Source organism: Phyllostomus hastatus, unplaced genomic scaffold (genome assembly GCF_019186645.2).
Source record: "Phyllostomus hastatus isolate PE091 unplaced genomic scaffold, TTU_PhHast_1.1 phas_scaffold_261, whole genome shotgun sequence".
Lineage (NCBI taxonomy): Eukaryota > Metazoa > Chordata > Mammalia > Chiroptera > Phyllostomidae > Phyllostomus > Phyllostomus hastatus.
Genome location: NW_025334021.1, coordinates 167,582 through 237,599, shown reverse-complemented (window position 1 = coordinate 237,599; position 70,018 = coordinate 167,582). Strand labels below are relative to the sequence as shown.

Sequence of the window (70,018 nt, the reverse complement as noted above, 5' to 3'; positions counted from 1 at the left end):
CCTGGCTTCTGCTTCCACAGGCTGACAGTCCCCAGCAACACACTTATGCAAACACTTCGGTTTCCCAAGTGCAGAAGGAGAACCATACAGCTCCCTTGAGACCTTCATGTGATGACTTGGGGGGGTGGGCACAGAGAGGAACCTGGCACAGTGAAAGGGTACTTAGTCTACCCTCCCCATGCTCTCCAGGGCAGGTGGCAGCCTGCTCAGTCACCATGCCTTTGTCTCTGTGTCCCTGTATGCCTGTGACCCTGGGCTGTTCTCAGCACCCACCTGCCTCCCAGTTGGCTCAGTTCTCTTAGAAGTAAAAGCCCCTAAGTCTACAGAGACAAATGGACTACACAGACTGTTATTTTGTCCAAAGTTTGGTAAGAGGAGCTTCATGGAAGGTTGTGTTTGCAAAGAAACAGATGGGTGGGGGGGCTGGAGTTCTAACAGGAAGCTGTGGGCATCTCTAGGTCATTTATGGCACAGATCACAGGCAGTGTGTGGAGAGAAGGTGGACTCCTAGCCTCTGTCCCTAACTACAGGGAGTGCATGATTATGACCTCACAGGGGAGGGCTCAGTCCCAAGAGGAGGAGAATCAGGACCTGAAGGGAAAAATCTGAGATGTCTCAGGGTCACAGCCCAGGGAGGGGCTTCTGGGCCACAGCACCAAGCAGGCAGTCTCCCAGGAAGAGCTGGGGTCAGCAGGAAGGGACTTGCTCATTGTCCTAGGTCAGCCAGATGAGGTCTGATAGAGAAGAGGAGGTGTCTGCAAGGCCAGCTGTCATGTCCTCCTGGACGGGCTGGGGCTCAGCCTCTCCAAGGGCACAGACCTACAGCTCTCTCTAGACATGAGCTCAGCCCAGGGGGCACACGGTCCTGTGGTCACTGATGCTCAAGGAGAAGAGCATCGGGCTCTGGGAGTGTGCCCTCCCTCCTGGCACCAAGGCCCATGTGCATTATGATACTGGGCCTCAACCCCACCTGCCCAGTGCCCCATGTTCCTGAGCCCCAATCACCCAGCACCTCCAAGAAACAGAAGGTTCAGACCATGGACTCTGCCCTTGGGAAGAACCCATGAAGTGAACCTGAAAATTCAGGGTGTTGTGGCCACAGCAGTTGGTGTCCCGGTGTGCTACAGGGAACCCGGCATCTGTGGTCAGAATTATAGCACTGGCTCTCCTGGGTCTCCACCATGTGCAGACAGCAGCTGGTGGGACTTGCAGGTGCTGTGACCTGTGAGCCAGTTCCTGTACTGAATCCATCCTTCCTCTCCTGTGTCTCTAGGTAACATACATACCATAACCTACTGGTTCTGTGTCCCTGGAGAACCCACACTAAGGCACTGATAGATCAAAAGTAACAAAGAGATGACATACGGAAAGACAGAAATTCAATCCATGATGGAACCCCAATAAAGATAAAAATAGAGAATTGGAAAGCAAATTCCTGGAGGAAAATCACCCCTGAGTAGAAATGGCTCATGAAAGATCAGTATAATTTAAAATTGAGGAGGAAGGCTGGACACCCACCCTCTCTGAGCCAGGACAGAAACCTCCTGGATAGTGAGATGTTTTTCTCTCCTGAGGTCAGAGGTAGCCAACCTTGGCCAAGTTAGTGAGTGTTTCAGAGCCTAGTTTTAAAAAATCAAGACAGAGGAGAGATTGCAGGTACCATGGGGGCTTTGAACCAGAATTTGATATGCTAATATTTTGCAGAACTTAAGTAGCAATTGAGTGTTTAAAAGACCTGGCTGAGTTTTGTCTGAACTTTTAAAATGTTCTTTTAATATAGAATAACATTTTTAATACCAGGCCTGTAACAAGCATGCAAGTTTCTTCTTTCTATTTAAAAAGCTAAATTATCTGAAGGAGACACTTGCACCCCCTAGAGGTTCTCAGGGTAAAGACTCCTTGTAACCTGATGGGGCAGCCAGTTTGACCAGCAAGCGGGGTCTGCTGAAAACAGCTGGGCAACATTAGCTGCATCTCTGGAAACTGCTGGACGTTAGATGGGTATCTGAAAACTGCTGGACATTAGATGGGTATCTGGAAACTGCCTGACAACATTAGTTGGGTCTCTGGAAACAGCCAGATGCCAGTAGCTGGGTCTCTGGAAACAAGTATTACAACTGTGCTTCTCCAATCTGGTGGGTTGTAGGAGGAGCCACCTGGTTAGTGAACCTCCTGCATGTTCAGTAGGGGTCCCCGAAGTCCAGGTCTTGCCTCCAGCAAAAATGTGTTGATGACTTTCAGGAAGGAGATGGTTTAACAGGGAAGTCCTCCAAGTGGCTGCTACAAGCCTCTGCAAGAGTGGTGTCCTGTGTCTCGAGGTGCAGAGGCTAGGTGGTCCTGAAGTCAGTGTCTGGGGAAGGCTGCATACATGCTGGACTCAGCTGTGGGTTCCATGGGCTGTGGGGACTCGGTGCGAGCTGCTCTCCATGTGAGGGCCTGCTGGTCCAGCTGGGCATATGTCACCTCCTCGGGGTCTCCTGCAGCAGGGCTCTGAGGGACAGACCCAGACTAAGTTAGTGTGGCCGAGGCTGGGGGGTGGGGGCTGTGGGAAGGAAAGACTGGAAAGACAGCCTCCATGTGGGCTCTGTGATGCCACCTCCCAAATCTCCATTGTGTGGCCTCCTTCCACACAAAGTCAGAGTTGGTCTCTGTGACCAACAGAACATGGCAGAAGTGAGGGCCTGTCACCTCCAAGGAGTGGCCAGAAAACACACTGTGGCTTCAGCCCATCCACTCTGGCATCTCTCCCTCTGGGAGGGCAAGCTGCCATGAAGGAGCCCACCCACCCCCAGAGGAACTGAGGCCTCCCACCCCCACCCCTGCAGGGGTGCCACCCTACATGTGGACCATGCAGCCCAGGTCTAGCCTTCAGCTGGACACAGTCCTCGTCGTCTGCACAGCAACCTCACAAGAGTCCATGAGCCAGCACCACCCAGCACATTCCATCTGCTTCCAAATCCTCACCCAGGACGCTGGGATGATTTTGTGAACCTGTTAAGGTGGGGGTGCTCTGCTACCCAGAAACCAGTGGCAAATACAAGGACTCACTGGGCTGTGCATGTCTCCATTTTCCTCAGGAAGTGCATCCACTATGGTGGCCACATCTGGAGGGGAGAGAACAGTGGTCAGCTCTTGGGGGTGGACCTTTGAAGCCAAATGCGCCTGAGAATTCACAGGGTCCGATTTCATACCCTCCTCCTCCAGAAGAGCCTACAATGTTCCCAGATACCCACCCACCCCCACTGCTTCTGGAATGGCACTGAATGTCATTGCCCTCCTCCCAAGAGGTCCCCTCTCCTTGTCCCTTTACCTGCTGAGCTCTCTTTGAGGTCATCTGTTGGGCTGAGCCTGAGGAGAAAGAACAGGTAAGCATGGTGGGCGGTGGGGGGGCACCTGGAGGCAGAGAACTGGAAGAGGGGATGCATGGTCACTCCCAGGGGGCTCTTACCTCTCCTGGGGCCTTGGTTCCTCATCCTTGCTGCTGGGGAGCCCTGAGGACAGTCAGGGATGTGAATTAGGAGGGATGTTGCCTTCCCAGCACCCCAAATGCCTTCCCACATGACCTCACCCTGACCCTGAAACTCACCACGTTTTTTCTGACGATGATGGTGGACTAAGAGGAGGGCCAGGAGGAGGAGACAAAGCAGAGAGGCCACACAGATCCCAACAAGAATATAAAGATGCTCTGGTGACAGAACTGGGGGACCAGGGGAGATGGAATCAAGGATATTAGCAGTGTGCATTTACTGAGCACCTCCTGCATACCATGCCTGTGCTGGGGGCTTGGCATGTTCTCACCCACATGGATAATCTCTCACATGCCTCAGAGTCCTGCCACATGGGAACCATCACCTCCATTTTACAAACAGGGGTCCTGAGTGTGGATGTCCCCTGTCCACAGAAAGATGGGGTAGCTGGAATGTGATGGACACCAAGACCCATTCTTTCCCTCCCCCAAGAAGCAGACTCCAGGTCCATGGCCCTCTGACCCCCATCACTCACTGCTCGTCTTAGTGTCCAGGGAATTTGTCTGCATGTGACCTAGGAGTGAGGAATCAGGGGGACATGCATCGAAGGCCAGAGCTGGGCAGAGGAGGCTCTGAGTGTCCCTGCTCCCCACCCATGGGGTCTCCCTGGCTCTGGGACCCTCACCTGTTCTCTCCAGTGTCGCTCTGCTGGTGAAACTTTCTTTGAGGATGGAAATACTGTATGTCAGTTCTGTCCAAATTGGTAACCACATTTTATTGAATCCATTGATATTGAAGTTAAATAAATGTGTCTATGCATCAAGTACATATATGTATATACGTGTATACTTATATATATACGTATATGTAAATTTTTTAAAATTAATCCTTCACCCTGTTCACCCAGTCCCCAACCCCTCTCATCTGACAGCTGTCATTCTGTTCTGTGTATCTGTGCCTGTGTTTCTACTTTGTTTGTTACATTATTTTGTTCATTAGACTCCACACAGAAGTGAGGTCATATGGTATATGGCTGTCTCTGACTCTCTTAGCCCAGGGCAGTGGGTTGGACCCCAGAAACTGTTCCCAAGCACAGAGACCCCCAAAACCCCTCTGCTCTGAAATCTCTACTCACCAGCTGTGGAGGGGGGCTTTGTGAGTGTGGTTGGAGTGGAGCTGATGACTCTGGGGGCTCCTGTGAACAGGGCAGGAGAAGGCTGATACTATATGGGAGCTGCCTGGGTTCCTTCCCAATCAGCCTGGCCCCTCTCCACCCTGATCGTCCACCCACAGGCCACATCAGTCCATCACTCAGTCCCAGATGACTCCTCACATTCCTGAGAAATGGGGGGCAAGAGTCAGGGAGAGCCCCCTACTCAGTTCTGCTGAGGGCAAGTGGTCACTCCTCTCACCTCCCACCACCATGCTGCTCCTCACCCCATGAGTCAGCAAGGAATTGATCCTGTGAAACCCAGGAGCACATGGAAGGGGTCAGAGTGTCCCTGGTGGACTCTAAGTCCAGGACATCTCAGGCCTGAACACACTGGTAAACACAGCTTCAACCCCAAATTCTGCAAAGCAACATTCACACCTGGTCATGGCCCCTGGACCACATGACTTTCCAAAAAGGATCAATCATGCATACAGGACATATTACCTGGTGCCCCAACAAGTCTGGCCCAGGAAAAAGGACAGTAAAACACCATCCTGTGGGGTGTGAAACCTGTCTCACCAAAGGGGGTCTGTTTCCAACTGACCTCTGGGAGTCCACTCCCCACCCAGCCCTGCAGGGACAGCTCTGTGTCCACAACATTGCCAGGCTCAGTGTCCTGGCTGTCGTGGAGTCAGGAAGGGTCCAGAGCTCAGGGCCCTGAGTCAGGTGTGAAGACCAAAGGAAATGAGTGCAGAGGGGCATGGGAGCTACAGGGCTGGGGGCCAGCAGGAGGGCAGGGAGCCTGGAACAGAGGATGGTGGTGGGGACAGGGTGCAGGGGCCTGGGGCAAACCTGAGGGTAGAGTGGAGACGTCCTCACCTGTCACCTTCAGCTCCAGGATCTCACTGTGCTCAGACCATTTGGACCCTTTCAAGTAGTGGCAGAAATACCTCCCAGCAGTGAATTCATTCCCCATGTCAATGTGGAATGTGGCCTCTGTCCAGTGTGAACCACGCTGAGACATGGTTGTCTGATCCTTGTAGACAGATCTTCCATTCTGCTCCTCCAGACGGAATGTGTCAGCCCAGGCTGGGCCCCTGCACACGATGGTCACAGGCTGTCCCCAGATGATCACAGGTCCTGGCTCGGCCCTGATGAAGGGTTTGGGCAGGACCCCTGGGAGGAGGCAGAGCAGATCTCAGGATCCCTCAGAGGGAAGTCACCACACTCACAGTCCCCTATTTTCTGAGTTCACTTCCATATTTTTAGCAAACTTACAGTGCTGTGCAACCATTCCTACAACCCAATTTATAACATCCCACCATTTTTTCCCCAAACACCACTGCCCACAACCACTCCAGGTGACAGAGAATCGGCATCACTGCAGAGTGACCCCCTGACACAGGACCCTGAGTCCGAGTCACATGTTGGGCTTTTCTCAGGGTGACACTGGAGGTGTCAAGGCAGGCTGGGGTTCTAGGCATGTCTTTCTGCCCATGACTGCTCTTTAAGGGACAGAGACTCTGGGAGGGGGGCAGAGGATGAGAGTGAGAGATCACCTGTGGGAACAGGGAAGCAAGAGTCTGACATGTGGGAGTGAACTGGGCCGGGTCTGAAGGGCAGTTGGGTAACACTGTGGGGACCAATGGGAGCTGCAGAGCTCCCCTACTAGTCCCCGGGGGCGGGAGGGTGGGAGAGTAGACCTCTACCAATATCTGATCACATGACCCAAGTGGGTGGTGATTCCTGACTCCAGGGCAATCCTCTGAACAGCACTCACCTGTGTTCCCACTGCATTCTCTACCTTCCTTGCATCCTGTTCCCATTTCTAGTATTGGGGGTCCTGGAAATACATGTGTGCCACATGGCCAGGGAGGGGGAAGTGAGGGCTGGTATAGCTGAAACAGGAAGATGGCACCACAGCACATGATCCCCGACAGAAACAGGCGCTGGCCAGGGCTCCCCACTCATTCATTCACTCCCTCCCTCCCTCATTCTTTCATCCACATCCTAGTTCCCCTCCATCCATCTACAGAGGTTCCCATGTGCCACTGGCCCCACAAACATGAGACTCACACACAAGGACCTGCCCCTTGTCTGCAGGGAAGATGGAGCACAGAGGATGATGAATTGATCATGCAAATCCACAGCCACACGTGGTGGGCGACAAGCACCCTGTGTGAGTGTGAGGGTCTCAGGGCAGATGACTGACAACTGACCTCCTCTGAGAGTCAGAGGGAAGAGGCACTGAGCTGAGACCCGGAGGCCAACTGTGAACCAGCCAAACCCAGTGAGAGAAGATGTCTGCTGGGGAGGGGACGGGGTCAAGCGAGTAGGACAATATGTTTGTGCAAGTGAATGGAAGGCTGGGTCTCAGCACATCAGTGGGTCAGACAGCGTGAGAACAGACCCATCCAGACTGAGAGAGGGGCCTGGGTCTCATCCCAGCTGAAGATAAGCCATTGGAGGACTCTAAGGAACATTAATACTTTGCCATAAAACACAACATATATTAAAAAGTGAGCTTAAAAAGGAAGACTTACTGTTCTCCATGTGGATGGTCTGGCCCAGGCAGAGCACTGGAAGAGAAGCTGTGGTGAGAGAAACACCCTGGACGTGGACCCCTCCCAGGGTAGCACTCAGGGACCCTGATGGAGGCAGGGCTCAGCCCCCAAGAATGTCCAGCTCCCTCCTCAGCGTTACTTCTGAGCACAGCCCTTCTTCTGGCTCTGAGTTTCAACAAAGCCCCAATCCCCTCTCCCAGCAGGTACTCAGTCTGAACCTGTCCCCACACCCAGATACCCGCTTCTAGGGCTCAACCTTCCAAGGTCAGACTTGGGTCAGGGCCAGAGTTGAGGGGCCAGTCTCCCAGGAAACACCAGGAGTCTCCTGGGCTGGAGTCAGGGCTCAAAAGTGATGGAGATGCCTTCCCAGGTTCCCACCCCCTCTGTCCCAGGACATTATCCCTTCATTCCAGCACTCACCGAGGACCAGGAGGGAAGTGGGATGGGGGCCCATGGTGAGACCTGCAGGCTGCACCGTCCTGGAGCTGCAGAGTGAAGGACAGAGCCTGCAGCTGACACATTGGACGGGAAGCATGGGTCAGGGGTTTTCCCAGGGTTGCTGCATCAACGTCCTCCTGCAAAGAGGAAGACCTAGCTCCAGACCGTTCTCAGTGCAGTTTGGGTACATCATGTTATAGGAACTGACAGAGACTGCTGGGAGCTGCACCAGCGAGGCAGATGGCACCCGTGTGCGGGGCTCACTCAGCAGGAATGGGGTCACTAGGTGGCCTGTCTGCAGGATCCCAGAGCACTCTCTAGGGAATGATCTTCCTTCTGAAGCTTCAGTCTCAGCTTCATGGTGACCTCAGGGTCCACTGAGGTTAAAGACAGGCTAGACTTGTAGGTCAGCAAGTGGGACTAGGAATTGTACTTCAGGAATGTGTCCCTGTACCTGTCTGTCTTTTTGTTGGTTTCTTTTCCTCATTTTTCCCCTCAAATGGAACTGATGAACGAGGAGATGAGGAAGTGTCCTGACAATTCCCGCATCCTCCCCACAACTCATTCTGCCCCCTGGCAGCCCTGCCCCATCGCAAACCTGTGCTTTCTGTCTTCACTGAGAATGAAAGCGAAGGGGAGATCAGTAAACACATATTTATATCTGCTATCCCTTAGGCTCTTGAAATATTTTTTACTAAATGAAATATTTTTAATTTAAAATGATGCGGAAGCTCACAGTTACTCAGGTCCTGGGACTGGATTGGGGAAGGGGACATGATGGGCAGTGTCCACTTCTCATCCCTTTAGTTTGGGGACTGTCCCCAGCTGCTTCCTTCCTCCCACCCCCAGCATCCGTCCTCTTTGGGAGGAAGTCTGGGGGCTGAGTTCCTACAGAATTCTTAAGGGAACAAAGCAGCATTGAGAGTTCAAGCTGTCGTGTGGCATACAGTCTTTTATTTTCTGAAGAGCTGTTGGTTCTTCCTATCGTGTTGCAGCCAACACTGCCTTTATGGGAACATCAAGAGGGAAGTGGCTTTGAAATCACACCCCATGTGGTGTCCTGGAGCTGGGGGCTGCCTGGGCTGCATTCCATGGGGCAGGAGAGAGACATGCTGGCCCTGAGACCTCTCCAGACGCTCGTGGGCCACAGATCCACCAAGTCTCCTACAACTTCCTGCACCCACTTGAAGACAAGAGCCCTTAGCAGCTCTCTCCTGAGTGTGGGGGACGGGAAGGTGGGATGCTGGATTGCTTCTGTTCTCTAAATGATGCCAAGATAACAGCACTCTGGTGAGCCTTGTGTTTAAGGCAGAAAGGCCCCAACGTGTCCAGAGTAGGTGTGGGGTTTACCTGTGATGCTTCCTGACACTATGGAAAACAGTATGGAGGATCCTCAAAAAATTAAACATATAAGCCAGTCATAGCATTCAGCCATTTAATTCTGTCTGTATATCCAAAGGAAACGGAAACAAGGTACCCAAGACATAAAACTATTGCCATGTTTATTGCAACATTATTCACAATAGCCAAGCTCTGGAATCCATCTAGGTGCTCATCAATGGATGAAGAAGATACACACAGCCATGGCTGGTGTGGCTCAGGGGATTGGGTGCTGGCCTCATTTGAAGGAAGTGGTCACAGGTTCAATTCCCACTCAGGGCAGAAGCCTGGGTTACAAGCCAGGTCCCCAGTAGAGAGCATGTGAGAGACAACCACACATTGATGTTTCTCTTCCTCTCTTTCTCCTTCATTGCCTCTCTTTCTAAAAATAAATAAATACAATTAAAAAACATAAAGGAGGTAAAATAAGATCTTGTGTCTGCTTACCTATTTTTCATTTATTATTTTTTCATTCTGCAAACCAGAACTAACAAAAATACTCACCTCCAATACGTGCAGGTACAAGGGGAAGGGGAGAGAATCAAGTGTTCATCTCTGATTGTACTACTTTTTGCAGCTCTAACATCTGAAACCTGAAAATATTCTACATATTCAAGACCCAATAAAGTCATAAAAGATGAAACATCATACTCTGACATAAATATAAAGAAACAAAAATAAATATGAGCTTATTGATATTCAATCACAATAGCTACAGGGTTAAACCAAAAAAAAAAATAGGAAATCTATGAATTTGCCAGGATTTGAGTTTTCATAAAAGGGGCACAGGTACAACATAAGTGAACCTGTAATGTTACACCAGGTGGGAGATACCTGTGTAGATGGACACAATGCATCCTCCCTGATACTAAGTGGTCCATACAGAACAAAACTTCAGTAGTCCTCGGTTCACATAACCCCAGGTAATGCTTTCGAAATATTGTTCCCAATGAAAGGGACCCAAGACTGTGGGGGCCCCTGGTCCAGGGCAAGAGCACAGATGGACAGGGGCTCCCTGTCATTCTACACAGCGCGACGGGGCCCAGCTAAGGAGTGCGGATGTCTCAGAAAGCACAGCGGGAAAGGCCCTTCTGCAGACAAGTCTGGGGAGCTGAGCAGCATCTCAAAGGGAGGAGGGTCCTGCTCCCAGCAGGACACAGGCACCTTGCAGGCAGTGCGCTGCCCTGGAGGAACCCCTCCCTCCCCGGGACTGGCTCAGATCCAGAGCAGAGAAGGGCCCCCACATCCCTGGAGAGGAGGAGCCTCAGTGAGCGCCAAGAGAGCCTCCCCTCCCAGGGTACTGTCCCTGCGAGGACAAGAGGGCGGGAGTCTCCCTGGCCAGGCCTGCTCTGTAGGAAACCAGGTGACTGGCCCTCCAGTCTGGGCCCTGCCGCACAGGGACCCAGCGCGGGTGCAGCGCAGCCACACACTCGGCATCTCAGAATCAAGCCCTGTCACCCCAGACCTGAGCCCATGGTGTGCCCGGCTGGACGTCTGACTCGGGTGGGCCAGTTTGGGTGAAGGGTCAGGGGGCAAGGTCAGAGGCTTCACAGGAAACCCCAGCCTTGGTTTCCAGAACTTCGGGGCATCCTGTGACCCCAGAGTGTAGGGCCACAGGACCCCAGGTTCCTGAGATTCCCCTCGCTGCTGTGACAAATGAGCACCAGCATGGTGGCTCACAGCTCCCCTGATGTGTGATCTCAGCATGTGGGAAGTCGGGAGTCAACGGGCTGACCTCGAGGTGTCTGCAGGGCTACCTTCTCCCCTGGAGGTTTCAGGGAGAGTCCCTCCCTTGTCTTCCAGGATCTAGAGACCCCGAATTCTGTGACACAGGGCCCCATCCTCCCTTGTCTTCAAAGCCAGTGGGACCTTCTCAGGAGGCGTCACACGAACCCAGTGTCTGCTTCCTCCTCCATCTCTGAGGAGCCTATGATGCCCTTGACTTTTGTGAGTCACGCTGTCCTGGGGGTGCATATACAGATGTCCAGTCCCTGCTCTCACTTCCCTGCATGGGAACCCTGCCTGGGGCTGCAGGATGTAGGGAGATTCCCTGTTCAAGTTCTGAGGAACAGCCCTGCAGATCCGCTTAGAGGCTGCACCACTTTGCGTCGCCAGCAGGGGGCCCAGGGGCTCCCGCTCCTCCACAGCCTTGCCACACTCGCTGTTTTTAGATTAGTATGTTTAATTTATTCTTCAATTACAGTCGAAACAGAGTAAATTTTTTCAAGTGTACAGCACAGGGTTAGACATTTACATACTTTATGAGGTGATCCCCCCAGTAAGTCTAGTGCCCACCACTTAAAAATAACTTTAACAATAGTTCTCCTGTAGAGTGTGAGGTGATATCTCACTGTGGTTTTGGTCCATGTGCCTTCTCTGGACATTAGATCCAAGTCAGCTGGGACGCAAGGGGACAGATGCAGGAGGCAGAGACCATCCCAGGAACAGAGGTGGGTGAGCAGGGGCCAAGAGCAGGTGCAGTTCCACAGGTGATAGGTGTGGGCAAGACCAAAGTCTTCAGCAGCACATGCCCGGTCCTCAGAAAGCAGGTGAGAAACCAGGGCTCCAGGAGGAGGAAGAGGGAGGCAGAGGCTGCAGGGACCTGGGGCCTGTCTGAGATCCGGGAGAGAAGGAAGACCTGAGCAGGAGTGGGGCAGGGCTGTGAGTGGGTGAGGGTCAGGTCTGGAGCCAAACCCTGGAGAAGGAACCAGACCACACAGGAGGCCTGGTCCCTGCTGCTCCTGCACACTTCCCAGGACAGAGTCCCGTGCACAGGGCAACCTCACCAACTTCACTGTGAAACTCACAGAATGGGTGAGGCTCTGGGTCTCTTAGGCTCCAGTGGGAGCCTGGGGCACTGGGTTGGGGGGTCCTCCTGGGGTCTGGAGTCTAATTCCTCTGGTGTTCACTTTCTTGTCTCCAGTCCTGTGGGGGGTGTGGCCACCTGTGCCAGCTGTGCCCAGCCTCTGCCAGAATCACCACCAGGATCAGCAACACCACACCAGATAGGCCCATGTGAACATAGTTCCCCACAGTGTAATTCAAGGAGGTGGGGTCTGGAATCAGAGGACAGGGCGTCACTGACAGGCAGGCAAGACCTGGCCAAGCCCAGGACCTATGAGACAGGGGCTTCTACTCCATAGACAGGACTTGTCCCTTTGACCACTCCCCCTGGGCACTCTCTCTTGGGGACTTAACATTTTGGGAGCCTGCTCCTGTGGGTGGGGAGGTGAGTTCAGGGGTGGTTCCTGGGAGTGAGAAAGAACTAATGTTTCTCTCCCACACAGACCCTCCCTTCCCTGGGAAACCCCAGCCCCTGCACTCCCCACCTGATGACACCTGGGGCTGCACCCCCAGGGTTCACTACCAGCCACCTACAGGCCCCCAGTGCAGGGCACAGCTGCAAACTCAGATTTGCTCAGGGATCCAGGATGAGTCTCCTCTCTTGACTCTCACACCCCCAGGCTGAACAGACCTCTTCCTCTAGGGGATGCAGTGTCCCTGCCTCCTGAGTGTCCACCTGCCAAGAGAGAAGAAGGACCCCTCCCCACTGCCACCCTACTGCCCACTTCCCAGCAGAGCCCCCAGGAGGAGATGCCCCAGGCTGAGGTTCCAACTTCCCAGCCCAGGAGGGGCTCCAGTATTGGGTAGGAGAAGCCCTGAGCCCAGCTTCCTCCTTGGCACATCCCTCTCAGCCTGGTCCTGCAGCTCCCACAGCGTCCACACCTGGCCTCTTTCTCTGCACCTCTCAATACAGAGGATTCCCCTTGGACTCCCAGGAAAGGGGACAGAGACACACGAGGACAACAGATTGGAATTCTCCGCGTCTGCTTCTCTGAGAGGCAGGACACCACTCAGAATGTCCTGTCATCCTGCATACATTAGCACAAAGGAGTTACACCCTGGTCCAGAGAGAAACAGGGTGGGTGGGAGCCACCTGACTTGGCCACATGGCCAGGAGGTCCTGAGAGATAACCCTACTTATCAGGACCACTGTGTCTCCCACAGTGCCCCAGGTCAGTGAGGGGTCATAGGTCAGAATAAACTGGACATGCCCACTGACCCAGGGGACTCTGAGTCACAGCTGTATAAAGAGCAAAGGAAGGGACAATACCAGGTTTTAAAGGAAGAATTCCTCCCTCCTGGCCCCAGTCCCTAAGCCAGTCACTTAAACCCTGACCCCAGGACATCTCAGGAGTTGAACCCAACTACAGAACGAATAACCTCAACCAAGAGGTTCCCCAGAGCACCTTCTAGCCCTGGTCAGGGATCCCATGAACCACATGACTTACCCAGTGGTGGATGGACCACGCACAAGGGAAACACTCTCTGGGGTCCCCCTGAGTCTGCCCACGAGCACAAAAAAAAAGGTTGAAAACCATTCTGAGTGAAAGGACCAACGGTCCCTTCAAAGGGGTCTGTCCCTTAAAGTCCAATCTCCACCCAGCCCTGCAAGACAGCTCCCACCCACCCCATGATGGGGCTCAGTGTCCAGACCACCATGGTGTCTAGATGGGAACAGTGTTCCAGGGCCCTGAGCCAGGTGTGAAGGCCAAGGCACATGAGTGCACAGGGGCAAGAGCCACGGGACTGGGTGCCAGCAGGAGGGTCGGGAGCCTGCGACAGAGGACAGGGTTGGGGACAGGATGCAGGGACCTGGGGAAAACCTGAGGGTGGTGTGGAGCCTTCCTCACCTGTCACCATCAGCTCCAGGGGTTCACTGAACTCAGACCAGAAGGTCCCTTGGCGATAGCAACACCGGTAACTCCTGGCAGTGTCATCACTCACTGCGCAGTTGTGGCATCTGGCCACTGTCCCTTAAAGCCATATGGAGGCGTCACAGCCTGATCCCCATGGAAATATCTCTTCTTGTCCTCCAGACGGAATAGGTCAGCCAAGGCTGGGCCCCAGCACACAATGGTCACAGGCTGTCCCCAGTGGATCACAGGTCCACCTCCAGCTCAGCACTGATGGAGGGTGTGGGCAGGATCCCTGGGAGGAAGCAGAGCAGATCTCAGGGTCCCTCAGGAGGAAGTCACCAGTTATCACAGACCCCCATTTTCTGGGCTCACTTCCATGCTTTTAGCAAACTTACAGAGCTGTGCAACCATCCCCACAACCCAGTTTAGACCACCCCACCATCCTTTCCCCAAACACCATCCCCCACACCCACTCCAGTGACTGTGAATCCTCATCACTGCACAGTGACCCCCCTGACACAGGACCCCGAGTCCTGGTCATACCTTGGGCTTTTCAAAGGGTGACACTGGAGTTGTGGGGAGAGTCCGTGCAGGGATGGGCCCTGGGCATGTCTTTCTGCACACAACCTCTTTCTAGGGAACAGAGACCCTGGGAGGAGGGCAGAGGGTGAGGGTGATGGGTCACATGTGGGGAGAGGGAAGCAGGTGTCTGAGATGTGGCAGGGACCTGGGCTGGGAGGAAGAACAGCTGGGAGAAACCATGGGGACCATAGAGGACAGCAGAGCTGCACTGGAAGTCCAAGGGGTGGGTGGAGCTCCACCCAGATCTGGTCACATGACCCAAGTGTGAAGGGATTACTATCCCCAAGGCAATCCTCTGAGTAGCACTGAGCTCTGCCCCCACTGCATTCTCTATCTTCCTAGCAGCCTGTTTTCATTTCTAGTATTGAGGGTCCTGAAGCCCCATGTGTGCCACGTGGCTGGGGAGAGGGGAAGAGAGGGATCATAGCCCTGAAACACAAAGATAGGACCCATGTCCCTGGAACCCCACAGAGGCAGGAACTGGTGGAGGCTCCCCACCCATTCACTCTGTTATTCCCTCCCTCATTCTTTCATCCACATCCTAGTTCTTCTCCATCCACTTACAGAGGGTCTCCATGTGCCACTGGCCCCACAAACACGAGACTGACACACAAGAATCTGCTTCCTTGCTTGGAGGGAAGAGGAAGCACAGAGGCTGATGAAGGGATTGTGCAAACCCACATCCACACACCCAGAGTGAGGGTGGGAGTCTCAGGGCCAACGAGGGACAGCTAACCTGTCTGGGAGTCCCAGGGAAGAGGTGCAGAGCTGAAGGCCAAGTGTAAACCAGCCAAGCCCACTGAGAGGACAGACAGCCTGCAAGGAGGTCAGGTCCAGCAGGACAAGGGTGTTTGTGGAAGTGAAAGAAAGACTGAGTCCCCACAGATCAGAGTTAGACAGTGTGAGAACAGATCCATCCAGACAGAGAGAGGAGCCTGGGTCTCATCCCAGCTGAAGATAAGCTGTCAGAGGACTCTAAAGAATATTAATACATTGTCAGAAAACACAACATATATTTTAAAAGTAAGATTAAAAAGGTAGACTTACTGTTCTGCATGTGGATGGTCTGGCCCAGGCAGAGCACTGGAAGAGAAGCTGTGGTGAGAGAAACGCCCAGCGCCTGGCCTCCTCCTGGAGCTGCACTCAGGGGCCCTGATGGAGGCAGAGCTCAAACCCTTAGAATGTCCAGCTCCCTCCTCAGCATTCCCTCTGAGCATAGCTCTTCTTGCTCTGACCTTCAACAAAGCCCCAATGCACTCTTCCAAAGGAGGACTCAGACTGAACCTATCCCCACACCCAGGTACCCACTTCCATGAATCAACCTTCCATGGTCAGAGTTGAGGAGCAGCCAGCGCTGAGGGGTCAGACCGCCAGGAGAAACCATGAGTCTCCTGGGCTGGAGTCAGGACTCAAAAGGATGAAACCCCTCCCTAGGCTCCCATCCCCTCTGTACCAGCACATTATTCCTCCATTCCAGCACTCACCGAGGTCCAGGAGGGAGCTGGCATGGGGGTCCATGGCCAGACCTGCAGCTGCACGATCCTGGGGCTGGAGAATGAAGGCCAGAGCCTGTAGCCAGCACAGTGGGGTCAGGTGTTTTCCCAGAGCTGCTCATTCAATGTCCTGGAGCAAAGGGGAAGAGCTAATGTAAACTCGTCCTGAGTGTAGGTTGAGTACAATATGAGAGACACTGAGACACACTGGTGCAGGAGGCTGTGCCCAGGCCCAGGGCCCAGGGAACAGCAGCAAGGCTGAGACAGTGCCCTGAACCATGCTGTGGCTGCAGCAGTGGCAGATGGCTGTGCTCACCAGGGCTGGGTGGTGACTGTGGTCCCAGATCACAGGCACTGTCTGTGGTCAGTGCTGGCAGAGGTGCACACAGGTCCACTTTGCCACCCAGACCTTCTTGCACCCACTTTGAAGACAAGAACCTTTGAGGCCCTCTCATGCAGGCTGGGGAGGGGAGGGTGGGATGCTGGATGGTCTCTCTTCTCTAAATGGAGCTGAGAAGACAGAACTCGGGTGTGCCTTGGTGTGTTAGGTAGAAAGGACACACCTTCTCTAGAGCAGGTGTGGGGTTTACCTGTGATGCTTCCTGACAGTCACTATTACAGAGAAAAGGGGCATCTCCCCTTTCTCATCAGGCCTTATGAATACATTACACATTCCTAGTACCCACGACACAAGTGCCCTAACTTCCCTTCCCCTTGGGCAGACTGAGAGCTGCCACCAGAGCACTTGCCAGCATCCCCTCTAATGACTAACACAGGTGGCTTCTCTGTCCTCAGCTGCCTGTGCTGCCTCCTGTCTCACCTGACACCTCCCCACCCAGCCAGCCCCCTGATAGGTCAGCACTTGGCAGACCCCCCACTGAACCCTCCCATACACAGCAAGGCCCTCACCAGCCCTGGGCCTTGGGCTCTGGGGGAGGGGCTCTCACTTGCAAGCACTTCCTCCTCAGGACACACCACCTGCTGTGGGTCTTGGGGCCCTGTTTCCTGTGTCCCCACATTCCTGTCTCTGACCACAGAGGGCAGCAGTGGGGTTGCTTCTAAAGGAAAGAGCACTTTCTGCATCTTCTTACTGGCAAGACTAGACCATTGGCAGAATGAAGGTGACTTGTTTAAGGCAGCATCTGAAAGGGATGATGCCTCAGAGGTGAGATCCCAGACCCTCTGCCACTGTTCCATGGGGTGTATCCAGCTGGGAAAACCACCAACTTCCCTGCTTTCTGTGTTCAACTGTTCTCCTGTGTGAATATTTTTTAATACATCTTTGTCAATTTAAGACATGAGAAGCTGAGAGAAACCCAATGTGTCTGGTGACAAGGGGTCACACAGAGCAGGGCAGGAGGTGGCTAGAGGTAGACACGCCCAGAGGATACACATTATTAAGGGATCTGGTGTGTCTGCAATCCAACCAGAAGTTGAGGGTTTCAGATGTAAAGGAGAGTCATCAATATTTTCTGTAACTTCGCCTGCAGGACAGAACAGGGCAGTGGTGGCAGGGAGAGTCCCCTGGACACCCCAGTAGCTGCTGTGGAGGAGGGAGTAAGGGAGCTCAGATTGGGGACACAGTCCCCAGCAGGGATGTGGGTACATGTGAGGACATGTGAGAACACGTGGAGGGAACTCAGCAGGGATCTGGGATGGAGGGACATGAGGAGGGACATACAGGGAATTGGGGGTGACTGTGTTGCCTGGTCCTGGACTCCCAACCCTCACTGAGAAAACAGGAGCAGAGTGATGAGTAATCAGCTGTGAGTGGATGAGAACCAGGGGTCCAGTTTTGCATATATTGGTTCTGAGGGGTCTGGAGATCAGTGTGAGGTGCCAGGGGTGTTTTCAGCCATCAGGAGAGACTTGAGAGGGACATTCCTCAACTTGAACCACAATACAGTACCCCCTGGAACCCATAGGACTCCAGTCAGAGTGGCCCTTTGGGTGGCAGGGATTAGAGGTGTAAAAATGAGTCCTCTCCTAGGTGTGGATCACGCAACACAGGCAGAGAGTGGCAAGAGAAGCCCAGGATAAACATGTCCACTGTTTAGTCTCCTTAACTGGGGGGTCAAGATCAGTGTGCTGCAGGGAAAGGCTTTGTCTCCACTGCAACTTCCAAACCACCATGATCCACATGACTCCCAGGGGGCAGCTTCCTTCCACTGTAGTGGGTGTGACTCAAGTTCCCAGGCACCTCCCACCCAGACTTCCCATGGCCTTTCTGTATCGGGCCTGCCCCTTCCAGGGGTCAGAACAGTATGGGGGACTTCCTAGTACCTCCTCTGGGGGCTGAGGCTCAGGTGTCCCAGAGTGGGCAGGAACTGCATGAATGACTCTCTCCCAGGCCTCAGCAGGTCCTGGACTAGACGCTGGACTGAGGTGGGGCTCAGACCCCACCCTGAATGTCACCCTTTTTATCCCTGGGCTTATGCCCCTGTCTTCCAACTCACAGAGGTCCAGAAGGGGGGTGGTATTGTGGTCCATAACCAGCCTCTCACTGTCCTCTCTGTCCTTGAACTCTGGGTGGGAGGACAGGGCCCCACAGGTTGGGAAGTGTGCAGGGTCCATGCTGTGGGCTCATTTCCATGGTCTCACAGGGAAGTGACTCTGGGTGCCCCCTAGCCCTACTCTAATGTCCCCTCCTTGGGTCCAGAGAGGTTTTGTTTTCTGAAATGTTTCTCTACTGAGATATTTCATAACCAGTCTAAACCCATGTCAATCTAAAGACCTTTAGTATTAATTGCATCAAAGATGGATAAAGATAGAGATATATATAAAAGATAGGTGTATGGATTTCAGCACCAACTTAAACCGTACACAAAATATAAATTCAAGGTGGACAAAAGACTTAAATATAAACCGTGACACCATTAAAGTCCTAGAGGAGAACGTAGTTAGGAAAATCTCAGATATTTTACACAGAAACGTTTTTACAGACATGTCCCCTAGAGCAAGGGGCATATAGGAAACAATAAACAAATGGGATCTCATCAAAATAAAAAGCTTCTGCACAGCTACAGAAAACAGTATTAAAATAGAAAGATAACCAACTGTATGGGAAAACATATTTGCCAATGATACCTCAGACAAGGGTTTAATCTCCAAAATATATAAAGAACTTACACAACTCCACTCTAAGAAGACAAGCAACCCAATTAAAAAATGGGCGAAGGACTTGAACACACACTTCTCCAAGGAGGACATACAGAAGATCCAGAGACACATAAAAAATATTCAATATCCCTAGCTATCACAGAGATGAAAATTAAAGCCACAATGAGATACCACTTCACACCAGTCATAATAGCCATCATAAACAAAGCAACAAACAACAAGTGTTGGAGAGGTTGTGGAGAAAAAGCGACCCTAGTGCACTGTTGGTGGGAATGCAGACTGGGACAACAACAGTGGAAAACAGTATGGAATTTTCTCAGAGAACTAAAAAGGGATCTTCCTTTTGACCCAGCAATTCCACTGCTAGGATTATATCCTAAGAACACTGAAACACTAACCCAAAAGAACCTATGCACCCCAATGTTCATAGCAGCACAATTTACAATAGCCAAGTGATGGAAGCAACCTAGGTGCCCATCAGTAAATGAATGGATCAAAGAGCTATGGTACATTTACACAATGGAATTCTATGCAGCAGAAAGAAAGAAGGAGCTCCTACCCTTTGCAACAGCATGGATGGACTGGAGAGCATTATGCTAAGTAAAATTAGCCAGGCAGTGAAAGACAAATACCATATGATCTCACCTTTAACAGGAGCCTAAGCAACAAAATAAACAAGCAAAATATAGTCAAAGTCATTGAAATAGAGGTCAGGCTGATAGTGACCAAACGGGAGAGAAGAGGGAATTTCAGGGGAGAATGGGAAGGGTTTACAGGAACAAATATACAGGACACATGGGCAAAAACTAGGTGGGGAGAAAGTGGGAGGCAGGTGAGGAGGGATGGGTGGGTGGGTTGGAATGGGAACAAAAGGAAAAAAACTGTACTGGAACAATAACTAAAATAAAATAAATAAATTTTTAAAAAGACAGGTGTATGGAGATATAAAGAGATAATAAATGATACGTAAAGAATAGATACATAGATGATAGATAAACATGTAGATAGAGGGGATGGGTGGATAGATAGAGAAGTAGAGGACAGGTAGATGGATAGATAAGTAAATGACAGGTAGATAGAAAAATGATAGGTACATGGATACACATGTACCATAGGTAGATATATACACACTTAGATACATAGGTATTCATACAGATACATGAATACATATATACATATATAGATTGAAAGTTACATAGATACAAACATAGACCATGGTTACATAGATAGACACATAGACACGTTGATACATACATAGTAACATAGATACATAAAGACTTAGGTACATAGATAGATACTTAGATACAGAGAGAAATACATGGACTGCATAAGCAGGGAGATTTATTGGCCTAGCTTCCAGTTCCACGGGCTGACAGTCCCCAGCAGCACACTTATGCAAACACTTCAGTTTCCCAAGTGCAGAAGGAGAACCATACAGCTCCCTTGAGACCTTCATGTGATGACTGGAGGCGGGGAGCACAGAGAGGAACCTGGCACAGTGAAATGCCACTCAGTCTACCCTCCCCATGCTCTCCAGGGCAGGTGGCAGCCTGCTCAGTTACCATGCCCTTGTCTCTGTGGCCCTCTGTGGCCTGTGACCCTGAGCAGCACTCTGCACACACCTGCCTCCCAGTTGGCTCAGTTTTCTCTGAAAGAAAAGCCCCTAAGTCTACAAAGAAAATGGACTACACAGACTATTGTTTTGTCTAAAGTTTGGTAAGAGGAGCTTCATGGAAGGTTCTGTTTGCAAAGAACCAGATGGGTGTGGGGGCTGGAGTTCTAACTGGATGCTGTGGGCATCTCTAGGTCATTTATGGCACAGACCACAGGCACTGTGTGTAGAGAAGGTGGACTCCTAGCCTCTGTCCCTCAATACAGGGAGTCACATGATTATGACCTCACAGGGGAGGGCCCAGACCCAAGAGGAGGAGAATCAGGAGCTGAAGGGAGAGATCTGAGATGTCTTAGGGTCACAGCCCCGAGTGGAGCTGCTGGGCCACAGCACCAGGCAGGCAGTCTTCCAGGAAGAGCTGGGGTCAGTGGAAAGGCACTTCTTCATTGCCCTGTGTCAGCCAAGTGAGGTCAGAAAGAGAAGAGGAGGTGTCTGCAAGGCCTGCTGTCATGTCCTCCTGGATGGGGTGGGGCTCAGCCTCTCCAAGGGCACAGACCTACAGCTCTCTCTAGACATGAGCTCAGCTCAGAGGGCACTCAATTCTGTGGTCACCGCTGCTCAAGAAGAGCATCGGGCTCTGGGAATGCATCCTTCCTCCTGGCACCAAGGCTCATGTACATTATGATTCCGGGCCTCAACCCCACCTGCCCAGTGCCCCATGTTCCTGAGCCCCAGTCACCCAGCACCTCCAGGAAACAGAAAGTTCAGACCATGGACTCTGCCCTGGGGAAAAACCCAGGAAGTGAACCTGAGGATTCAGGGTGTTGTGGCCACAGCAGTTGACGTCCTAGTGTGCTACAGGGAACCTGGCATCTGTGGTCAGAATTACAGCACCGGCTCTCCTGGGGCTCCATCATGGGCAGACGGCAGCTGGTGGGACTTGCAGGTTCTGTGACCTGAGAGCCTGTTCCTGTACTGAATCCATGCTTCCTCTCCTGTGTCTCTAGGTAATGTACATACCAAAACCTACTGGTTCTGTGTCCCTGGAGAGCCCAGACTAATGTACTAAGAGATCAAAAGTAACAAACAGGTGCCATACAGAAAGACAGAAAATCAATACATGGCAGAACCTCAAGGAAATAAAGATAAAGATAGAGAATCAGAAAGCAAAATCCTGGAGGTAAATCAACGCTGAGTAGAAATAGCACATGAGAGATCAGTACAATTTAAATTGAGAGAGAGGGCTGGACACACACCCTCTCTGAGCCAGGACAGAAACCTCCTGGCTAGTGGGATGTTTAGCCTGTCCTGAAGTCAGAAGTAGCCGACCTTGGGCAACTTAGTATTTCAGTGCCTAGTTTGTAAAAACAAAACAGAGGAAAGACTGCAGGTACTATGGAGGTTGAACCAGGTACTATGAACCAGGATTCAATATCCTAATGTTTCACAGAACTAAAGTAGCAATTACACTTTTAAAAGAGCTGGCTAAGTTTGGGTTAAACTTTTAAAATATTGTTTTAATATAGAATGACATTTTTAATACCAGGCCTGTAACAGACATGCAAGTTGCTTCTTTTTTCTACTAAACAAACAAAAAAACAAAAAAACTAAATTAATCCAAAGGAGACACTGGCACCCCCTAGCAGTTCTCAGGGTAAAGATTCCATTTAACGTGATAGGGCAGCTAGTTGACCCCATAAGGTGGGTGGAGTAAACCACCTGGGCATCATTAGCTCGACCTCTGGAACTGCTGAATATTAGATGGGTCTCTGAAAACTGCTGGACAACATTAGATGGGTCTCAGAAAACAGCCAGGTGCCAGTAGCTGGATCTCTGGAAACAGAAGTTACAACTGTGCTTCACCAAGCTGGTTGGTTGTAGGAGGGGCCACCTCGTTAGTGACCCTCCTGCATGTTCACTAGGGGTCCCTGAAGTCCAGGTCTTGCCTCCAGCAAAAATGTGTTGATGACTTTCAGGAAGGAGATAGTTTAATAGGGAAGTCCTCCAAGTGGCTGCTACCGGCCTTTGCAACAGTGGCATCCTGTGTCTCCAAGGGCAGAGGCCAGGTGGTCCTGAAGTTAGTATCTGGGGAGGGCTGCATACATTCTGGACTCAGCTGTGGGCTCCATGGGTTGTGGGGACTCGGTGCGAGCTGCTCTCCATGTGAGCGCCTGCTGGTCCAGCTGGGCATATGTCACCTCCTGGGGATCTCCTACAGCAAGGCTCTGAGGCACAGACCCAGGATAAGTTAGTGTGGCCGAGGCTGAGGGGTGGGGGTTGTGGGAAGGAAAGACTGGGCAGCCAGCTTCCATGTGGCCACTGTCATCCCACCTCCAGAATCTCCATTGTGTGGCCTCCTTCCACACAGAGTCAGAGTTGGTCTCTGTGACCCACAGAACATGTCAGAAGTGAGGGCCTCTCACCTCCAAGGAGGGGCCACAAAAGACATTGTGGCTTTCACACACCGACCCTGGGATCTCTGCCTCTTTGTCGGCCAGATGCCATGGAGGAGCCCACCTTCCTGCAGAGGAACTGAGGCCTCCCACCCCCACTCCTGCAGTGGTGCCACCGTACATGTGGACCATGCAGCCCAGGTCAAGCCTTCAGCTGGACACAGCCCTGGTCATCTGCACAGCAACCTCATGAGAGTCCCTGACCCAGCACCACCCAGCACATTCCATCTGCCTGCAAATCCTCACCCAGGACGCTGGGATGATTTTGTGAACCCGTTACAGTGAGGGTGCTCAGTTACCCAGAAACCAGTGGCAAATACAAGGACTCACTGGGCTGTGCATGTCTCCATTTTCCTCAGGAACTGCATCCACTGTGGTGGCCACATCTGGAGGGGAAAGAACAGTGGTCAGCTCTGGGGGTGGATCTTTGAAGCCAAATGTGCCTGAGAATTCACAGGGTCCGATTTCATACCCTCCTTCTCCAGAAGAGCCTACAATGTTCCCAGACACCCTCCCACTCCCACTCCTTCTGGAATGGCACTGAATGCCCATTTCCCTCCTCCCAAGAGGTCCCCTCTCCTTGTTCCTTTACCTGCTGGGTTCTCTGTGATGACATCTGTCAGGCTGAGCCTGAGGAGAAAGAACAGGTGACCATGGGGGGGGTGGCACCTGGAGGCAGAGAACTGGCAGAGGGTGTACATGGTCACCCCCAAGGGGGTCTCACCTCTCCTGCGGCCTTGGTTCCTCATCCTTGCTGCTGGGGGGCCCTGAGGACAGTCAGGGGTGTGAATTAGGAGGGAGGCTGTCTTCCCAGCACCCCAAATGCCTTCCCCATGACCCCAGCCTGACCCTGAGACTCACCACGTTTTTTCTGACGCTGACGGTGGACTAAGAGGAAGGCCAGGAGGAGGAGACAAAGCAGAGAGGCCACACGGATCCCGACAAGAATATAACGATGCTCTGGTGATAGGCCTGGGGGAGCTTGGGAGATGGAATCAAGGTATCAGCAGTGTACATTTACTGAGCACCTACTGTATACCACGCCTGTGCTGGGGGCTTGGCATGTTCACACCCACACAGATAATCCCTCACATACCTCGCAGTCCTGCGGAACACAGGAACCATCACCCCCATTTTACAAAACCAGGGTCCTGAGTGGGGATGTCCTCTGCCCACAGGACGATGGCATAGCTAGAATGTGATGGACTCCAAACCCCATTCTTTCTCCCTCCCCCAAGAGGCAAGCTGCAGGTCCATGGCCCTTGAACCCACCACTCACTGCTGGTCTTAGTGTCCGGGGAATTTGTCTGCATGTGTCCTAGAAGTGAGGAATCAGGGGGACATGAGTCAAAGTCCAGAGCTGGGCAGAGGAGGCTCTGAGTGTCCCTGCTCCCCACCCAGGGGGTCTCTCTGGCTCTGGGACCCTCACCTGTTCCCTCCAATGCTGCTCGGCTGGTGGAGCTTTCTGTGAGAATGGAAATACCGTATATCAGTCCTGTCCAAATTGGCAACCACATTTTATTGAATCCATTCATATTGAAGTTAAATAAATCTGTGTATGTGTCAACCACAGATATGTAAATATGTGTGTATATTTGTATATATATATAGACATACATATGATTTTTTTCAATAATCCTTCACCTTGGTGACCCAGCCCCAACCCCCTCTTCCTGACAGCTGTCATTCTGTTCTATGTATCTGTGCCTCTGTTTCTATTTTGTTTGTTACATTATTTGTTCATTAGACTCCACACAGAATTGAGATCATATGGTATTTGTCTTTCTCTGACTCTCCCAGCCCAGGGCAGAAGGCTCTACCCCAGAGCCTGATCCCAATGACAGACCCCCCCAAAACCCCACCAGGATGCCATCTCTGCTTACCAGCTGTGGAGAGGGGTTTTGTGTGTGTGGTTTGGGTGGAGGTAACAGCTCTTGGAGCTCCTGTGAACAGGGCAGGAGAAGGCTGATGCTATCTGGGGACTGCCTGGGGTCCGTCCCACCAGTCCTGGCCTCTTTCCACCCTGAACTTCCACCCACAGACCACATCAGTCCATCCCTCTGTCCCAGATGAGTCCTCATATTCCTGAGGAATGGGGGCCAGGAGTCACGGAGAGCCCCCTGCTCCTTTCTGCTGAGAGGAAGTGGTCACTCCTCTCACCTCCCACCACCATGCTGCTCCTGACCCCATGAGTCAGCATGGAATTGATCCTGTAAAACCCAGGAGCACATGGAGGGGGTCAGAGTGTCGTGATGGACTCTGAGTCCAAGACATCTCAGGCCTGAACACACTGGGGAAGGACAGCTTCAGCCCCGAAATTCCACAAAGCAACATTCAGCCCTGCCATGGGCCCCTGGACCCCATGAGTTTCCAAAAAGGATCAATCATGCATACAGGACACATTACCTGGGTCCCATAGAGTCTGGCCCAGGAAAAAGGACAGTAAACATCATCCTTCAGGGTGTGACACCTGTCCCCTTGAAGGGGGTCTGTCCCCACCTGACCTCTGGGAGTCCACTCCCCACCCAGCCCTGCAGGGACAGCTCTGTGTCCACAACAATGCCGGGCTCAGTGTCCAGGCCATTGTGGTGTCAGGAAGGGTCCAGGGCTCCAGGGCTCTGAGCTGGGGGTGAGGATCAAAGGACATGAGTGCAGAGGGACAGGGGAGTCACAGGGCTGGTGGTCAGGAGGAGGTCAGGGAGCCTGGGACAGAGGATACAGCCGGGGACATGGAATAGGGACCTGGAGCAAACCTGAGGGTGGAGTGGTGATGCTCTCGTCCGTCACCTTCAGCTCCAGGGTCTCACTGGGCTCAGACCAGGTGGACTCTTTTTCATAGAGGCAGCGATAACCCCTGGCATTGCCATCACTCATGGCATCGATGTGGAATGTGGTCTCTGTCTCGTGAGAGCCATGTGGAGGCATCACAGTCTGATCCCAATGAACAGATTTATTCTCCTTGTCCTCCACACGGAATCGGTCAGCCCCAGCTGGGCCCTGGCACACGATGGTCACAGGCTGTCCCCGGAGGATCACAGGTCCCGGCTCAGCCCTGATGGAGGGTTTGAGCAGGACCCCTGGGAGGAAATTGAGATCTCAGGGTCCCTCAGGAGGAAGTAACCAGAACCACAGTCCCCCATTTCCTCAGTTTACTTCCTTGTTTTTAACAAACATGCAGAGTGCTCCGACCATCGCCACGACCCAGTTTAGAACATTCCACCATCCTTTCCCCAAACACCACCCCCAACACCCAGTCCAGGGGACTGTGAATCCTCATCACTGCAGAGGGACCCCCCTGACACAGGACCCCGAGTTCTGGTCACATGTTGGGCTTTTCTCAGGGTGAAACAGGGTGGGGGGAAGTCAGTGCAGGCTGGGGTCCTGGACACATCTTTCTGCCATGGCCACTTTCTAGGGGATAGAGACTCTTGGAGGGAGGCAGAGGGTGAGGATGACGGGTCACATGTGGGGACAGCTAACCAGGAGTCTGAGATGTGGGAGTGACCTGGGCTAGAACTGAAGGACAGCTGGTGACACTGTGGGGACCAATGGGACAGCAGAGTTGTACTGGAAGTCCAGTGGGGGGTGGAGCTCCACCCAGGTCTGGTCACATGACCCCAGTAGGTGGGGATTCCCAACTCCAGGGCAATCCTCTGAGCATCACTCAGCTCTGTCCCCACTGCATTCTCTACCTTCCTCGCAGCCTGTTCCCATTTCTAGTATTGAGGGTCCTAAAACCCCATGTGTGTCACATGGCTGGGGAGTAGGGAACAAAGGGCTGGTAGATCTGAATGAGGAACATGGCACCCACAGCTCATGATCCCGGACAGAGGTAGGCACTGGATGACACACCCCACTCATTTCCCCACTCCCTCCCTCCCTCATTCTTTCATCCACATCCCAGTTCCTCTCCATCCATCTACAGAGGAGCTCCATGTGCCACTGCCCCCACAAACATGAGACTCACACACAAGGACCTGCCTTCTTGTCTGGAGGGAAGAGGGAGCACAGAGGCTGATGGAGGGATCATGCAAACACACAGCCACCTGCCCCAGGTGAGTGTGGGAGTCTCAGATGAGGGACAGCTGACCTCATGTGGGAAGCACAGGGAAGAGGTCCAGATCTGAGACTCGAAGGCCAAGTGTGAACCAGGCGAGCTCAACAAGAGGGGAGTCAGCCTGGGAGGAGATCAAGAGAGCTGGACAAGGGTGTCTGTGGAAGTGAAAGAAAGGCTGTGTCTCCACAGGTCAGTGGGTCAGGCAGCGTGACAACAGACCGATCCAGACACAGAGAGGGCCTGGGTCTCGTCCTAGCTGAGAGTGAGCTGTCAGAGGACTCTAAGAAATATTAACATCTCCTGTAGAAATAGAACATATATGAAAAAATAAATTAGGAAAATTAGACTCACCCTCCTGCATGTGGATGGACTGGGCCAGGCAGAGCACTGGAAGAGAAGCTGTGGTGAGAAAAACACCCAGTGCCCAGCCTCCTCCCAGGGATACACTCAGGAGCCCTGATGGAGGCAGTGCTCAGCCCCCAAGAATTTCCAGCTCCCTCCTCAGCATTACCTCTGAGCACAGCCCTTCTTCTGGCTCTGAGTTTCAACAAAGCCCCAATCTCCTCTTCCAAACAAGGACTCAGACTGAACCTGTCCTGACACCCAGGTACCCACTTCTAGGACTCAGCCTTCCATGGTCAGACTTGGGTCAGGGCCAGAACTCAGGGGTCAGACTCCCAGAAAAGACCAGGAGCCCCCTGGGCAGAAGTCAGGACTCAAAAGGGATGAAGACACCTCCCAGTCTCCCACCCCCTCTGTCCCAGGATGTTATCCCTTCATTCCAGCACTCACCGAGGACCAGGAGGGAGGTGGGATGGAGGCCCATGGTCAGCCCTACAGGTGCACCATCCTGGAGCTGGAGGGTGAAGGGCAGAGCCCACAGCTGACACAGTGGTTAGGGAGTGTGGGTCTGCGGTTTTCCCAGGGTTGTTACATCAACGTCCTCCTGCAAAGGGGAAGAGCTAGTTTCAGACCGTTCTCAGTGCAGGTTGTGTACATCATGTGAGAGAAACTGACAGAGACTGCAGGGAGCTGCACCAGTGAGGCAGATGGCTCCGTGTGCGGGGCTCACTCAGCAGGAACGGGGTCACTAGGTGGCCTGTCTGAAGGACCCCAGAGTGCTCTCTAGGGAATGATCTTCCTTCTGAAGCTTCAGTCTCAGCTTCATGGTGACCTCAGGGTCCCCTGAGGTTAAAGACAGGCTAAATTTGTAGGTCAGCAAGTTGGACTAGGAATTGTACTTTGGGAATGTGTCCTCTGTTTCTATTGGTTTGTGTTTTTATTTTTGTTTTGCTTTTTAAGATTTTATTTCTTTTTGGAGACAGGGATAAGGGAGGAGAGAGGGAGAAAATCATCGATATGTGACAGAAACATTAATCATTTGCATTTTGCACTCCCCCAAACGGGGAACCAGCCTGCAACCCTAGCAGGTGCCCTGACCAGGAATTGAACCAGAGATTCATTGGTTTGTGGGACAGCCCCAATCTCCCTGAACCACACCAGTCAGAACCTCTTTGTTTTTTTGTTGGTTTGTTTTCCTCATTTTTCCCCGTGGATGGAACTGATGACTGACAAGATGAGGAAGAGTCTAAACAATTTCTGCATCCTCCCCACAACTCATTCTGCCCCCTGGCAGCCCTACCCCATCCCAAACCTGTGCTTTCTGTCTTCCCTGAGAGTGAAAGCAAGGGGAGGTCAGTAAACACGTATTTATATGTGTCATTCCCCCAGTTCCCGTACTATTTCTTATTAAAATAAATATAATTTTAAAAGACCCAGAAGCTCACAGTTACACGGAGCTCATGGGAGAGGTTGGGGAAGCGGAAAGGGAAGTGATGGGCAGTGTCCACTTCTCTCCCCTTCAGTTTGGGGACTGTCCCCAGATGCTTCCTTTTTCTCCCCGGCATCTGTCCTCTTTGGGAGCGAGTCTGGAGGCAAAGCTGCTACACAATTCTCATGGGAATAAAGCAGCATTGAGGGTGAAAGCTGTTGTGAGGTAAGCTTCAACTCTCCCATAGACGTGTGGTCTTTTCTTTCTGAGGAGCTGTTGGCTCTCGCCTTCATTGCAGCCAACACTGCCTTTATGGGAACGTAAAGAGGGAAGAGGCTTTGAAATCACACCCCATGTGGTGTCCTGGAGCTCGGCACTGCCTGGGCTGCATTCTGTGTGGCAGGGGAGAAATACGCTGACCCTGTGACCTCTCCTCTGGCTCATGGGCAACAGGCCCACTATGTCTCCCAAAACTTTATTCACCCAATTTGAAGACAAGAGCCGATAAAGAATCTTAAAAATAAAATCTGCACTCTGGCTAGTGTAGTTCAGTGTATTGAGCACTGGCTTGTGAACCAAAGGGTCACCAGTTCTGTTCTCAGTCAGGGCACAGGCCTGGGTGGTAGACCAGTTCTCCACCCAGGGAGTGTGTGAGAGGCCACCACACATTGACGTTTCTCTCCCTCTCTTTCCACCTTCCTTCCCTTCTGTCTAAAAATAAATGAATTAAATCTTTAAAACACATAAAATAAAATAAAATAAAATAAAATAAAATCTGCATTTTGACCCTGATGGTAGATTCAGAAAATCAAGGCACATTTGAAAGGGTAAAGAGAACTTTTTCCTTGCCGGCCCTCTCCCAAGGTGATGTCAAGTTGAAAGGGAGAGGAGTGAGTGAGTGCCTGGCTCCCCAGCTGAGTGGGATTCTGTACCTACAGAGATACCCTACAAAGGGAGAGGGGAAATTGCAAGCATATATTGTGTACAGGGTTAATGTCCAAAATATATAAAGAAATCATACAACTCAGTAACAAAAAGTACTGATTACAAAAGAGCACAGGATGTCAATATTTTTCCAAAGAAGACTTCCAAATGGCCAACTGACACATGAAATGATGCTCAACATCACTAATCGTGGAGGAAATACAAATTAACACCAAAATGCATTATCACATCACACCTGTTGGAGGTGAGTAGTGTTGGTGAGGATGTGGAAATAAGGAAACCCTCGTGCACCATTAGTGGGAATGTAAATGAATGCAGCCACTATGGAAAACAGTATGAAGATTCCTCAAAAAGTTAAAAATATAGACCAATTACGGCATTCTGCAATTATACTTCTGGGTATATATCCAAAGAAAGTGAAAGCAGATTATTCAACAGATAAAATTACTGCCATGTTTACTGCAGCATTATTCACAATAGTCAAGCTACGGAATCAGCCTAAGTGCCCATCAAAGGATGAAGAAGACACACACAGCACTAGCTGGTGTGGCTCAGTGGATTGAGCATGGGTCTGCAAACAGAGGTGTCACTGGTTCAAATCTCAGTCAGGGCACAAGCCTGGGTTGTGGGCCAGCCAGGTCCCCAGTAGAGGGCAGGTGAGGGGCAACTACACATTGATGTTTCTCTCCCTCTCTTTCTCTCTCCCTTCCCCTCTCTCTAAAAATAAATAAATAAAATCTTTAAAAATGACAAAGTAGGTAAAATAAGATTATGTGTCTCTTTACCTGCTTTTCACATATTATTTTTTCCTTCTGAAAAAGGAAATGAACAAAAATAGTCACCTCCGATACGTGGGGGTACAAGGGGAAGGGAAAAGAATCGAGTGGTCATCTCTGATTTTACCATTCCAGGCAGTTGTCACTTCTGAAACCTGAAAATATTATACATATGCAAAACACAATTAAGTCACAAAAGATGAAAAATCACACTCTGACATGAATATAAACAAATAAAAATAAACATGAGCTTATTGATATTCACTCACCATGGCTACATGGTAAAACCAATAAATATAAAAAGGAAATCTATGACTTTGCTAGGAATTGGGTTTTCCTATAAGGGACACAGGTACAACATAAATGACCCTGTAACATGACCCAGGTGGGAAATACCTGTGTGAATGGACAGGGTGCATCCTCTCTGATACTAAGAGGTCCACAGGGAACAAAACCCCAGTAGCCCTGTCTTCACATAACCCCAGGTCACTCTTTCTAAATATTGCTCCCAGTGAAAGGGACCCGAGACAGTGGGGGCCCCTGGTCCAGAGCAGGAGCACAGATGGGCCCCGGCTCCTTGTCTATCTACACAGCGTGATGGGGGCCCAGCTAAGGAGTATGAATGTCTCAGAAAGTGCAGCGGGAAAGGCCCTTCCCTGGCAAAGTCTGGGGGCCCCTGTTCCCAGCAGGACACAGGCACCTTGCAGGCACTGTGCCTGCCCTGGAGGAGCCCCTTCCTCCCTGAGACTGGCTCAGATCCCAGCAGGGAGGGGACTGCACTTCCCTGGAGAGGAGGAGCCTCAGTGAGAGGAAAGGGTGCCTCCCCTCCCTGTGTGCTGTGGTGCTGGGACTAGGGAGGGCAGGAGTCTCCCTTCCCAGCCCTGCTCTACAGGAGACCAGGTGACTGGCCCTCCTCCTGTCCTGGGTCCCTCCCTGCTGCACTGGGTCCCAGCGTGGGTGTAGTGCAGCCACACACACACAAGTTCTCAGAGTGAAGCCTTGTCCCCCAGACCGGGGGCCCATGGGTTGCCCAGCGGGGCTTTGGACTCTGGAGGCTGAGTATGGGTGAAGGCTCACAGGGTGAGGTCAGAGGTTTGTAAGAAACTTCTGCCCCTGTTTCCAGAAGTTCCAGGGCATACGGACACCCTGGAATGTCAGAGGCCAGGCTTCTGAGATTCCTCATGCTGCTCTCACAAATGCGGACCACCATGGTGACTCACAGCCCCAGGGATGTGCGATCTCAGGATGTGGGAGGTGGGGAGACCGAACTGGCTGACCTCGAGGTGTGTGCAGGGCTGCCTTCTCTCCTGGAGGCTCCAGGGAGCATCCTGCCCTTGTCTCCCAGTGTCTGAAGTCCCCATATTATGTGAAACGAGGCCCCTTCCTCCCTTGTCTTCAAACCCAGTGGGTCCTTCTCAGGAGGCAACACTGGGACGAAGTGTCTGCTTCCTCCTCCACCCTGAGGAGCCTATGATGCCCTTGACTTTTGTGAGTCACGCTGTCCTGGGGGCACATGAACCAGTGTCCACATCCCTGCTGTCACTTCCCTGCATGGGAACCTGAACTGGGGCTGCTGGATGGAGGGAGATTCCCTGTTCACGTTCTGAGGAGCAGCCCTGCAGATCTACTCAGAGGCTGCACCACTTTGTGTCCCCACCAGGGGGCCCAGGGGCTCCTGCTCCCCCACAGCCTTGCCTCACTCACTGTTCTTAGATTAGTATGTTTAATTTATTCTTTAATTACAGTCAACATACAATATCTTATTTCACGTGCACAGCAGAGGAGTTAGACATTTATATACCTTATGAAGTGATCCCCCCAGTATGTCTAGTGCCCACCATTAAAAACTCATTTCAGCAATAGTCATCCTGAGGAATGTGCAGGGATGTCTCATTGTGGTTCCAGCTGAGTCCCTTCCCTGGACCTTACATCCAAGTCAGCTGGAACCCAAGGGGACAGATGCAGGAGGTGTGGCTCTGGGTCTCAGGGGCTCCAGTGTGAGCCTCAGGCCCTGGGGAAGCCCCACCTAAAGGCACGAAGTTTAATTTCTCTATCAGGATCTCCCTTGTGTCCATCCCTGAGGTCTTTGTGGCCTCCTTGGGCCGGCTGTGCCCAGCCTCTGCCAGAATTGCCACCAGGATCAGCAACAGCCAAGCCAATGAAGACACAGTTCTCCACTGAGCAACTCTGGGAGGCAGGAGCTGGAAGTAGAGGACAGAGGGTCACTGACAGGTGGACACGAACCAGCCAGTCCCAGGACCTATGAGACAGGAGTTCCTCCTTTATTGGGCAGGCCCATCCCCTACCAGCACTGCCCTGTACATGCTCCCAGGTGACTTAACTGTCTGGGAGGCCTCCCCTATGAGTGAGGAGGTGACTTCAAAGGTTGTTCCTGGGAGTGAGAAAGGACCAGTGTTTGTCTCCTGCACAGACCTTCCCTTCCCTGGGAGCCCCCAACCCCTGCCCTCCCCACCTCCAGTCCCCAGGGGCCACACACCCAGGCTTCACTACCAGCCACCTACAGGCCCCTAGTATAAGGCACAGCTGCAAACTCAGACTTGCTCAGAGATCCAGGGAGAGTCTCCCATCCTGGCTTTCAAGCCCTCAGGCTGACCAGGCCTCTTGCAGTTGAGGATGCAAGATCTCCCTGCCTGCTGAGTGTCCATACACTGAGACAGAAGCAGGACCCCTCCCCACTGGCATCCTGCTGCCCACTCCCCAACAGAGCCACAAGGAGAGGAAGCTGCAGGCTAAGGTCCCTACTCCCAGGCCCAAAAGGGGCTCCGAGTTCCGGGGCTAAGCTCTCCAGGGCCTCCTGTGAGGGGGCAGGAAAATCTCTAGAACAGGTCCATCCTCAGCCTATGCCTCTCAGCCTGGCTCTGCAGCTCCCACAGCGTCCACACCGGCCTCTTTCTCTGCATCTCTCATTACAGAGGGGCCCCCAGGACTCCTCTGAGAGGGGACAGGTCATGTGAGGACATTGGGATGCAATTCTCTGCTTCTATGTGTTTGAGGGCCTGGACACCCCTCAGAATGTCTTGTCACAACATTAGCACAAAGCAGTTGGACCCTGGTCCAGAGACAAACAGGATGGGTGGGAGCCACCTCACCTGGCCACAAGGCCAAAGGGTCCTGAAGGCTGACCCCACCAAGCAGGGCCACTGTGTCTCCCTCAGTGCCCTAGGTCAGTCAGGGGTCATAGGTCAGGATAAACTGGACATGCCCACTGAACCACTGGAGTCTGAGTCACAGCTGCATAAAGAGCAAAGGGAGAAACAATACAAGGTTTTGAAGGAAGAATCCCTCCCTCCTTGCTCCACTCCTTGAGCCAGTCACTTAAACCCTGACTCCAGGCCCTCCCGGGAGCTGACCACACAGACAGGAAGGACAGCCTCACCTCAGATGTCCCCAAAGCACTGTCCATACCTGGTAACAGACCTCATGGGTCCTGTGACTAGCCCATGGTGAAGGGACCATCCACAGGGGACACACTCCCTCGGGTCCCCACAGAGTCTGCCCAAGAGCACAAAAATGGCTGAAAACCATTCTGAGTGAAAGGACAAATGATCCCTTGAAGGGGGTCTGTTCCTAAAAGTATACTCTCTTTTGAGCTGCAAGACAAATCCCAGCCCACCCCGTGCTGGGGCTCCATGTCCAGGCCATCATGGTGTCCAGATGGGAACAGGGTTCCAGGGCCCCGAAGCTGGTGTGAAGTCAAAGGCACAGGAGTGCAGCGGGGCATGGGATCCACAGGGCTGGGGCCAGCAGGAGGGCAGGGAGCCTGGGACAGAGGACAGTGTTGGGGACAGGGTGCAGGGACCTGGGGCAAGACGTCCTCACCTGCCACCTTCAGCTCCAGGGGCTCACTTTGATTAGACCAGCTGGGCCCTTTGAGATACTGGCAGAAATAACTCCTGGCGTGACATCACTCACTGTGTCAATGGGGAACCTTGCCTGTGCTTGCTGTGAGCCGTGTCAGGAAGTGATTTTCTGATCCCAGAAAACAGATCTATTCTCCTTCTGCACCAGATGGAATAGATCAGCTCAGGCTGGGCCCCGGCACACGATGGTCACAGGCTGTCCCCAGTGGATCACAGGGCCTGGCCTGGCCCTGATGGAGGGTTTGTGCAGGATCCCTAGGTAGAAGCAGAGAAGATCTCAGGGTCCTGCAGGAGGAAGTCATGACTCTCACAGCCCCTTGTTTTCTGGGTTCATTTCCATGTTTTCAGCAAACTTGCAGAGCTGTGCAACCATGCCTACAACCCAATTCAGAATGTCCCATCATCCTTCCCCAAACACCAGCCCCACGCCCACTCCAGGGGACTGTGAATCCTCATCACTGCAGAGTGACCCCCCTGACACAGGACCACAAGTTCTGGTCACATGTTGGGCTTTTCTCATGGTGACACTGGAGAGGCCAGAGCAGCCTGGGGTCCTGGGCACTACTCCCTGACATGGACTCTTCCTAGGGGACAGAGACACTGGGAGGGAGGCAGAGGGTAAAGGTGATGGGTCACATGTGGGGACATGTTGGGAACCGCCCTGACTGGTATCAGAGGCTGAAACCCCCGCCTAGCTAAGGCTAAGGGAACGCCCTTGGAACCGTAAGCCAGCAAGGAGACAAAAGCTTATCTTCCTGGCAGGAATGCTGCTTCTGCTGCTTTATTCATGACTGAACCCCAAAAAAGCTTGGTCGGTTAGCCAAAGACGGGTAAGATTCCCCACGGGGGGAATGACCTAAGCCAGGCACGATCACTTTGGGAGGCCCCCCCAAAAGAAGGACTTGGGGGGCTGCAGCAAAAGGGGGTGATGGACCCTCGTTCCTTGGCTCTGACATAGCCTGAGTTCTCAGCGTCTGGGAGAAAATCTCCTTATCTCTTGGTTGCCTTAGTTCCCTTGCTCCACCTAAGCCTGAAACAATGACAGGGTGGTGCAGCTCGGTACTGAGAAGTGCGGATTCCCCAGGGTGATCAGGCCTAAGAAAGAACATGTAAATTACTGTGAAACTTTCTTTGTTTAGAATGCTCTCAGTTGAATGAGAGGGGTCCTAGGAGGAAGTTAGTTTGTTCCTCAGTCTTACAGCTCTTTGACCCCAACTCAATAGGCCGGCAGAGTTCTTTGTTTTCTATGGTTCCTTACTTCCCCCTAATGAGTACTGTACTTTACCTGAATTATTATGCAAAATGAGCCTAATAAAAGCAGGTATGGACGGTAAATCAGTGCGCTCCCCACTAGGGGGGGTGGCCATTCCGTCCCTACTTCCCCACAGAAACTAGTCTGTCTCTGTGCATGTGTGTTTTTTCTCGAGTATTGTCGAGCCATCCACAGCGTTCTGTGGTCACTGCTGGCCGGTGACCCACGCGCAACAGGGACAGGGAAGCAGTAGTCTGAGATGTGGGAATGACCTCGGCCAGGTCTGAAGGGCAGCTGGTGACACTGTGGGGACCAATGGGGGCTGCAGAGCTACACTGGACAACCAGTGTGGGTGCTGCTCTGCCCAGATGTGGTCACATATCCCCAGTGAGTGGGGATTCCTGACTCCAGGGCAATCTTCTGAGCAGCACACAGCTCTGTTCCCACTGCATACTCTACCTTCCTTGCAGCGTGTTCCCATTCCTAGCATTGAGGGTCCTGAAATCCCATATGTGCCACGTGTCTGGGGAAGGGGGAAGAGAGGACTTATAGCCCTAAAACAGGAAGATGGCACCCACAGCATGTGATCCCTGATAGAGGCTGATGTTACTCAAGACTCTCCAGTTGCTCCCTTGCTCCTTCTCTCCACCACATCCTAGTTCCTCTCTGTCCATCAACAGAGGCCCTTCACATGCCACTGGCCCCACGAACATGAGCCACACACACAAGGACCTGCCTGTTTGTCTGGAGGAAATAGGAAGCACAGAGGCTGATGAAGGGATTGTGCAAACCCACAGTCACACATGTATACAAGGGCCCCAGGTTAAGTGTGGGATCTCAGGGATGACAAGGCACAGAATACTTTGTGTGAAAGTCAGAAGGGAGAAGCACTGAGCTGGGACCCAAAGGCCAAGTGTGAACCAGCCCAGCCCAGCTAAAGGAGAGTCAGCCTGGGGGGAGATCTAGAGGTCCAGACATGGGTATCTGTGGAAGTGAAAGAAAGGCTGAGTCTCTGCAGATCAGTGAGTCAGACAGCGTGAGAACAGACCCATCCAGACAGAGAGAGGGTTTGGGGTCTCAACCTAGCTGAGGGAAAGCTGTCAGAGGATTCTAAGAAAAATTAACACTTTGTCAGAAAACACATCATTAAAAATGGAATTTAAAAGATAGACTCACCCTCCTACATGTGGATGGTCTGGCCCAGGCAGAGCACTGGAAGAGAAGCTGTGGTGAGAGAAACACCCAGCGCCCAGCCTCCTCCCGGGGCTGCACTCAGGGGCCCTGATGTAGGCAGGGCTCAGCCCCTGAGAATGTCCAGCTCCGTCCTCAGCATTCCCTCTGAGCACAGCCCTTCTTCTTGCTCTGACCTTCAACAAAGCCCCAATCCCCTCTCCCAAACAAGGACTCAGTCTGAACTTGTCCCCACACCCAGGTACCCACTTCTAGGACTGAACCTTCCATGGTCAGACTTGGGTCAGGATCAGAGCTGAGGAGTAGGACCCCTGGGAGGGACCATGAGTCTCCTGGGTTGGAGTCAGGACTCAAAAGGGATGAAGATGCATCCCCAGGTTCCCATCTCCTGTGTCCAGGGACACTATCCCTCCATTCCAGCACTCACTGAGGACCAGGAGAGACCTGGGACAGAGGTCCATGCCCAACCTGCAGCCTGGACCTTCCTGGAGCCTGAGGATGAAGGACAGAGCCTGCAGCTACAACAGTGGTCAGGAAGTGTGGGTCTGAGGTTTCTCTGGAGTTGCTGCATCAACATCCTGGAACAAAGGGAAAGAGCTAATGCAAACAGTCCTGAATGCAGGATGAGTACAACCCGAGTGAGACACTGAGAGAGACTGGTGCCCTGACTGGTGCAGGAGGCTGTGCCCATGCTCAGGACTCAAGGAGCCACAGGAGGCTGAGACCGTGTGCAGTTCAGGGTTGGGCTGCAGCAGAGATTGATGGCTGTGCTCACCAGGGCTGGGCCCCAGTGACTGTGGCCCCAGATCACAGGCACTGTCTGTGGTCAGTGCTGGCAGTGGGGCTCAGGCTGCTGACTGCAGGCATCTCAGCCTTGGATGTATACCCCCCATAAGAAATGTATGTGGCACATGGATGTGAGGGAAGCTGACATGCACATTCAAGTCCCCAGATGCCACCAGCCCATTAACTTCAGTCTCCTGGAGCTTCCAGCCAGAGAGGGCTCACACCACCGTGTCATTTCCCACTACTGCCAAGGCCAAGTGTGTCCTGGGAATTGCCCACTCTTTCAGGACAGAATCAAATGGGCTGGAGAGCTCAGCAAGATATATGCATCGAGCAACATGAACACCATGCAGTTTATCCACAATGGTGCCTACATCTGTGATGCCAAAGCCCTCCTGACACCGTCTCTCAGCTGGGACACATTTGGCTCTATGTGGTGGAGAAAGAGGTTTGGCCCGAGTCTCGGGGTGGGGTGGTGGTGGGCATAGTGACAGCTGTAGTTGGAGGCCTCTCCCTGGTCATCACTGTCACTCTCGCTATCCTCTACCAAAGGAAGAGTCCTAAGGGTGATGACATGGGCTGCAGCCCTTCAGAGAGGATGTCACCAGTTAAGTGGGCTCATGGAAGTCCCCCTCTGGAAGTTGCCCAGTCATGTGTGTGCAGTTAGAGCACCCTAGAGGACATCACAGTGACAAGATCAACAAGTCCAAGTCTGCAGTGTATGTGGATATCAGGAAAAATTAGGGGAAGATTCAGACAATACCCAAAGCAAGACACACAGTCAAACTGGACTCTGGTGCAGGGACATGGGCCAAAGCAACAGGGGGCCTCAGACAAGAAGAAGCACCGAGAGGGAGAAGAAAATTTGGCAAAGGACGTGTGTGAATATTCTATTTACTGTTCTGATGTGAGGAGCCAGTGGTGAGTGATGAAGACCTGTTGTGAGTCTATGTATATAAATCATATGGCTGCTTTTTGTACTTTCTGCACTCAGGGTCATGTTCAGTGGGAGAAATTCAGCATCATTCCAGTCTCCATCTTAGGTGTGGTTTCCCTTCAGGGAGACGTACTGATCTTTAGTTTCCCATCTCCCTGAGCCACACCAGTCTTGACCTCCTTGTTTTTCGTTGGTTCATTTTCCACAGTTTTCCCCTTGGATGGAACTGTTGAAGGAGGAGATGAGGAAGTGTCTACACAACTCTCGCATCCTCCCCGCACCTCATTCTGCCCCCTGGCAGCCCCACCCCATCACAAACCTGTGCTTTCTGTCTTCACTGAGAGTGAAAGCAAGGGGAGGTCAGTAAACACGTATTTATACGTGTCATCCCTCCAGTTGCTGGATTATTTTCACTCAAATAAATATTTGAGTTCACAGTTACTCAGAGGTTATGGGAGAGTTTGGGGAAGGGGAAGTGATGGGCAATCCACTTCTCTCCCCTTTAGTTTGGGGACTGTCCCCAAGCTGCTTCCCTTTTCTTCCCAGCAACCATCTTCTTTGGGAGGGAGTCTGGAGGCTAAGTCCCTACACAATTCTTATGGGAATAAAGCAGCATTGAGAGTTCAGGCTGTCCTGAGTGAGCTTCAACTCTCCCACAGACGTGTGGTCTTTTATTTTCTGAGGAGCTGTTGGTTCTTCCCATTGAGTTTCACCCAATGCTGCCTTTGTGGAACCATAAAGAGGGAAGTGGCTTTGAAACCACACCCCATGTGGTGTCCTGGAGCTGGGGACTGCCTGAGCTGCATTCCCTCTTGCAGGAGAGAAATATGCTGGCCCTGTGGCCTCTCCTGATGCTCATGAGCCACAGGTCCACTGTGTCTCCTAGAACGTCCTGTACCCAAGATCAAGACAAGGGCCCTTAGCAGCCCTCTCATGAGTGCTGGGGAGGGGAGGGTGGGATGCTGGATGGTCTCTGTTCTCTCAATGATGCCGAGAAGACAGAACTCTGGTGAGCCTTGGTGTGTAAGGCAGAAAGGACACCCCTTCTTGAGAGCAGGTATGGGGTTTACCTGTGATTCTTCCTGACAGTCACTTTTACAGACAAAAGGGGCATCTCCCTTACTTTCTCCCTGGGGTTCTGACCCTGTGTTCCAACTCACTGAGGCCCAGGAGGGCAGTGGAATTGGAGTACCCCACCATCCTTTCACCATCTTCGCTGTCCTTGTCTGTGGGGAGGAGGACAGGGCTCCACAGGTTGGGAACTGTGCAGGGGCCACCTCGTGGGCTCATTGCTGTGGTCTCACAGAAAGTGAGTCTGGGTGTCCCCAGACCTGACTCTAATGTTCCTGCTTTAGGTCCAGAGAGGCTTTGGTTTCTGAAAAGCATTTCTGCTGAGATATTCCATAACCATGCAGAGCCCATGTCTGCATACACACCATCTGGTATTAATTCATAACAGATGGATAAAGATAGAGACATAAATAAAAGATAAGTGTATGGAGATATAAATAGATGATAAATGATAGGTAGGTAAATAATAGTACATAGATGATAGTAAACATATAGATAGAGGTGATAGATGCATAGATATAGATGTAGAGGACAGGTAGATTGATAGATAAGTCAATGATAGGTACATAGATAGATATCTACCATAGGTAGACATACATACATAGATAAATATACAGATTGAAAATTACATAGACACATACATAGATCAATGGTTACATAGAAAGACACATAGTCACTTTGATCCATAGATAGTAACATAGATACATAAATACTTAGATACAGACAGAAATACATGGACAGTATAAGCAGATGTGCCTGACTCCAAGGACTGCCCTGGAGAATCTGTGGGAGACCAAGTGTGTGAGGGGAGAGACTCCTACAAGAGTGGGCAGTGGAGAAATCCTAATGATGACAGACAGTGTTATGGATGCCATCTATTGACACTGGGGACTGTCACATACAATGAAAGAGAGTGAGTAGGAAAACATTAGAGGAAATTTAAATTAAGCATGTTTAAGTATCTGTCAAAATAAAGAGGGATATTAAACATTTCAGGCAAGAACATAGATTATATTACAGAATAGGACTGTTGAGCAGACTTCGAAACTTTAGAGATGAACACACAACACAATGAACACATTCAAAATATCGCTCCCATCCAGGATGAGACTCAGCTGAAGAAACACTGATGAAAGCGGAGGACAAGGTTGAGGAAATTTTCAGGATATGGTGCACAGAGACCAGAAGTGGAGATTCGAGATACCTGAGGCCCAGAATGAAAAGGACAAACGTCACATCTGCTAACAGTTGGAAGGAAAGGAGAGAAAATCACATCTAACAACAGTGCAGGAGATAAACCATTGAACCTTTACAGGCTTCAGGAAAGACCAGCTAAGGGGGAGGATGCATACCTTTGAAAATAAAATCTGCGCCCTGGCTGGTGTGTCTCAGCGGATTGATTGAGAGCCAGCTTATGAACCAAAGAGCCACCAGTTCCATTCTCAGTCAGGGCACATGCCTGGGTCACCTGCTGGGTCCCCAGGAAGGGGCTTGTGAGAGGCATGCACACATCCATGTTTCTCTCCCTGTGATTCCATGCACTACTATGACCAATACACACCAGCGTGGTGTCTCACATCCACACGGATGTGTGGTCTCAGGGTCAGGGAGGTCAGGAGTACAAACGAGCTGAAATTTAGGTGTCTGCAGGGCTGACTTCTCTCCTGGAGGCTCCAGGGAAAGTCCCTCCCTTGTCTTCCAGCATCTAGAGACCCCACATTCTGTGACACGCGGCCCCTTCCTCCCTTGTCTTCAAAGCCAGTGGGTCCTTTTCAGGAGGCGTCACTGGGACCCAGTGTCTGCTTCCTCCTCCACCTCTGAGGAGCCTGTGATGCCCTTGACCTTTGTGAATCACGCTGTCCTGGAGAACTGTGTACAAGTATATACGTCTCTGGTTTCACTTCCCTGCATGGGAACCGGGCCTAGGGCTGTTGGATGGAGGGAGATTCCCTGTTACAGTTCTGAGGAGCAGCCCTACAGATCCGCTCAGAGGCTGCACCACTTTGTGTCCCCACCAGGGGGCCCAGGGGCTCCCACTCCTCCACAGCTTTGCCATACTCACTGTTTTTAGGTTATTATGTTTATTCTTCGGTTACAGTTGATATACAGTATATTTTTTCAAGTGTACAGCACAGGGATTAGACATTTACATACATTATGATGTGATCCCCCAGTAAGCCTAGTGCTCACCATTTAAAAATGTTTTCAGCAATACTTGTCCTGAGGAGTGTAAGGTGATGTCTCACTGTGGTTTTGCCTGGAGTCCCTTCCCTGGACTTTAGATCTAAGTCGGCTGGGACCTGAGGGGACAGATGCAGGAGGCAGAGACCATTTCAGGAACAGAGGTAGGTGAGCAGAGACCCCGAGCAGGTGCAGTTCTGCAGGTGCAATTCCACAGATGACAGGTGTGGGTGAGACCAAAGTCTTCAGTAGCACATGCCCAGTCCCCAGAAAACAGGTGAGAATGCAGGGCTCCAGGAAGAGAAAGAGGGAGACAGAGGCTGCAGGGACCTGGGGCCTGTCTGAGATCCAGGAGAGAAAGGAGACCCAGGCAGGAGTGGGGCAGGGCTGTAAGTGGGTGAGAGTGAGGCCTGAAGCCAAACCCTGGAGAAGGAGATGGACCACACAGGAGGCCAGTCCCCGCTGCTCCTGCACCCTTCCGAGGACAGAGTCCTGTGCACAGGGAAGCCTCAGCAGGGGCACCATGAAATTCAGAGAACGGGGGTGGCTCTGGGTCTCTTGGGCTTTAGTTGGAGTCAGGGGCCATGGAGAGGCCCCTCCTGGTGGCTTGGAGTCAAATTTCCCTGGCTGGATCTCCCTTGTGTCCATCGCTGTGGTTGGTGTGGCCACCTGTGCCAGCTGTGCCCAGACACTGCCAGGAGCAGCAATACCACTCCAGATGGAACGAAGCAGACATAGTTCCCCACTGTGTAAATCCCGGAGGCGGGGTGGGGAAGGAGAGGACAGGGAGTCACTGACAGGTGGACAAGGATCAGCCAAGCCCAGGACCTATGAGACAGGAGCTCCTCCTTTATTGGTCAAGCCTATCCCCTTCCAGCACCGCCCTGAGCACACTCCCAGGTGACTTACCTGTCTGGAAACCCTCTCCTGTGGGTGGGGCGGTGGCTTCAGGGGTTGCTCCTGGGAGTGAAATGGGACCAGTGTCTGTCTCCTGCACAGACCCTCCCTTCCCTGGGAGCCCCCAGCCCCTACCGTCCCCACCTGATGACCCCTGGGGCCACACCCTCAGCTTCACTACCAGTCAACTACAGGACCCCAGCTCAGAGCACAGCTGCAAACTCAGACTCGCTCAAGGATCCAGGGAGAGTCTTCCCTCCTGGCTCCCACCCCCCAGGCTAAATAGGCCTCTTGCTCTAGGGGTTGTAAGATGTCATTGCCGGCCAATTGTACACTCACCAAGAAAAAAGCAGGACCCCTCCCCACTGTCACCCCGCTGTCCACGCCCCACAAAACCCACAGAAGAGGATGCCCCAGGAAGAGATCCCCACTCCCCAGCCTAAGAGGGACTCCAGGTGGAAGGCTTAGGTCTCCAGGGGCTCCTGTGAGGGGCAGGAGAAGCCTTGAGCCCAGGTTCCTCCTCAGCCTCTCAGCCAGGCCCTGCAGCTCCCACAGCATCCACACCCGGCCTCTTCCTCTGCACCCCTCAGTACAGAGGATGCCCCATGGACTCCCAGGAAAGGGGACAGGGACATGTGATGACAGTGGGTTAGAATTTTCTGCCTCTATGTGTCTGAGGGGCTGGACACCCCTCAGAATGTCCCACCATCCTTGATACATTACATGAAGCATCTGTTCCCTGGTCCAGAGACAAACAGGGTGGTGGGAGCCACTTCACCTGAACACAGGGTCAGGGAGTTCTGAAGGCTGGCCCCACATATCAGGGCCACTGTGTCCCCCAAAGTCCCCCAGGGCAGTGAGGGGTCATAGGTCAGGATAAACTGGACATGCCCACTGACCCAGGGGACTCTGAGTCACAGTGGCATAAAGAGCAAAGGGAAAGACAACACCAGGTTTTAAAGGAAGAATTCCTCCCTCCTTGCCCCATTCCTTGAGCCACTCACTTAAACCCTGACTCCAGGACATCTCAGGAGCTGACCCCACCTACAGAATGCATAGTCTCATCCCAGAGGTCCCCCAAAGCACCTTCTAGCCCTGGTCAGGGACCCCATAAACCCCACAACTTGCCCAGTGTTGAATGGACCACCCACAGGGGACACACTGCCTGAGGTTCCCACTGAGTCTGCCCAAGAGCACAGAAAAAACTGAAAACCATTCTGAGTGAAAGGACCAAAGGTCCCTTAAAGAAGTCTGTCCCTGAAAGTCCACTCTCCACCCAGCCCTGCAAGAGAGCTCCCAGCCCACCCCATGCTGGGGCTCAGTGTCCAGGCCATCATGGTGTCCAGATGGGACCAGGGCTCCAGGGCCCTGAGCCAGGTGTGAAGGCCAAGGCACATGAGTATAGAGGGGCAGGAGAAATACAGGGCTGAAGGCCAGCAGGAGGGCAGGGAGCCTGGGACAGAGGACAGAGGTGGGGACAGGGTGCAGGGACATGGGGCAAACCTGAGGGTGGAGTAGAGACATCCTCACGTGTCACCTTCAGCTCCAGGATCTCACTGGGCTCAGACCAGAAGGTCCCTTGGCGATAGAGGCAGTGATAACCCCTGGCAGTGTCATCACCCACTGTGGGGATGTGGAATCTGGCCTCTGTCCCGTTAGAGTCATGTGGAGGCATCACAATCTGATCCCCAAGGACAAATCTGTTCTCATCCTCCAGACGGAATGTGACAGCCCGAGTGGGGCCCCCGCACACGATGGTCACAGGCTGTCCCCGGGGGATCACAGGTCCCGCCTTGGCCCTGATGGAGGGTTTGGGCAGGATCCCTGTGAGAAAGCAGAGAAGATCTCAGGGTCCCTCAGGAGGAAGTCACCAGTTATCACAAACCTCCATTTCCTGGGTTCCCTTCCATGACTTTAGCAAACTTCCGGAGCTGTGCAACCATCCTCTCCACCCAGTTTTCAACATCCCACCATTCTTTCCCCAAACACCACCCCCCACACCCACTCCAGTGACTGTGAATCCTCATCACTGCAGAGTGACCTCCCTGACAAAAACCCCCAAGTCCTGGACACATGTTGGGCTTTTCTCAGGGTGACATAGGAGAGGTCAGAGCAGCCTGGGATCCTGGGAACTACTCCCTGCCAATAGTCACTTTCTAGGGGACAAAAATGCTGGAATGGTGGCAGAGGGTGAGAGTAACAGGTCACATGTGGGGACTGGGAAGCAGGCATCTGAGGATTCACCTGGGGTGAGACTGAAGGGCAGCTGGTGACACTGTGGCAACCAGTGGGGGCTACAGAGCTCCACTGGAAGTCAGGGGAGGGGAGGGTGGAGCTCCACCCTGACCTGGTCACATGACCCCAGTGGGTGCGGATTTCCAAACCCAAGGCAATCCTTTCAGCAGCACTCATCTCTGTTCCCACTGCATTCTCTACCTTCCTGGCAGCCTGTTCCCATTTCTAGTATGGAGGGTCCTGAAACCCCACGTGTGCCACATGTCTGGGGATCAGGGAAGATAGAGCTTTAGCTGTGAAACAGGAAGATGGTACCCAAGTCACACAAGCCTGATAGAGGCAGATGCTGACCAAGGTTCCCCACTCGTTCACTCACTCTGCCCCTCGCTCATTGTTTCATCCACATCCTAGTTCCTCTCCATCCATGTACAGAGGGGTTCCATGTGCCACTTACCCCACAAATATGAGACTCACTCACAAGAACCTCCTTCCTTGTCTCAAGGGAAGAGAGAGCACAGAGGTTCATGAAGTGATTGTGCAAATGCATAGGCACACACCCGGAGTGAGTGTGGGAGTCTCGGGGCCAAGGAGGGGCCAGTTGACCTCTATGGAATTCACAAGGAAGAGGTGCAGAGCTGAAGGCCAAGTGTGAACCAGCCCAGCCCAGTGAGAGGAAGGTCAGCCTGTGAGGAGGTCAGGTCCAGCAGAACAAGGGTCTTTGTGGAAGTGAAAGAAAGGCTGTGTCCCCACAGATCAGTGGGTCAGACAGCATGAAAACAGACCCATCCAGACAGAGATGGGCCTGGGTCATATCCTAGCTGAAGGTAAGCCATAAGAGGAATCTAACAAATATCAATACCTTGTCTAAAAACACAAGACACATGAAAAGTGAATTTAACAAGGTAGATTCACCTTCCTACATGTGGATGGTCTGACCCAGGCAGAGCACTGGAAGAGAAGCTGTGGTGAGAAAAATGCCCAGCACCCAGCCTCCTCCCGGGGCTGCACTCAGGGGCCCTGATGGAAGCAGGGCTCAGCCCCTGAGAATGTCCAGCTACTTCCTCAGCATTACCTCTGAGCATAGCCTTTCTTCTTGCTTTGACCTTCAACAAAGCCCCAATCCCTTTTTCCAACAGGTACTCAGTCTGAAACTGTCCCCAAACCCAGGTACCCACTTCTGAGACTCAACCTTAAATGGTCAGACTTGGGTCAGGGCCAGAACAGAGGGGTCAGACCCCTAGGGGGGACCATGAGTCTCCTGGGCTGGAGTCAGGACTCAAAAGGGATGGAGACGCCTCCCCAGGCTCCCAACCCCCTCTGTACCAGCATGTTATCCCTCCATTCCAGCACTCACCGAGGACCAGGAGGGAGCTGGCATGAGGGCCCATGGCCACACCTGCAGCCTGCACGGACCTGCAGACTGAGGGTAAAGGACAGAGCCTGCAGCTGGCACAGTGGTCAGGAAGTGTGGGGTCAGGGGTTTTCTGGGAGTTGCTACATCAGTGTCCTGGAGCAAAGGGGAAGAGCTAATGCAGATGGTCCTGAGTGCAGGTTGAGTACAATTCCTGTGAGACACTGAGAGAGGGTGGAGCCGTGCCCAGGGCAGGAGGCTATGCCCATGGCCGGGGCCCAGGAACATCAGTGGGGCTGAGACAGTGCCCAGAACAGTGGTGGGGCTGCAGCAGAGGCCGATGGCTGTGCCCACCAGGGCTGGGTGGTGACTGTGGTGGCCCCAGATCTCAGGCACTGTCTGTGGTCGGTGCTGGCAGAGGTGCACACAGGTCCATCTTGCCACCCAGACCTCCATGCACCCACTTTGAAGACAAGACCCTTGGAGGCCCTCTTGTGCATGCTGGGGAGGGGAGGGCAGGATGCTGGATGGTCTCTCTTCTCTCGTGATGCCGAGAAGACAGAACTCGGGTGAACCTTGGTGTGTAAGGAATAAATGACACACCTTCTCAAGAGCAGGTGTGGGGTTTACCTGTGATGCTTCCTGACAGTCATTTTTACAAAGAAAAGGGGCATCTCCCTTCCCCCCTTTCCCATCAGACCCTGTGAACACACTGCACATTCCTAATACCCCCGATACAAGAGCCCAAACTTCCCTTTCTATTAGGCAGACTGAGAGCTGCCTCCAGAACACCTACAGGCCCATCCTCTAAGAACCAACACAGGTGACTTCTCTGCCCTCAGCTTTCTGTGCTGCCTCCTGTCTGACCCATCACCTCCCCACCCAGCCAGCCCCTTCATGGGTCAGCACTTGCAGAGCTCCCCCCGCACTCCTGGAACTCCCAATACACAGCAGGGCCCTCACCAGCCCTAGGCCCTGGGCTCTGGGACAACCTCCTCTGAGGGAGGGGCTCTCACATGCCACCACTTCCTCCTCAGGACATACCACTACTCTGGGTCTTGGGGCCCTGTTTCCTGTGTCCCCACATTCCTGTCCCTGACCACAGAGGGCAGCAATGGAGTTGCTTCTAAAGGAAAGAGTGCTTTCTGCACTTTCTGCATCTTCTTATTGGCAGGACAAGTCCATTGGCAGAATGACAGGTGACTTGTGTAAGGCAGCATCTGAAAGGGACGATGCCTCAAAGGTGAGATCCCAGACCCTCTGCCGCTGTTCCATGGAGTGTGTCCACCTGGGAAAACCACCAACTTCATTGCTTCTTGTGTTCAATTGTTGTCCTTGTGTGAATATTTTTAATACATCTTTTTAAATTGAAGACAAGAGAAGCTGAGAGAAACCCAATGTTTCTGGCGATAAAGGGTCAGATAGAGCAGGGCAGGAGGAGGCTAGAGGTAGACACGGCAAAAAAAGACACATTGATAGGGACCTGATGTGGCTGCAGTCTAACCAGTTCAGGGTTTCAGATGGAAACAAGAGTCATCAATATTTTCCCTAACTTCATCTGAAGGACAGAACACGGCTGTGGTGGCAGGGAGATTCCCCTGGACACCCCAATAGCTGCTGTGGATGGGGGAGTGAGGGAGCTCAGATTGGGGACACACTCCCCAGCAGGGACGTGGGAACATGTGAGGAAATATGAGGACACGTGGAGGGGAATCAGCAGGATCTGGGATGGAGGGACATGAGGAGGGACATGCAGGGAACCTAGGGTGACTGTGTTGCCTGATCCTGGACTCATGACCCTCACTGAAAAAACAAGAGCAGAGTGATGAGGAGTCACTCTGAGTGGGCGAGAACCAGGGGTCCAGTTTTGCATTTATTAGCTCTAAGTGTTCTGGAGATCAGTGTGACGTGCCGGGGGTGTTTGCAGCCATCAGGAGAGACTTGGGAAGGACATTCCTCGGCTGTAACCAGGATTCAGTCCCTCCCAGAACCCACAAGACTCCAGTCAGAGTGGCCCTTGCAATGGGAGGGATTAGAGGTGTAAAAATGAGTCCTCTCCTAGGTGTGGATCACCCAGCACAGGCAGAGAGTGGCAAGCAAAGGCCCAGGGTAAACACACTGTTTGGTCTCCTTAACTAGGGGTCAAGGTCAGTGAGCCTCAGGGAAAGACTTTGTCTCCACTGCAACCTCCAAACCACCCTCATCCGTACCACTCCCAAGGGGCAGCTTCCTTCCTCTGTAGTGGGTTTCACTCAAGTTCCCAGGCACCTCCCACCCAGACTTCCCATGGCCTTTCTGTATCGGGCCTGTCCCTTCCCAGGGTCAGAACAGGTTAGGGGACCTAGTCCCTCCTCTGAAGGCTCAGGCCCAGGTACCCCAGAGTCGGCAAGGTCTGCATGACTGACTCTCTCCAGGGCCCTGCAGGTCCTGGACTAGAGGCTAGACTGAGGTGGGGCCCTGACCTCACACTGATGCCACCCCTTTTGTCCCGGGGGTTCTGCCCCTGTGTTCCTACTCACAGACATCCAGAAGGGGTTGGTATTGTGGCCCATAATCAGCCTCTCACCGTCCTCTCTGTCCTCGTCCTCTGGATGGAAGGACAGGACCCTACAGTTTGGGAAGTGTGCAGTGGCCACACCTTGGGCTCATTTCCGTGGTCTCACAGGAAGTGATTATGAGTGCTGCCAGGCCCAACTCTAATGTCCCCTCCTTGGGTCCAGAGAGGTTTTAATTTCTGAAAATTTTTTCTACTGAGATATTTCATAACCAGGCTGAACCCATGTCAATCTAAAGACCTATGGTATTAACTGCATCACATGGATAAAGAGAGATATAAATAAAAGATACATGTATGGACTCAAGCACCAACTCACACCTTACACAAAAATAAATTGAAGGTGGACAAAAGACTTAAATATAAACTGTGACACCATTAAAGTCCTAGAGGAGAACGTAGTTAGGAAAATCTCAGATATTTTACACAGAAACATTTTTACTGACATGTCCCCTAGAGCATGGGACATATAGGAAAGAATAAACAAATGGGATCATCCAGATAAAAGGCTTCTGCACAGCTAAAGGAACAGTACTGAAATAAAAGGAGAATCAACTGTGTGGGAAAACATATTTGCCAATGATACCTGAGTTAAGGATTTAATCTTCAAAATATATATAGAACTCAGATGTCTACACTCTAAGAAGAAGACTAGCAACCCAATTAAAAAAGGACAAAGGACTTGAACAGACACTCCTCTAAGGAGGACATACAGAGAATCCAGAGATACATGAAAAGATGTTCAATATCATTAGCTATCAGAGAGATACAAATCAAAACCACAATGAGATGCCACTTCATACCAGTCAAAATGGCCTTCATAAACAAAGCAACAAACAACAAGTATTGGAGAGGTTGTGGAGAAAAGGGGACCCTTCTGCACTGTTGGTGGGACTGCAGACTGGTGCAACCACTATGGAAAACAGTATGGAACTTCCTCAGAAAATTAAAAATGGATCTGCCTTTTGACCCAGCAATTCCATTGCTGGGACTATATCCTAAGAACCCTGAAACACCAATCCAAAAGAACCTTTGCACCCCAATGTTCATAGCAACACCATTTACAATAGCTAAGTGCTGGAAGCAGCCTAGGTGCCCATCAGTAAATGAATGGATCAAAATCTATGGCACATTTACACAATGGAATTCTATGCAGCAGAGAGAAAGAAGTAGCTCCTACCCTTTGCAACAGCATGGATGGAGTTGGAAAGCATTATGCTAAGTGAAATAAGCATGGCAGTGAAAGACAAATACCATATGATCTCATCTTTAACAGGAACCTAAACAACAAAACAAACAAACAAGCAAAATACAGTCAAAGTCCCTGAAATAGAGGTCAGGCTGACAGTGACCAGAAGGGAGAGAAGAGGGAATTTCAGGGGAGAATGGGAAGGGTTTACAGGAACAAATATAAAGGAAACATGGGCAAAAACTAGGGGGTGTGGAAGTGGGAGGCAGGTGGGGAGGGATGGGTGGGTGGGCTGGAATGGGGACAAAAGGCAAAAAAACTGTACTGGAACAATGACTAAAATAAAAAATGTAAATTAAAAACAGATAGGCTTATGGAAATACAAAGAGATGATAAATGATAGATAGGTAAAGAATAGATACATAGATGATAGATAAACATGTAGATAGAGGGGATGGGTGGGTAGATAGAGAAGTAAAAGACAGGTAGATGGATAGATAAGTAAATGATAGGTAGATAGAAAAATGATAGGTACATGGATACACATGTACCATAGATAGATATATACACACTTAGATACATAGATATTCACACAGATACATGAATACATACATAAATATATAGATTGAAAGTTACATAGATACATACATAGACCAATGGTTACATAGATAGCCACATTGACACTTTGATACATAGATAGTAATATAGATACATAAAGACTTAGGTACATAGATAGATACTTAGATACAGAGAGAAATACATGGACAGCATAAGCAGGGAGACTTATTGGCCTGGCTTTGGGTTCCACAGGCTGACAGTCCCCAGCAACACACTTATGCAAACACTTCGGTTTCCCAAGTGCAGAAGGAGAACCATACAGCTCTCTTGAGACCTTCATATGATGACTGGGGGTCACAGAGAGGAACTTGGCACAGGGAATGGGTACTCAGTCTACCCTCCCCATGCTCTCCAGGGCAGGTGGCACCCTGCTCAGTCACCATGCCTTTGTCTCTGTGTCCCTGTATGTCTGTGACCCTGGGCTGTGCTCAGTACCCACCTGCCTCCCAGTTTGCTCAGTTTTCTCTGAAGTAAAAGCCAAGTCTACAGAGGCAAATGGACTACACAGACTGTTGTTTTGTCCAAAGGTTGGTGAGAGGGGCTTCAAGGAAGGTTGTGTTTGCAAAGAACCAGTTGGATACGGGGGATGGAGTTCTAACTGAATGATGTGGGTGTCTCTAGGTCCATCTATGGCACAGATCACCGGCAGTGTGTGGAGAGAAGGTGGACTCCTAGCCTCTGCCCCTCACTACAGGTAGTCGCATGATTATGACCTCATATGGGAAGGGCCCAGCCCCAAGAGGGGGAGAATCAGGACCTGAAGGGAAAGACCTGAGACTTCTCAGGGTCACAGCCCAGGGAGGGGCTGCTGGGCTGCAGCACCAGGCAGGCAGTCTCCCAGGAAGAGCTAGGGTCAGTGGGAAGGGACTTCCTCATTGTCCTGGGTCAGCCAGGTGAGGTCAGAAAGAGAAGAGGAGGTGTCTGCAAGGCCTGCTGTCACGTCCTCATGGATGGAATGGGGCTCAGCCTCTTCAAGGGCACAGACCTACAGCTCTCCCCAGACATGAGCTCACGCCCAGGGGACACCCAGTCCTGTGGTCACTGCTGCTCCAGGAGAAGAGCATCGAGCTCTGGGAGTCCATCCTCCCTCCTGGCACCAAGGTTCATGTACATTATGAGCCTGGGCCTCAACCTCACCTGCCCAGGGCCCCATGTTCCCGAGCCCCAGTCACCCAGCACCTCCAAGAAACAGAAGGTCAGACCATGGACTCTGCCCTGGGTAAGAACCCAAGAGGTGAATCTGAGGATTCGGGGTGGTGTGGCCACAGCAGTCAGTGTCCCAGTGTGCTTCAGGGAACCCAGCATCTCTGGTCAGAATTATAGCACCTGCTCTTCTGGGGCTCCACCATGCGCAGACAGCAGCTGGTGGGACTTGCAGGTTCTGTGTCCTGTGAGCCTGCTCCTGTACTGAATCTATCCGTTCTCTCCTGTGTCTCTAGGTAGCATACATACCAGAACACACTGGTTCTGTGTCACTGGAAAACCCAGGCTAATGCACGAGCAGATCAAAAGTAACAGAGAGATGGAAAGACAGAAATTTGATCCATGATAGAACCCCAAGAAAATAAAGATAAAAACGGAGAATTGGAAGGCGAATTCGTGGAGGAAAATCACCCCTGAGTAGAAATGGCAAAGGAAAGATCAGTACAAATTATAATTGAGGAGGAAGGGTGGACACCCACCCTCTCTAAGCCAGGACAGAAACCTCCCGGCTAATGAGATGTTTTCCTCTCCTGAAGTCAGAGGTAGCCACCTTGGGCAAGTTAGTGAGTATCCCACTGGCTAGTTTTTAAAAATCAAGACAGAGGAAAGACTCCAGGTATCATGGAGGGTTTGAATATGCTAATGTTTCGCAGAACTAAAGTAGCAATTGCACGTTTAAAAGCCCTGGCTGAGTTTTGGTTCAACTTTTAAAATATTCTTTTAATATAGAGTAACGTTTTTAATACCAGGCCTGTAACAGGCATGTAACTTTCTTCTTTTTCCTATTAAAAAGCAGCTAAATTAATCCGAGCGAGACTCTGGCGCCCCCTGGCGGTTCTCAGGGTATGGACTCCTTTTAACCCAATAGGACAGCCAGTTTGACCTATAAACTGTCTGGTGAAAACAGCTGGGCAACATCAGCTGGGTCTCTGGAAACTGCTGGACATTGGATGGCTGTCTGGAAACTGATGGACAACATTAGATGGGTCTCTGGAAACAGCCAGGTGCCAGTAGCTGGGTCTCTGGAAACAAAAGTTACAACTGAGTCCTGGCTGGCGTAGCTCAGTGGATTGAGCATGGGCTGCGAACCAAAGCATCGCAGGTTTGATTCCCAGTCAGGGCACATGCCTGGGTTGCAGGCCATGGCCCCCAGCAACCACACATTGATGTTTCTCTCTCCCTCTCTCTCCCTCCCTTTCCTCTCTAAAAATAAATAAATAGAATATTTAAAAAAAAACAAGATTAAAAAAATAAGTTACAACTGTGCTTCTCCAAGTTGGTGAGTTGTAGGAGGGACCTCCTGGTTAGTGAACCTCTTAATTCTTCAGTAGGGGTCCCCAAAGTCCAGGTCTTGCCTCCAGGAGAAATGTGTTAATGACTTTTAGGAAGGAGATAGTTTAATAGGGAAGTCCTCCAAGTGGCTGCTACCCGCCTGTGCAAGAGTGGCGTCCTGTGTCTCGAGGTGCAGAGGCCAGGTGGTCCTGAAGTCAGTGTCCTGGGAGGGCAGCATACATGCTGGACTCAGCTGTGGGCTCTGTGGGTTGTGGGGACTCGGTGTGAGCTGCTCTCCGTGTGAGGGCCCACTGGTCCAGCTGGGCATATGTCACCTCCTGGGGGTCTCCTGCAGCAGGACTCTGAGGGACAGACCCAGGATAAGTTAGTGTGGCTGAGGCGGAGGGGTGGGGGCTGTGGGAAGGAAAGACTGGGAAGACAGCATCCATGTGGCCCCTGTCATCCCAACCCCAGAATCTTCATTGTGTGGCCTCCTTCCACACAGAGTCAGAGACAGTCTGTGACCCACAGAATATGGCACAAGTGAGACCCTAGGCCTCCAAGGAGGGACCACAAAAGATGTCATGGCTTCGGCCCATCTACTCTGGGATCTCTCCCCCGGGGAGGCTGGCTGCCATGGAGAAGCCCACCTGCCTGCAAAGAAACTGAGGCCCCCCACCCCCATCCCTGCAGGGGTGCCACCCTACACATGGACCATGCTGCCCCGGCCAAGTCTTCAGCTTGGACACAGCCCTGGTCATCTGCACAGCAACCTCATGAGAGTCCCTGAGCCAGCACCACCCAGCACATTCCATCTGCTTCCAAATCCTCACCCAGGACGCTGGGATGATTTTGTGAACCCATTAAAGTGGGGGTGCTCTGTTACCCCAAAACCAGTGGCAAATACAAGGACTCACTGGGCTGTGCATGTCTCCATTTTCCTCAGGAAGTGCATCCACTGTGGTGGCCACATCTGGAGGGGAGAGAACAGTGGTCAGCTCTGGGGGTGGACCTTTGAAGCCAAATGTGCCTGAGAATTCACAAGGTCAGATTTCATACCCTCCTCCTCTAGATCCCATACTTTTCCCAGATACCTCCCACCCACACTGCTTTTGTAATGGCACTGAATGTGCATTGCCCTCCTCCCAAGAGGTCCCCTCTCCTTGTCCCTTTACCTGCTGGGCTCTCCATGATGTCATCTATTGGGCTGAGCCTGAGGAGAAAGAACAGGTGAGCATGGGGGGCACCTGGAGGCAGAGAACTGGAAGAGGGGGTGCATGGTCACTCCCAGGGGAGTCTCACCTCTCCTGGGGCCTTGGCTCCTCACCCTTGCTGCTGGGGGGCCCTGAGGACAGTCAGGGGTGTGAATTAGGAGGGAATCTGTCTTCCCAGCACCCCAAATACCTTCCCACATGACCCCACCCTGACCCCGAGACTCACCACGTTTTTTCTGATGATGACAGCGGACTAAGAGGAGGGTCAGGAGGAGGAGACAAAGCAGAGAGGCCACAAAGATCCCAACAAGAATATAAAGAAGCGCTGGTGACCGGCCTGGGGGAACATGGGAGATGGAACCAAGGTATCAGCAGTGTGCATTTACTGAGCACCTCCTGCATACCATGCCTGTGCTGGGGGCTTGGCATGTTCAAGCCTCATGGATGATCTCTCACGTGCCTCGTAGTCCTGCCACACAGGAACCATCACCCCCATTTCATTAAACCGGGATCCTGAGTGGGGACGTCTTCTGTCCAGAGGACAATGGCAGAGATGGAATGTGATGGACGCCCAACCCCATTCTTTCCCTCCCCCAGGAGGCACGCTCCAGGTCCATGGCCCACTGACCCCATCACTCACTGCGGATCTTAGTGTCCAGGGAATTTGTCTGTGTGTGTCCTAGGAGTGAGGAATCAGGGGGACATGTGTCAAAGGCCAGAGCTGGGCAGAGGAGGTTCTGAGTGTCCTTGCTCCCCACCCAGGGGGTCTCCCTGGCTCTGGGACCCTCACCTGTTCCCTCCAGTGATGCTGGGGTCATGGAACTTTCTGTGGGGATGAAAATACCATATGTCAGTCCTGTCCAAATTCATAACCATATTTTATTGAATCCATTGATACCAAAGTTAAATAAATATGTCTACATGTCAAATGCAAACATGTATATAGGCATATATTTGTATATATACACATATATGTAAATTTTTAAAATTAATCCTTCTCCTTGCTCACCCAAATCCAACACCCTTCCATCTGACAGCTGTCATTCTGTTCCGTGTATCTGTACCTCTGTTTCTATTTTCTTTGTTACATTATTTTGTTTATTAGACTCCACATAGAAGTGAGATCATATGGTATTTGTCTTTCTCTGACTCTCCTTGCCCAGGGCAGAGGGCTCGACCCCAGAGCCTGATCCTAGGCACAGAGCCCCCAAAATCTTCTCTAGACTGAAGCTTCTACTCAACAACTGTGGTGGGGGGATCCATGGGTATGAGAGGGGGTGGAACTGACAACTCTGGGGGCTCCTGTGAACAGGGAAGAAAAAGGTTGATGCGATGTGGGGCTGCCTGGGTTTGTCCCACTGGGCCTTGCCCATCTCCACCCTGATTTTCTAAGGACAGGCCACATCAGTCCATCACTCTATCCCAGAAGACCCCTCACATTCCTGAGAAATGGGGAACAGGAGTCAGGGAGAGACCCCTGCTCCTTTCTGCTGAGAGGAAGTGGTCACTCCTCTTACCCCCACCACCATGCTGCTCCTGACCCCATGAATCAACAAGGAATTGATCCTGCAAAACCCAGGAGCACATGGAGGGGGTCAGAGTGTCACGATGGGCTCTGAGTCCAGGACATCACAAGCCTGAACACACTGGGAAACACAGCTTCAACCCTCAAATACCTGAATGCAGTATCCAGCCCTGTCATGGGCCCCTGGACCCCATGAGTTTCCAAAAAGGATCAATCATGCATACAGGACACATTACCTGGGTCCCATAGAGTCTGGCCCAGGAAAAGGACAGTAAACCACCTGCTGGTGTGACAACTGTCTCCTTGAATGGGGTCTTTCTCCAACTGACCTCTGGGAGTCCACTCCCCACCCAGCCCTGCCGGGACAGCTCTGTGTCCACAACAATGCTGGGCTCAGTATCCAGGCCATTGTGGTGTCCAGATGGAACAAGGACTCCAGGGCCCTGAGCCAAGTATGAAGGTCAAAGGACAGGAGTGCAGAGGGGCAGGGGAGCCACAGGGCTGGGGGCCAGCAGGAGGGCAGGGAATTGAAGACAGAGGACACAGCTGTTGACAGGATGCAGAGACCTGAGGCAAACCTGAGGGTGGAATTGAGATGTCCTCACCTGCCACCTTCAGGTGTAAGAGCTCACTGGGCTCAGACCAGCCAGAAACTGTACTGTAGCAGCAGAAATAACTCCCAGCACTGAATTCATTCACTGAGTCAATGTGGAATCTAGCCTTGGTCCCCTGTGAACCAGGCTGAGACACAATTCTGTGATCCCAAATGAATAATCTTCTGTTCTTCTCCACCAGACGGAATAACTCCGCCCAGTCTGGGCCCCCCCACACACGATGGTCACAGGCTGTCCCCGGGGTATCACAGGTCCCGGCTCGGCCCTGATGGAGGGTTTGAGCAGGAGCCCTGGGAGGAAGCAGAGCAGATCTCAGGGTCCCTCAGGAGGAAGTCACAACTCTCACAATCCCCTCTTTCTGGATTCACCTCCCCACTTTTAGCAAACTTGCACAGCTGTGTAACCATCCCCTTAACCCAGTTTAGAACTTCCCACCATCCTTTTCCCAAACACTACCCCCCACACCCACTCCAGTGACTGTGAATCCTCATCACTGCAGAGTGACTCCCCTGACACAGGACCCCGAGTCCTGGTCACATGTTGGCCTTTTCTCAGGGTGACACAGGAGGGGTCAGAGCAGGTTGGAGCCATATATATGACTCCTTGCTCCCAGTCATTTTCTAAGGGAACAGAGACACTGGGAGGGAGGCAGAGGGTGAGAGTGATGGGTCACATGTGGGGACTGGGAAGCAGGTGTCTGAGACATGGGAATGACCTGTGCTAGGACTGGAGGGCAGCTGGGTGACACTGTGGGGACCAATGGGAACTGTAGAGCTCCACTGGAAGCCCATGGGGGTGGAGCTCCAACAGGATCTGGTCACATGACACCAGTGGGTGGGGATTTTTATCCCTAAGGCAATCCTCTGAGCACCACTCAGCTCTGTTCCCACTACATTCTCTACCTTCCTCACAGCCTGTTCCCATTTCTAGTATTGAGGGTCCCGAAAACCCCATGTGTGCCATGTGGCTGGGGAGGGGTGAAGAGAAGACTCATAGCCCTGAAACAGGAAGATGGCACCCACAGCACACAAGCCTGAAAGAGACAGACGCGGACCAAGGCTCCCACTCCTTCACTCACTCCCCCCTCACTCATTCTTTCATCCACATCCTAGTCACCCTTCGTCCATCTACAGAGGGGTTCCACATGCCACTGGCCCCACAAACACTACACTCACACACAAGGACCTGCCTGTTGGTCTGGAGGGAAGAGGGAGCACAGAGGCTGATGAAGGGATCATGTAAACCCACAGACACATACACTGACAAATGCCCCGGGTAACTGTGGGAGTCTCGGGGCCAATGAGGATCACCTGACTTTGTATGGAAGTGAGAAGGGAGATCAACTGAGCTGAGATTCAAAGGCCGAGTGTGAACCAGCCCAGCCCAGTGAGAGGAGACGTCAGCCTGGGAGGAGGTCAGGTCCAGTGACAAAAGGGTGTTTGTGGAAGTGTAGGAAGGCTGTGTCTCCACAGATCAGTAGGTCAGACAGCATGAAAACAGACCCATCCAGACAGAGAGATGGGCCTGGGTCATATCCTAGCTGAAGGTAAGCCATAAGAGGAATCTAACAAATATCAATACCTTGTCTAAAAACACAAGACACATGAAAAGTGAATTTAACAAGGTAGACTTACTGTTCTGCATGTGGATGGTATCAGCCAGGCAGAGCACTGGAAGAGAAGCTGTGGTGAGAAAAACACCCAGCGTCCAGCTTCCTCCCTGGGCTGCGCTCAGAGGCCCTGATGAAGGCAGGGCTCAGCCCCTGAGAATGTCCAGCTCCCTCCTCAGCATTCCCTCTGAGCACAGCCTTTCTTCTTGCTCTGACCTTCAACAAAGCCCCAATCCCTTCTTCCAACAGGTACTCAGTCTGAAACTGTCCCCAAACCCAGGTACCCGCTTCTGAGACTCAACCTCCCATGGTCAGACTTGGGTCAGGGCCAGAACAGAGGGGTCAGACCCCTAGGGGGGACCATGAGTCTCCTGGGCTGGAGTCAGGACTCAAAAGGGATGGAGACGCCTCCCCAGGCTCCCACCCCCTCTGTACCAGCATGTTATCTCTCCATTCCAGCACTCACCGAGGACCAGGAGGGAGCTGGCATGAGGGCCCATGGCCACACCTGCAGCCTGCACCGGACCTGCAGACTGAGGGTGAAGGACAGAGCCTGCAGCTGGCACAGTGGTCAGGAAGTGTGGGGTCAGGTGTTTTCCGGGAGTTGCTACATCAATATCCTGGAGCAAAGGGGAAGAGCTAATGCAGATGGTCCTGAGTGCAGGTTGAGTACAATTCCTGTGAGACACTGAGAGAGGCTGGGCCGTGCCCAGGGCAGGAGGCTATGCCCATGACCAGGGCCCAGGGAATATCAGTGGGGCTGAGACAGTGCCCAGAACAGTGGTGGGGCTGCAGCAGAGGCCGATGGCTGTGCCCACCAGGGCTGGGTGGTGACTGTGGTGGCCCCAGATCTCAGGCACTGTCTGTGGTCGGTGCTGGCAGAGGTGCACACAGGTCCACCTTGTCACCTAGACCTCCATGCACCCACTTTGAAGACAAGACCCTTGGAGGCCCTCTTGTGCATGCTGGGGAGGGAAGGGCAGGATGCTGGTTGGTCTCTATTATTTCGTGATGCCGAGAAGACAGAACTCAGGTGAGCCTTGGTTTGTAAGGAATAAAGGTCACGCCTTCTCAAGAGCAGGTGTGGGATTTACCTGTGATGCTTCCTGACAGTCACTCTTACAGAGAAAAGAGGCATCTTCCCTCCCCCCTTTCTCATCAGGCCCTGTGAACGCACTGCACGTTCCTAATACCCCCGATACAAGAGCCCAAACTTCCCTTTCTATTGGGCAGACTGAGAGCTGCCTCCAGAGCACCTACAGGCCCATCCTCTAAGAACCAACACAGGTGGCTTCTCTGTCCTCAGCTGCCTGTACTGCTTCCTATCTGACCAGTCAACCTCCCCAGCCAGCCCCCTCATGGGTCAGCACTTGGCAGACCCCCTACTGAACCCTCCCATACACAGCAGGGCCATCACCAGCCCTGGGCCCTGGAATCTGGGACAACCTCCTCTGAGGGAGGGGCTCTCACATGACAGCACTTCCTCCTCAGGACACACCACCTGCTGTGGGTCTTGGGGCCCTGTTTCCTGTGTCCCCACATTCCTGTCCCTGACCACAGAGGGCAGCAGTGGGGTTGCTTCTAGAGGAAAGAGCGCTTTCTGCATCTTCTTATTGGCAGGACGACACCATTGGCAGAATGACAGATGACTTGTGTAAGGCAGCATCTGGAAGGGAAAATGCATCAAAGATGAGATTCCAGACCCTCTGCCACTGTTCCACAGAGTGTATCCAGCTGGGAAAACCACCAACTTCCCTGCTTTTGGTGTTCAATTGTTGTCCTATGTGAATATCCTTAATACATTTTTGTTAATTAAAGACAAGAGAAACTGAAAGAAACTCAATGTGTCTGGCAATAAGGGGTCAGACAGAGCAGGGCAGGATGTGGCTAGAGGTAGACATGGCCAGAGGGGACACATTGATAAGGGATCTGGTGTGGCTGCAGTCCAACCATTTGAGGGTTTCAGATGAAAGGAGAGTCATCAATATTTTCTGTAACTTCACCTGCAGGACAGAACAGGGCAGTGGTGGCAGGGAGAGTCCCCTGGACACCCCAGTAGCTGCTGTGTAGGGGGGAGTGAGGGAGTTCAGATTGGGGACACAGTCCCCAGCAGGGACGTGGGTACACATGAGGACACATGGAGAGAAATCAGCAGGGATCTGGGATGGAGGGACATGAGGAGGGACATACAGGGAACCTAGGGTGACTGTGTTGCCTGGTCCTGGACTCCCAACCCTCACTGAGAAAACAGGAGCAGAGTGATGAGGAGTCGGGTGTGAGTGGGCGAGAACCAGGGGTCCAGTTTTGCATTTAATGGCTGTGAGTGTTTTGGAGATCAGTATGACATGCCAGGGTGTTTGCAGCCATCAGGAGAGACTTGGGAAGGACATTCCTTGGCTGTAACCAGGATTCAATCCCTCCCGGAACCCACAGGACTCCGGTCAGAGGGGCCCTTGGGATGGGAGGGATTAGAGGTGTAAAAATCAGTCTTCTCCTTGGGTGTGGATCGCCCAGCACAGGCAGAGAGTAGCAAGGGAAGGCCCAGGGTAAACATATCCACTGTGTAGTCTTTTTAACTGGGGCTCAAGGTCAGTGAGCTGCAGGAGAAGACTTTGTCTCCTCTGTCACCTCCAAACTACCCTCATCCACATCACTCCCAGTGGGCATCTTCCTTCCTCTGTAGAGGGTCCCAGCCTCTCACCACCTTCTCTGTTCTTATCCTCTGGGTTAGAGGACAGAGCCCTACAGGTTGGGAAGTGTGCAGTGGCCATGCCGTGGGCTCATTTCCGTGGTCTCACAGGAAGCAAGTCTGGGTCCCCCAGGCCTGACTCTAACTTCCCCTCCTAAGGTCCACAGAGGCTTTGGTTTCCAAAAGGCATTTCTACTGAGATACTCCATAACCAGGGTGAACCCATGTCCACATAAAGACCATGTGGTATTAACTCCATCATAGATGGGCAAAGACTGAGATATAAATAAAAGAGAAGTGTACAGAGATATAAATAAATGATAAATGACAGGTAAAGGATAGATTCATAGATAATAGGTAAACATGTAGATAGAGGGGATGGATGGGTAGATAGAGAAGTAGAGGACAGGTAGATGGATAGATAAGTAAGTGATAGGTAGATAGAAAAATGATAGTTACATGGATACATACGTACCATAGATAGATATATACATACTTAGATACATAGATACTTATGCAGATACATGGATACATAGATAAATATATGGATTGAAAGTTACATAGATACTTACATATACCAATGATTATATACATAAACACATAGTCACTTTGATACATAGATAGTAACATAGATACATACATACTTAGATACATAGATAGATACTTAGATACAGAGAGAAATATGTGGACACCATAAGCAGGGAAACTTATTGGCCTGGCTTCCAATTCCACAGGCTGACAGTCCCCAGCAACACACTTATGCAAACACTTCAGTTTCCCAAGTGCAGAAGGAGAACCATACAGCTCTCTTGAGACCTTCACATGATGACTGAGGGGGCACAGAGAGGAGAGTGGCACTGGAAGGACACTCAGTCTGCCCCCTCATGCTCTCCAGGGCAGGTGGCAGCCTGCTTGGCCGCAATGTCCCTGTCTCTGTGTTCCTCTGTGTCCTGTGACCCTGGACTGTGCTTGGCACACACCTGCCTCCCAGTTGGCTCCAGTAACTCCTAAATTAAAAGCCCGTAAGTGTACAGAAGCAAATGCACTAATGAATTAGTCATGTTGCCCAAAGTTTTGTGGGAGGAGCTTCACGGAAGGTTGTGTTTGCAAAGAACCAGTTGGATCTGGGGCTGGAGTTCTAACTGAATGCTGTGGGTGTCTCTAGGTCCATCTATGGCATAGATCACAGGCACTGTGTGTAGAGAAGGTGGACTCCTAGCCTCTGTCCCTCACTACAGGGAGTCACATGATTATGACCTCACAGGGGAGGGCCCAGCCCCAAGAGGGGGAGAAACAGGACCTGGAAGGAAAGACCTGAGACTTCTCAGGGGCACAGCCCAGGGTGTGGCTGCTGGGCCACAGCATCAGATAGGCAGTCTCCCAGGAAGAGCTTGGGTCAGTGGGAAGGGACTTCCTCATTGTCCTGGGTCAGCCAGGTGAGGTCTGATAGAGAGGAGGTGATGTCTGCAATGCTGGCTGTCACGTCCTCCTGGATGGGGTGGGGCTCAGCCTCTCCAAGGGTACAAACCTGAGGCTCTCCCCAGACCTCAAGCTCATGCCCAGGGGGCACCCAGTCCTGTGGTCACTGCTGCTCAAGGAGAAGAGCATCAGGCTCTGGGAGTGTGCCCTCCCTCCTGGCACCAAGGCCTGTGTGCATTATGACCCTAGGCCTCAACCCCACCTACCCAGGGCCCCATGTTCCCCAGCCCCAATCACCCAGCACCTCCAAGAAACACAAGGTTCAGACCATGGACTCTGCCCTGGGGAAGAACCCAGGAGGTGAACCTGAGGATTCAGGGTGGTGTGGCCACAGCAGTCGGTGTCCCGGTGTACTGCAGGGAACCCAGCATCTGTGGTCAGAATTACAGCACTGACTCTCCTGGGGCTCCACTATGGGCAGATGGCAGCTGGTGGGACCTTCAGATTCTGTGACCTGTGAGCCTGTTCCTGTATTGGATCCATTCTTGCTCTCCTGTGTCTCTAGATAATGTATAAACCAGAACCTACTGTTTCTATGTCCCTGGAGAACCCAGGCTAATGCACTAATAGATCAAAAGTAACAGACTTCCAGCCAAGATGGAGGTGTAGGTAGACACCCTGTGCCTCCTCGCACAACCGAAACTAAGGACAACAAAAATTTAGAACAAAAAAAAAAACAACCAGAACAGAGAGAAATGAACTGTACGAAAGTCTGACAACCATTCATCCAGACAGGTAAGTGGGGCGGAGTCGGAGGCCTACAGAGAGGGGTCTAGGGGTCCCAGCAGGAAAGAGTGGTGGCTGGCAGTCAAGGGCTCGCAGGGCACACAGGGCAGTTGGCAGACCCACTAGCAGACCCTGAATGAGGGAGGCAATGAGCAGACCCAGTGAGGCATGCAAGGCAGCTGGCTGTCCCCAGTCATACATTCATGCACATATAAACTAGGCAAAAATGGGAAGTGACACAGACCAGGCAACCCAGGGACCCAGCGCCAGAAAATAAAGCCTAAAAGCACGAACTGCAAACACTTGTGGGGGTTGAGGTGCCAGGAGAAACTTCCAGCCTCACAGAAGAGCTCCTTGGGGAAACCCACAGGGTCCTAGAACGTAAACCAGCCCACCTACCCAGGAATCAGCACCAGGAGGGCCCAATCTGCTTGTGGGGAGTGGCAGAGGGGAAAGAAGTCCGAGAGGGAGCAGAGCAGGTGTCACTGTTCCCTCTTGGACCCCGCCCCCACATACAATGTCACAACCCAGCAACTGGGGTGCCTTGCCCTCAGGAACACCTAATGCTCTGCCCCTCAATATGTAAAGGCAAGATCAGACAAAAAAATGGCTCAAACAGAACAAATCAAAGCCCCACAGACAATACTTTTAAACAACCAAGAGATAGCCAACCTATAAGATGCACTGTTCAAAGCACTGGTGATCAGGATGCTCACAGAATTGGTTAATTTTGGTCACAAATTAGACGAACAAATGAAGGCTACAATAAGTGAAATGAAGAAAACTGCACATGGAACCAATAGTGATTGAATGAAAGCTGGGTCTCACATCAATGGAGGGGACCAGAAGGAAGAAAGAAACAACCAAACAGAAAAAAATGAAGGAACAAGAATTCAAAAAAAAAAAATTAGAAGAGGCTTAGGAACCTCCAGGACATCCTTAAACATTCCAACATCCGATTTATAGGGGTACCAGAAGAAGAAGAGGAAGAACAACAAATGGAAAAGTGATTTGAACAAATAATAAAGGAGAACTTCCCCAATCTGGCAAAGGAAATAGACTTCCAGGAAGTCCAGGAAGCTCAGAGAGTCCCAAACAAGTTGGACCCAAGGAGGAACACACCAAGGCACATCATAATTATATTAGCCAAGGTAAAAATGAAGGAGAAAATCCTAGAAGCAGCAAGAGATAAGGGGACAATAACCTACAAAGGAATTCCCATCAGACTGTCAGCTGATTTCTCAAAAGAGACCTTACAGGCAAGAAGGGGCTGGAAAGAAGTATTCCAAGTCACAAATGGCAAGGCATACATCCAAGATTGCTCTATCCAGCAAAGCTTTTATTTAGAATGGAAGGGCAGATAAAGTGCTTCCCAGATTAGGTCAAGTTAAAGGAGTTCATCATCACCAAGCCCTTATTATATGAAATGTTAAAGGGACTTATCTAAGAAAAGGAAGATAAAAAATCTGAACAGTAAAAAAAGACATCAAATTCACAGTTAACAACCACACCTAAAATAAAAACAAAAAAAAAGCAAACTAAGCAATCAACTAGAACAGTAACAGAACCACAGAAATGGAGATCACATGGAGGGTTAGCAACAGGGGGGTGGGAGGAGGAGAGAGGGGGAAAAGGTACAGAGAATAAGTAGCAAAGATGGTAGGTAGAAAATAGACAGGGGGAGGGTAAGAATAGTATGGAAATGTAGAAGCTAAAGAATTTATGACACATGGACATGAACTAAAGAGGGAGAATGTGGTGGGAGAAGGTGCGCAGGGTGGAGGGGAGTGAAGGGGGAAAATGGGACAACCGTAATAGCATAATTAATACAATATGTATATATATATTTTTTTTAAAAAGGTAACAAAGAGATGGAAAGGCAGAAATTCAATCCATGAGGGGCCCCCAGAAAATAAAGATAAAAATGGAGAATCAGAAAGCAAATTTCTGAAGGAAAATCACTCCTGAGTAGAACTAGCACGTGAAAGATCAGCACAATTTATAATTGAGGAGGAAGGCTGGACACCCACCCTCTCTGAGCCAGGACAGAAACCTCTTGGCTAGTGAGATGCTTTCCTCTCCTGAGGTCAGAGGTAGCTGACCTTGGGCAAGTTAGTATCTCACTGACTGGTTTTTAAAAAACAAAAGAGAGAAAAGACTGCAGGTACTATGGAGGGTTTGAACCAGGATTCAATATACTAATGTTTCACAGAACTGAAATACCAACTACACTTTTAAAAGACCTGATTGAGATTTGGTTGAAATTTTAAAATATTCTTTTAATATAGAGTAACATTTTTAATACCAGGCCTGTAACAGGCATGCAAGTTTCTTCTTTTTTCTATTCAAAAAAAAAACAAACAAAAAAAAACCACTAAATTAATCCCAGTGAGACAAAAAAAAAAAACCAACAAAAGCCACACTAAATTAATCCCAGTGAGACGCTGGCGCCCCCTAGAGGTCCTCACGGTAAAGACTCCTTTTAACCTTATGGGGCAGCCAGTTTGACCCATAAGCTGGGTCTGGTGACACCAGATGGGAAACATTATCTGGGTCTCTGAAAACTCCTGCACAGCATTAGCTGGGTCTCTCGAAACTGCTAGAGAATATTAGCTGGGTCTCTGGAAACAGCCAGATGCCCCTAGCTGGGTCTCTGGAAACAAGAGTTACAACTGTGCTTCACCAAACTAGTTGGTTGTAGGAAGGGACCTCCTGGTTAGTGAACCTCCTGCTTGTTCAGTACAGGACCCCGAAGTCCAGGTCTTGCCTCCAGGAGAAATGTGTTGATGACTTTCAGGGAGGAAATAGTTCAATAGGGAAGTCCTCCAAGTAGACGCTACTGGCCTTTGCAAGAGTGGCGTCCTGTGTCTCCAGGTGCAGAGGCCAGGTGGTCCTGAAGTCAGTGTCTGGGGAGGGCTATATACATGTTGGACTCAGCTGTGGGCTCCGTGGGTTGTGGGGACTCAGTGAGAGCTGCTCTCCATGTGAGGGCCTGCTGGTCCAGCTGGGCATATGTTACCTCCTGGGGGTCACCGGCAGCAGGGCTCTGAGGCACAAACCCAGACTAAGTTAGTGTGGCCGAGGCTGAGAAGTGGGAGCTGTGGGAAGGAAAGACTGGGCAGCCAGCTTCCATGTGGCCACTGTCATCCCACCTCCATAAACTCCACTGTGTGGCCTCAATCCACACAGAGTCCCAGTTGGTCTGTGTGACCCACAGAACATGGTACAAGTTGAGGGCCTGTCACCTCCTAGGAGGGACCACAAAAGACATTGTGGCTTTTGCCCATCCACTCTGAGATCCCACCCTCTGGGGAGGCCAGCTCCATGGAGGAGCCCACCTGCTTGCAGAGGAACTGAGGCCTCCCATCTCCAGCCCTGTGGGGGTGCCACGCTACATGTGGACCATGCAGCCCCAATCAAGCCTTCAGCTGGACACAGCCCTGGTCATCTGCACAGCAACCTCACGAGAGTCCCTGAGCCAGCACCACCCAGCACATTCCATCTGCTTCCAAATCCTCACCCAGGATGTTGGGATGATTTTGTGAACCTGTTACAGTGAGGGTGCTCTGTTACCCAGAAACCAGTGGCAAATACAAGGACTACTGGGCTGTGCATGTCTCCATTTTCCTCAGGAAGTGCATCCACTGTGGTGGCCACATCTGGAGGGGAGAGAACAGTGGTCAGCTCTTGGGGGTGGACCTTTGAAGCCAAATGTGCCTGAGAATTCACAGGGTCCGATTTCATACCCTCCTCCTCCAGAAGAGCCTACAATGTTCCCAGACACCCTCCCACCCCCACTGCTTCTGGAATGGCACTGAATGTACATTTCCCTTCTCCCAAGAGGTCCCCTCTCCTTGTCCCTTTACCTGCTGGGCTCTCTGTGACGTCAACTGTCAAGCTGAGCCTGAGGAGAAAGAACAGGTGAGCATGGGGGGCACCTGGAGGAAGAGAAGTGGAAGAGGGGGTACATGGTCACCCTGAGGGGGATCTCACCTCTCCTGGGGCCTTGGCTCCTCATCTTTGCAGCTGGGGGGCCCTGAGGACAGTCAGGGGTGTGAATTAGGAGGGAATCTGTCTTCCCAGCACCCCAAATACCTTCCCACATGACCCCCACCCCCGACCCCCGAGACTCACCACGTTTTTTCTGACGATGACAGCGGACTAAGAGGAGGGTCAGGAGGGGGGGACAAAGCAGAGAGGCCACACAGATCCCAACAAGAATATAAAGAAGCGCTGGTGACCGGCCTGGGGGAACATGGGAGATGGAACCAAGGTATCAGTAGTGTGCATTTACTGAACACCTCCTGCATACCATGCCTGTGCTGGGGGCTTGGCATGTTCAAGCCTCATGGATGATCTCTCATGTGCCTCGTAGTCCTGCCACACAGGAACCATCACCCCCATTTCATTAAACCGGGATCCTGAGTGGGGACGTCTTCTGTCCACAGGACAATGGCAGAGATGGAATGTGATGGACATCCAACCCCATTCTTTCCCTCCCCCAAGAGGCACGCTCCAGGTCCATGGCCCTCTGACCCCATCACTCACTGCTGGTCTTAGTGTCCTGGGAATTTGTCTGCATGTGTCTTAGGAGTAAGGAATCAGGGATAAATGGGCCAAAGGCCAGAGCTGGGCAGAGGCGGCTCTGAGTGTCTTTGCTCCCCACCCAGGAGGTCTCCCTGGCTCTGAGACCCTCACCTGTTCTCTCCAGTGCTGCTCTGCTGGTGGAGCTTTCTGTGAGGATAGAAATACCGTTTGTCAGTCCTGTCCAAATTGGTAACCACATTATTGAATCCACTGATATTGAAGTTAAACAAATGCGTCGATGTGTCAAAAACAGATATGTATATATGTGTGTATATGTGTATATAGACATGTATGTCATTTTTAAAAAATAATCCTTCACCTTGCTCACCCAGTCCCCAACCCCTCCCATCTGACAGCTGTCATTCTGTTCTGGGTATCTGTGCCTCTGTTTCTATTTTGTTACATTTTGTTCATTAGACTCCACATAGAAGTGAGATCATATGGTATTTGTCTTTCTCTGACTCTCCTAGCCCAGGGCAGAGGGCTCGACCCCAGAGCCTGATCCTAGGCACAGAGCCCCCAAAATCTTCTCTAGACTGAAGCCTCTACTCACCAGCTGTGGTGGGGGGCTTTGTGAGTATGAGGGGGGTGGAACTGACAACTCTGGGGGCTCCTGTGAACAGGGCAGGAAAATGTTGATACTATGTGGGAGCTGCCTGGAGTCCATCCCACTCAGCCTGGCACCTCTCCACCCTGATCGTCCACCCACAGGTCACATCAGTCCATCACTCAGTCCTAGACAACCCCTGACATTCCTGAGAAATGGGGGACAGGAGTCAGGGAGAGGCCCCTGCTCCATTCTGCTGAGGGGAAGTAGCCATTCCTCTCACCTCCCACCACCATGCTGTTCTTCACCCCATGAGTCAGCAAGGAATTGATCCTGTGAAATCCAGGAGCACATGGAAGGGGTCAGAGTGTCCCTGGTGGACTCCCAGTCCAGGACATCTCAGGCCTGAACACACTGGGGAAGGACAGCTTCAACCCCCAAATTCCTCAAAGCAACGTCCAGCCCTGTTATGGTACCTGGACCACATGAGTTTCCAAAAAAGATCAATCATGCATAAAGGACTCATTACCTAGGGCCCCATCAAGTCTGGCCCAGAAAAAAAAAGGACAGTAAACACCATCCTGCGGGGTGTGACACCTGTCTCCTTGAAGGGGGTGTGTCACCAACTGACCTCTGGGACTCCACTCCCCACCCAGCGCTGCAGGGAGAGCTCTGTGTCCACAACAATGCCGGGCTCAGTGCCCAGGCCATCATGGTGTCAGGAATGGTCCAGGGCTCCAGGGCCTTGAGATGGGTGTGAGGGTCAAAGGACAGGAGTGCAGAGGGACAGGGGAGTCACAGGGCTGGGGGCCAGCAGGAGGCCAGGGAGCCTGGGACAGAGGACATGGTTGGGACTGGATGCAGGGACCTGGGGCAAACCTGACACTGGAGTGGAACCATCCTCACCTGTCGCATTCAGCTCTAGGAGCTCAATGCGCTCAGACCAGCTGTGCCCTTCACAATACCAGCAGAAATAACTCCCAGCAGTGAGTTCATTCACTGTGTCAATGTGGAATGTGGCCTCTGCCCAGAGTGAACCACGCTGAGACACGTTTCTCTGATCCCAATGGTCAAGTCTTCTGTTCTTCTTCTTCAGATGGAATAGCTCAGCCCAGACTGGGCCCTGGCACATGATGGTCACAGGCTGTCCCCCGTGGATCACAGGGCTCACCTCAGCACTAATGGAGGATTTGGGAAAGGTCCCTGGGAGGAAGCAGAGCACATCTCAGGGACCCTCAGGAGGAAGTCACCACTCTCACAGTCCCCTGTTTTCTGGGTTCACTTCCATGCTTCTAGCAAACTTGCAGAGCTGAGCAACCATCTCCATGACCCAATTCAGAACATCCCACCATCCTTTTCCCAAACACCACCCCCACACCCATTCCCAGGGGACTATAAATCCTCATCACTGCAGAGTGATGCCCCTTACACAGGACCCTGAGTCCTAGTCACCTGTTGGGCTTTTCTCAGGGTGATAAGGGAAGTATCAGAGCAGGCTAGAGTCCTAGGCACATCTCCCTACCCACGGCTACTTTCTAGGGGACAGAGACTCTTGGAGGGAGGCAGAGGGTGAGGATGTGGGGACAGGGAAGCAGGAGTCAGATGTGGGAGTGACCTGGGCTGGGTCTGAAGGGCAGCTGTGTGACCCTGTTGGGACGAATGGGGACTGCAGAGCTCCACTGGAAGTCTACTTGGGGGTGGAGCTCCACCCAGATCTGGTCACATGACCCCAGGGGGTGGGGATTCCTGACTCCAGGGCAATCCTCTGAGCAGCACTCACCTCTGTTCCCACTGCATTCTCTACCTTCCTCACATCCTGTTCCCATTTCTAGTATTGGGGGTCCTGAAGATCCATGTGTGCCATGTTTCTGGGGTGAGGGGAACACAGGGCATGTATCT

At 51.9% G+C, this 70,018-nt stretch overlaps 3 protein-coding genes and 1 pseudogene across 9 annotated transcripts; 1 reads left to right on the top strand and 3 right to left on the bottom strand.

Moving 5' to 3' along the window:
• Positions 1 to 1,850: 1,850 nt before the first annotated feature.
• LOC123804989 (leukocyte-associated immunoglobulin-like receptor 1) lies at positions 1,851 to 7,711 on the bottom strand. Of its 7 annotated transcripts, none has more exons than XM_045817432.1 (12): positions 7,605 to 7,711; positions 7,164 to 7,199; positions 6,401 to 6,463; positions 5,500 to 5,796; positions 4,603 to 4,662; positions 4,153 to 4,218; positions 4,003 to 4,041; positions 3,587 to 3,697; positions 3,449 to 3,491; positions 3,311 to 3,348; positions 3,049 to 3,104; positions 1,851 to 2,490 (listed from the first exon to the last, which is right to left on the bottom strand). In XM_045817432.1, the coding sequence occupies exons 1-12, from the start codon at positions 7,636 to 7,638 to the stop codon at positions 2,344 to 2,346; spliced, it is 990 nt and encodes a 329-aa protein (XP_045673388.1). In that variant the 5' UTR covers positions 7,639 to 7,711; the 3' UTR covers positions 1,851 to 2,343. The 7 variants fall into 7 exon arrangements, with proteins under 7 accessions (XP_045673388.1, XP_045673389.1, XP_045673390.1 ...); XM_045817433.1 differs by having other exon boundaries at positions 4,153 to 4,188; XM_045817434.1 differs by lacking the exon at positions 4,003 to 4,041.
• A 14,369-nt stretch (positions 7,712 to 22,080) lies between these two features.
• Positions 22,081 to 34,543, bottom strand: LOC123804988 (leukocyte-associated immunoglobulin-like receptor 1). The gene is made up of 12 exons (XM_045817431.1): positions 34,352 to 34,543; positions 27,812 to 27,965; positions 27,371 to 27,406; positions 25,716 to 26,039; positions 24,846 to 24,905; positions 24,392 to 24,427; positions 24,242 to 24,280; positions 23,824 to 23,943; positions 23,687 to 23,729; positions 23,555 to 23,592; positions 23,293 to 23,348; positions 22,081 to 22,734 (listed from the first exon to the last, which is right to left on the bottom strand). The coding sequence occupies exons 2-12, from the start codon at positions 27,843 to 27,845 to the stop codon at positions 22,588 to 22,590; spliced, it is 933 nt and encodes a 310-aa protein (XP_045673387.1). The 5' UTR covers positions 27,846 to 27,965; positions 34,352 to 34,543; the 3' UTR covers positions 22,081 to 22,587.
• A 2,908-nt stretch (positions 34,544 to 37,451) lies between these two features.
• LOC123804977 lies at positions 37,452 to 38,365 on the top strand (annotated as a pseudogene).
• Positions 38,366 to 43,171: 4,806 nt separating this feature from the next.
• Positions 43,172 to 58,618, bottom strand: LOC123804976 (leukocyte-associated immunoglobulin-like receptor 1). The gene is given in 11 exon segments (XM_045817421.1): positions 43,172 to 43,189; positions 44,245 to 44,531; positions 46,297 to 46,355; positions 53,370 to 53,491; positions 54,047 to 54,102; positions 54,305 to 54,342; positions 54,432 to 54,474; positions 56,474 to 56,693; positions 56,696 to 56,772; positions 58,117 to 58,152; positions 58,558 to 58,618. Coding segments are annotated over 11 exon segments (990 nt in total). The 5' UTR covers positions 58,592 to 58,618.
• Positions 58,619 to 70,018: the final 11,400 nt, after the last annotated feature.

What these genes read in the sequence shown, in the direction of transcription:
- LOC123804989 (XM_045817432.1), bottom strand. Translation starts at nt 7,638, where the DNA reads ATGGGCCCCCATCCCACTTCCCTCCTGGTCCTCG. An exon ending in CCTGGACACTAAGACGAGCA is followed by an intron (nt 3,698 to 4,002) that starts GTGAGTGATGGG and finishes CTGGTCCCCCAG; the next exon opens with TTCTGTCACCAGAGCATCTT. An exon ending in TCATCGTCAGAAAAAACGTG is followed by an intron (nt 3,492 to 3,586) that starts GTGAGTTTCAGG and finishes GACTGTCCTCAG; the next exon opens with GGCTCCCCAGCAGCAAGGAT.
- LOC123804988 (XM_045817431.1), bottom strand. Translation starts at nt 27,845, where the DNA reads ATGGGCCTCCATCCCACCTCCCTCCTGGTCCTCG. An exon ending in AAAACCCCTCTCCACAGCTG is followed by an intron (nt 24,428 to 24,845) that starts GTAAGCAGAGAT and finishes CCATTCTCACAG; the next exon opens with AAAGCTCCACCAGCCGAGCA. An exon ending in CCCGGACACTAAGACCAGCA is followed by an intron (nt 23,944 to 24,241) that starts GTGAGTGGTGGG and finishes CCATCTCCCAAG; the next exon opens with CTCCCCCAGGCCTATCACCA.